Here is a 72,089-nt window from a genome sequence, read left to right as displayed (position 1 = left end):
AAGAACCTTAGTAACTTGACTCTCAACCCCAGTACCAAATTCCCTTTCCTTCTCCCAGAATGTTCACCCCAACAGCAGAATAGAGAAAAGGACTTACAGGGGCTAGGGCTGGGTCTGGGTCAAGGCATACTCTACAGGAGGAGACGTGGAGTAAGGACACTGGCAACTGCTCGGAAAGAAAGGATGCAAAGGATGCTGCAAATTATTAGGTACCGCACGCAGTCTCTGGTGAGTTTGTGATCTGGGCCGACAGCAGGGCTCACCTGGGGGAGGGAAGGAGGGAGTGCTCATAAATTAATATGTAAATAGTGATGAGCATCAGTCATTCATCAACTACACTGATGAATGCGGGATGTAAATAACACATTTTTTAAGATTCTCCAATATCTCTCATGGCAGATGTATAATAGTAATCCAACTTTTTCTTAGTAGTTTTTAATAAAAGTATTTTTTTCTTATGAAGCTTCGAAAAGACCCGCAGGAGAGGAAAATTGAGGTAAATAGAATTTTCTTACTATACATGTGGATGGGTAGCTAGCTGGTTTGTTTCCTTGTTTTGTTTTTTCGAGGGGGGAGGGGAATTGGCTTGGACTTTCTGAATCTCCAGGAACTATGAAGAAATCAGTTCATGTTTGTACTGTTAGAAAATTTTTTAAGAGCAGTTTTAGGTTCGCAGCAAAATTAAGCAGAAAAGAGCTCCCATAGACCTTACCCCTTGACTCCACACGCTCACAGCTTCCTCCACTATCATCGCATACCAGAGTGACACGTTGTATCATTATCACCTGAAGTCTGTAAAGTTTACTCAGTGTTATGTTTGTACTTTTTACATGCTGTGACAAACATGCTCGTGACAAACTGTAGTGTTAGACAAACACCTGAACACAATGTCCAGCAGCAGAATGAGTTACATCTAAGGCATTGAGAAAACTGACACTAGAATATATTATTATTGATTGACCATCAGCAGCTGTTGTTAGCATTACAAAATGACTCACATTCTGGCATTCTTTGGTACCCATACATTTCAACCTTGCCTCCTTTTCTCTTTTACCCAAAAGTTTTGTTTTTTGACTTTTTTAGTGCACCATATTCCAAAGGCTACTCTAATAGGTTTGAGGGTTGGTACATCTCTGGGGTGCAAATTAATCACTTAATTTTGTTAACCCAATTTCCATTTCATTATTTTTTAGATTGAATCAAGATTCAGAAGATTTAGGTGCAGCTGTCATTATTGCCTATATCATGGAGATCCTTCTGATAATATCAGCATGGAGAATAATTATGACATGGAATCGATTTAGCCACAAACCTTATTTTTCTGTGTGGTTTTTTGTTTTTGTTTTTCCTTGCTAGTAGTTTTAGGATCATTAGGCAGCAGCTTGGGGAAGCTATTCTATGCTAGGATAGACTGTATCAGAACTTTGATAATCTGATATAGTTCTGTAATTTTTTTCTTGCATCCCTAATCTACCTTGATACCAGTAACTTATAAGGAATCTATGTAATTTGCATTCAAATGACTTCAATGTACTTCAGCTCCACTTTTTTTTTTTGACCCAAAGCAGCACTAACAGTCTTGGGTATTGTATTGTAGATGTGTCTTAGAAGCCTGAAGTCAGTAAGATGAAACCCAACATTAAGAATTAGAAGCAAGTAACTTGTGGAAGGAATGTAAAAAAAGAAAACATTGGGTGGTTTGGCTCGAGCATAGTTAGGGCAGGGTGCTTTAACTAGATTCTCTGGTTTTCAAAAATTTGAATTGTAGCTTTTTTTTTGGTGTGCTATTTCAATTTTTAGTAGCAAATAAATATGTATAGGATCTTATTAAAATTTGAAGCATGTTTGAGTACCTTTTAAAAATTGTTCTTTATTCTTAGTCTTCGTTTTATACTTGCTTTTGCTAGCAATAAACAATTATCTTTATCCTCATCACATTCCTAGGATATAAGTATCTGCAATTCTAATTTTGTGATATTTTCCTATTGGGAAGGAACTTTATGCATTTGGATAAGGTTAGAAAACACAAGCACAGATTGGCACATTCCTGGAAGAAATGTCAAAATGAGGGGAGGTAGGAGGGAAGTAGAGCTTAATAGGAGGTTGGTGATAGGAGGGAATTGAATATGACAGTAGTATATGATATAGGAAGGATGCCATCTAATGGTTCTTTAGGTTATTTTCTTTCATGACCCATCAGCTTCCTGAATTTCTTTGGGATTCAAAAGCTATGAAAAATGTGTCATCTACCTTCCAATTGTCATGTGTTTAAAATGTTCTGTTCACTCAGGTACCCAATTCTTTTTCCCTTAAGGGCAGCTGGAAACCTGGGGTTAAAGAAATAAAAATGCCATCCTGATAATGTAGATAGATAAGGAACAATAACCTGTTGATATTCAGAATGTAGTTGAGACAAGCACAAACCTGGAGGATTGGTTGCAACAGATGGTAAAGAAGTTAACAGTGATGTCATACTGCCACGTTAGGTCTTCAGAGGTTATTTTAAAACTACTGTAACCGTGGCCTACCACCATGGGTAAATGTGGGGTAGGCAGTCATGAGGTTTTGTCAAATTTGCAAGTTCCTAGGAGCACAGCCATCTTGACTATATTCTATATGAATTTGAAAATCACTACTTTTTTAAAAAGCCAACTTATTTTATATTGTGATTATGTTAAATTTATAAAATGAGATTTGATAATCTAAGAATGGGAATGAACCAAATACATTTTACATGGTCCTTTAGTGTCCTTCAGATGTATTTAAATGTTTTCTAAATAGTTTTACATTTTTTATATGCCTTGGCTCAGAAAGCTTGCTACTTCTAGGATCCTCATTTTATAGAAAACTGAAGCAGAAATAACTTGTTCAAGGCTACACAAAAGAGGCAGGTCAGTACTTTAAGCCAATATTCTGTTTTGTACCTCTTATATCTTTAGTTTGAGTTATTTCCATAATTTTGAACTGGTGGCACTATCAGAAAGCTGATTATTTTCCTTTGCCTATAATTTTCAAGATTAGGCCAATGAGCTGTACATACATCACCTAAATACCCCAATTGTTAATATTAGCCACATTTACTTAACACTTTACTGAGAGAGGGCTAAATCTCATAAGCTTTCTTCCCCAAAAAGTTCAGTTTGTATCTTATATTCTCACACAATCAGAGAAGGATCAATTTTAAGAAATTTATAAAAGATTGTATAGCTTGGGCAGATTATATTCAACCTTTCTGAATCACTGCGTGACTTGAACAGCAAAAGTTTGGGTGATTTTTTCCCCCCGCCTCATTTCATCACATGTCAGCCACATTTGTGGAAGCTAGGAAGATCTGCATTTTCTTTCTAGTGGTTACCTTTATAACTTGAAGCTCATAGTGTCTATTTTCCTAATGTGAACATTTTTTTCCCCTCTTCACACTTGTTTCTTCTACCTCTTAGTTAATTGATGGTGTTCAGCTTTGTAGTGTTCAACTGAATTTGAAATAGCTTTTATACCCCAACTATATGTGAAATAATTTGTACATCTCATCTCTTCCATTTTTGTCATCTACATTATTAGATCAATACTACTGTTAGTATGCATGCTTTTTTTTTTTTTTAAATGTCTACAGCACCTTGTCTTCCTAGGTGGTCTCCCATACACGTATTAACCAGGCCTGACCCTGCTTAGCTTCTGAGATCAGGCACTTTTTAGTTTGTTTCTCCAAATAATATTTAATATTCATTGCCACCTCTTTTGCTATAGTTAGTTAATCAACTCCAGTTCTCTGGCTTGTTTTCTAGTGCTTTCTTCAGAAAGGACTCCGTATGCCCTGAGTTCTTTCACGGCCAAAACTTTCTACAAAGCTTGTCTCCTTTTCCTCAAGGATATTGTAAAAACTGTTCTAGTGTTGTAAATGTGGAATGATAACAAAATCTGAGGCAAGCTCGCCTACCTCGCATTGTCTGTTATTTTGCCTGACTGCTCTATAGTCTTTTTCATTGAACATCATTAAGTTTGCAAATAGCCCTTTGTCTTGATCATTGAGTCATTTCCTTTTGGAACATGGACTGTTCCGGTTAAGTTTCTTTTAGTGATTTTTCTTTAACTTCAGGATTGTTCCAGCTTTTGTTTTCTCGGGGGAGTCAAATTATGTGTATTTGGGTGTTTAGCTTATATTTCTTACTCTAATCCTTTTACGATTACTTCACTCCTGTTACTCTGCCTTCTGTCTTCCTTTTACTGAGTTCCATAGTTTCTCTCTTGCGCTTCACATTTTCTCATCTTTGCGGACTATTGGTAGCTCACGTTTCCTTTATTCCTGAGCTCTTGGAATCTCCCCTTGGTTCCCAATATCTTTAGAGTTAGTGGTCCTTTGGGGTTTTGCATAATTTTGACTGACGCCATTTTTGCTTACTATTGTTTACCCTTATTTAAAAATCACATTTGGTATTTATTAGAGGGCAGTATTTGGTAGTGGTTAAAATGCAGACACCTGAGCTTTGCTGCTTACTAGGTGTATGACCTTGGCTAAATCACCTTTGTTATTTTTGTATTCCTATAAATATTTTTGAGCTTAATTCTAGGACACAAATTACTTGGAAACAGTTTGCTCCCATAGGCTTTTTTAGATAGGATCAGAGCAGCTTCTAGTCTAGGGTTAATCCCCACAACTGAGATAAAGCCTTTCTGAGTACCCATGAGTTATATGCTGCTTTTTTTTTGTCATTCTGGCTGGTGAGAACAGGCACTATTTCTGACCTCATGAGCACTGTACTGTTTCCTCTTAATCCCTGGCTAGGGTGGTCCTTTCTCCAGCCCTTGGTAGCTTCCTCACACACATGAACTGACCACATAGCTTAAGGCTCAAGGGCTGCGACAACATGGATGGGACTAGCACAGACTCATGGACATGGGCAATAGGTTAATGGTCACAAGGGGAAGTGGGGAGAAGGTGGGGTAAAAGGGATTAAATACATGGTGACAAATCTAACTGGGCAGTGAACACAATGCAATATATATGCCTTACTGAAACTTACTGGATTTCATTAACCAACATCAGCATAATAAAGACTCTGGCAGAACTAGACCCTCTGCAGATTTCCAGAGCCTTTCCCCCTGCATTCTGCCCATCTTGGCCTCCCTGGACTCCCAGCAGCATTTCCCACCTCAGACAACTGGGTTCATTTGGAAACTTTAGGCCACAGGCTGGGACAATTCTAGGGTTTGCCCCCTGTCAGGGATCAATGTCCTTCATTGCCTGATATCCATAGTGGTGAAACGGTGAAACCTGTTATTCCATATATTTTTTACTGTTTTTTCATTGTTTCAGGTTGGATAAGTTTGGTCCCAGTTATTCCAGCTTGGCCGGAAAGTCCTTATCAGCATATCTTAATTTGGACAAGCCACATTTCAAGCTCGGCCATTTGTGGCTTGTGGCTCTCAGACAGTGTCGGACTAGACAGACTGGGACTCTAGATGAAGTTGAAAGCCATGAACTGAGTAATTCCTCAGTGTGACATGGTTTTCTCAGCTCTGAACAAGTAGTAGTAGAGACTAGCATTCATTTGTCTGGGGTGTAAGATTTGCTAGGCAGGTGGGCTGGAAAGACCGATGCAAAATAAGTAATGCTACTGGTGAAAGGTTCTGATGGTCAACTTGGATCCAAACCAGGTAAGGAAATAAGACAAGTCTGGAAGACATGAAGGTGATACAGAACTAAAGAGGACATGAGGTTGACAGGATGACAGAAGGATCCTGCAACATGAATTCGGAGGTGGCTCAAGGGTTCCAATTCCTTAAATATGACATTTCTGTGTTCATCTATGTAAAATACTGAAAGATAACACCCATCCAGAGGTGAAAAAATAGATCTTGTGTTTCTCTGGCTAAAGAGTCTTAGAAGCAATTCTTAAAATTGGTGAATAATTCAAAGGAGAAGTGTCTCTGACATTTAATATCAAAGGGAAATCTTGCAAAAATGCTAATACCTAATTTTCTGAATTTCCTCAAACTTGTTTAGATACCTGACTGCTCGATACCAACCCAGTAAGTGTTAGGTTAGGGGATATGTTTGAGTATGTTTTCCTTCCCTTAGAAAAGAGTATAATATCTGAATAGGCCTAATAACATGACCTGCAGTAGGTAATACATGTGCTTTTCAAGCCTGTTTCTCCATATTACATGCCCAATAGAAGTTATATGAGATTTCTTTTTTAACAGTTTTTTTTTTTTTTTTTTACTTGCATGGATCCAAGAATTTCACCTCTAGTGAAATACAAATGTCTTCATTGTATTTCTCTTAATTACTAACTGCAGTCCTATTATTCCTAGCTGTGATATTCAGGAGGCTCCGGTCTGTTCTGAACACTTTCAAAGTAAATGCTTTGGGCCCTGGGAACACTTAGGCCCATCAGAGGAGGCGCCCAGTGGCCAGTGGTGGGGATGAGTGGTGGCTCCTCTCTGTCTCGTTGCCCATCTGCTCCCAAGGTCCAACTAAGAGCTTTTTAATTGCAGCAACTTTAATATTCACAATTGGAGCTGGAATTACCAAGGCTGCTGACACCAGACTTGCCTGCCAATAGAGACTTTTTGAAGGATTTAAAGAAGACCCATTCTAATTACATGGCCTCAGAATCCTGTATTGTCATTTTTCGTAACTATGTCCCTCCCTCTCCCCTCCCACTACCTCCCTGCTTGGGAGCGAGTGGTTTGCCCCTTCCTTGCTCCAGCGTGGTAGCCATTTCTCAGGCCCCCTTTCCTCAGCTGAACAGATTCCCCATCACCCATGGTCACCACAGCAGGAGAAAAAATTCCAAAAGGCCTGAGGGGAAAAAAACATTCTCAGTAACTCATTTAATGTGGTAGAATTTTTATTTTATTTTTATATTCAAATTTTCTACAATGAAATGAAATAAAGAGGAATGCAAACTTTACATTAAAGGCATTTGATAACGTTGGTAGATTTAAATCCTACCACTCCTAGGAAATCCTGAGCCTAAGGGAGGACAAGTTTTTTTTGTTGTTGTCGTTCCCCAGTGACTATATTTTAAAACAATGGAGTTTTTATTGTGGTAAAAACAATGGAAACAAACAGCACATTCCCTGTGGTTGGGACAGGAGGAGTGTAACAGTCATGGAAATGTGACTCGCTGATTCACATAATTGCTCATTCCTATGAATAATGAACTTATACTTTTGAATTAACTCTGATGACTTACTTAGTGAGGACAACTGCAAAGATTGCATTGAGCCAAAAAGAATATGCCCAAGTTGCCTACTTTGACTTAGTGTTTAAAAATAGGTTGAAGTCACAACAATGAATATACTTAACACTACTGAACTGAATACTAAAAATTAACATAGTACATTTTATGTGTTTTTTAGCACAAAATATTTTTTATTTTAGAAAGGAAATGAGATGACAACACTATAAAGAAAACCAGAGTCAAAATTTAGTTCTTTAAAATGACTAATAAAATTCCAGAATGACTTAATTATATGTATGTAAGGCACAAATTATGATTTTAGGAATGGAAACATATATAACATTTCTATTCATTTTACAAGCTTAAAAAATATAAGAGCTGTCACAGTTGATGGGTAGTAACTTAATCAAGATGGCTGCGGAGTCTGCTGGACCATAAGTACTGCTTCACGCAGGCAGTTTAAAAATAAAGTTCCAGAGAAACAAAAGCTATTTCAGGAGGATAATAGAATTCCAGTGCATCTAAAGGGTGGGGCAGCTGACGCCCTCCTGTATTGAGCTACCATGATTCTTACAGTTGGTGGAATACCATATGCCGTATATCAACTGTCTCCAGCCTCACTTCCCAAGAAGCAGAATTGACTTTAGTTTATCCTCCCAGCAATCAATCATTTGGTTCAATTTAATTCAGCTCTCTATGGACCAGTAAGCTGATAAATATAACTGAATTCTTCTTGGGGGAATGATATTTATTGAATTGTACTAACTCAATAAAGCAGCCTTCACCATAAAAAAAATATACAAGAGAAACTCACGCCTGTGAGAATGACTTACGAAAAAGACGAGAGGCAAATTCTGGTGAGGATGTGGAGAAAAGGGAATCCTCATTCACTGTTGGCGAGAATGTAAATTGGTGCAGCCACTATGTAAAAATAGAACTACCATGTGATCCAGAAAGGGAATAAACTCACTACCTCCAAAAGGCATCTGCACTCCCATGTTCATTGCAGCATGGTTTGCAATAGGCAAGATATGAAACAACCTGAGTCAATTGACAGATGAATAGATAAAGAAAATGTGAGACAAACATGTAGTTGTACACGTGAAAATTATTCAGTTATTAAAAAGAAAATCCTTCCATTTGCAACAAAATGGATCAACCTTGAGAGCATTATGCTAAGTGAAATAAATCAGAGAAAGACAAATGTATAATCTCACTTATGTATGGATGTGGACTCTAACAATGAATATCTCAGAAACAGTAGAATTACGGTTGCCAGGAACTGGGGGTGAGAGAAATGGGGAGTTGTTGGTCGAACAGTACAAACTTTCACTTTTAAGATGAGTAAGTTCTGGGGATCTAATGTACAGCATGGTTACTATAGTTAACAATACCCTATTGTATACTAAAAGTTACTAAGAGAGTAGAACTTTAATGTTCTCATCATAACAAAATGATAATTATGTGAGGTGAAGGATGTAACTGACCTTACTGTGGTAAACATTTTGCAATATCTACATGTATCAAGTCATCACATTGTACACCTTAAACATACAGATGTTATATGTCAATTTTATCTCAGTAAAGTTGAAAAATAAGAGAATATTGTGTAAATCCTTACCCTGATAACTTTGAAAACAAAAACGAAAAAATTTCTAGGAAATCACAGAATACCAATAATGCCTGATGATGGAAAAAATCTTTAGAGTTATATAATATTTTTTATTGACTCTGAGTAAAACCGTGTCACAAAGGAAAACAATAAGTTGGAGTATTATTAATATAACAGCAGCTGCGGACTTAAAATTCGAACAAACACTGAGCCACAAATGCTACTCACTCAGTCCTCAAACCGAGAAGATTCTGATGAAACAGCAGCAGCAGGAAGCACGTGGTTACCGTTAACTGCTGTGTACGACTAAAATGTGAAGGATGAAGTGCCGTTCCTCTTCCTGGCAGCAGATGGAGCCTTTGGAACACGTACGACTTGCTAGAGAAAAAAAAAAAAAAAGGTAAATGCATCTTAAGAGATTCTTCTATGATGGACTTAAAAGACTCATGCTAGGGGGCCTTCGTGATTGAAATTGACAAAGTTCCTGACTCTAATGCGTCTAACCTGGTAAAAATTTTAAGTTCTTGTAGGTGGAGCTCCCAGGCACGCGAAAACTAGAGTAAGTTGTACGTACTGCGAAGAAGCAGGAATTCTTAGGTTTCAGGATCTACATCCTGGAGTTGACAGAGAGGCTTAAATGGCCAAATGAAAATGCAATTTTTAATTAAAGAGAAATCCTCCCACACCACCTCCACCAGTGCTGCAAATTATCCATGAGATGAGGACTAAATTGTGCAGAAGAGAATGAAAATATCTGCTTTAAGGGAAGGATAATCATCTGATCAAGATCTGCATTTGAGTTGTGTAAAATTTCAAATATGTGTATCTAACAGAGACATTTGGGTTTTGTTTTGTTATTTTTCCTTTATATGAACCATTTTGTCACATCATTCATTATTAACAGAATAGTGGCATGTGATCTAATTATAAAAACACCCTCATCCAACACACACATGCACACGCACGCACACACACATCGATTACAGTTAAGCACAAAGTGATGGACATGCATGTAGTCACAGCTCTCTGGTAGTGACTGTCTGGAAACAATATCAATAGTTTTTTGTTTTGTTTTGTTTTGTTTTAAGTAGGAGAGTCATTTGATATTGAACACTTTCTAGTGGTGGTTCCAGGAAAGTTTTTTTAAAACTTAGATGACCTTTTCATGTGTTACTTTTTGTACATTAAATATTATCATGCCCATTATACAGATGTCAAAATCGGGAATTAGAAAAATTAAATGTTTGAGTTAAGTCACATAGCTAGGAATTGGAGAAACTAAAACTAGATCTGTTAAAAATTATGCTAGACAGACTTACTCTTTGGGCCAACCTCTAAAATGTGTGTTTGAAAGTCAGATTGTGGAGTGTGTGGACCCTATTTTTTCTAGGTGAGGAATGTGCTGATACCACAAGATCTTATCGCATCCTGTGTAGATTAAGCTCTGCCAAGAATCCTCCTCAGAACTTAGAAGGGTGTTTCTTTTCTTCAGTTGCCACCTTCCACCACCTGAAAAATGTCTCCACCTTTTCTAATTGTGGAACCAAATAGAAAAGCCATTTTTAAGTGTTAAAAACCTAGCTGATCTGGATGAAAGGGAGTAGAGGGGACAGTTGAGGGAATCAGAATTCTAGGCAGAGACTTGGGTGCAGCATGAGCCAGGAAAGTAATATTTAATACCATTAGAGCACTGGTTCTCAGCTAGGAACAGCTCTTCCCCAGGGGACATCTGGCAATATCTGAAAAGATTCTGGGTAATTTTTTTTGGCAGGGGGGTGGATGTTACTGGCGTACAGTGGGTAGGAGAAGGACAGGGACTAGGATGGGGCAAGGAAAGCAAGGGTAAATGGAAGGAGCTCTTAAAAACCTCAGTATTCAAGATAACTGTTTTAAAGTGTTATTTTTAAAAATCAAAATTAATGCAAAAAAATCCATGATGGTTTGAAGAAGATGCGGAGAAAAAGGAACCCTCATACACTGCTGGTGGGACTGCAAATTGGTACAGCCACTATGGAAAACAGTATGGAGGTGCCTCAAAAAACTCAGAATTGATCTACCATATGATCCAGCAATCCCTCTACTGGCTATTTACCCCAAAGACTTGAAAACCCATATCCAAAAAGATATTTGCACACTGATGTGCATAGCAGCATTATTCACGGTGGCCAGGACACGGAAGCAACCGAAGTGTCCTACGATACATGATAAGCCATAAGAAGAGATGAAATACTGCCATTTGCAACAACATGGATGGACCTCGAGATAATCATGCTAAGCAAAATAAGCCGGACAGAATAGGTTGAAATGAAATCACATGATTTCATTTATATGTGAGATATAAACCTAAAAGCAACAAATGAACAGGACAAACAGAGACTCATGGACATAGACAATGGACTAGTGGTTACCAGGGGGGAGGGGAGGGGAGAAGGGGAAAATTGTAGAAAAATAAAATATTTTAAAAAATCCATGATGGACAAAATATCAAAATTTTAAATAAAACCAGGATCAGTAACAATGCTGAGCAGAGGCATAGTGGAGCCTGAGGCAGAAGGAAAAACCAGAAATACCGATTCTGTCTTTAATGAATTTTAGTTCATTAAGCTTGTAAATGATATAAAATGTTGAGGGAGTCAAAAGAATGTCCTTCTATTGGAATTTGTTCGATGTTTTTCTCATGGTAAATTTGATTGTAGGTTTTGGGGAAGAAAACCAGAGATAAAGTGCCATTTTTGTCACATTATACCTAGGGCACATATTATTAACGTGTTCATTGCTGTTAATATTGATCTTGATCACCTGGCTGAGGTAGTGTTTGTCAGGTTTCTCCACTGTAAAGTTACTCTTTTTTCCTCCTTTGTACTGTTCTTTTTGAAAGAAAGTCACTACACAGCCCACATTTAAGGAGTTGGCAGTTATGCTCCACCTTAAGTTTTTATACATACTATCTGGTATTCAATTGAAAACAATTAAACATAGAAAAAGACAAGAATTGAACTAAAACAAATAAAATCCAAGTCCAGAGGTTAGCATTATTATAAGCAGACTTAAAATACCTATGATTAATTATTTAAATATCAGATGAAAAAGTGCAGCAGAAGACTAGAAACTACAAAAAATTAATTTAGAATTGAAAAATAAGAAGTCAGTAGATGAGTTTCACAGTAGATTAAATATCTGAATAAGAATTAGTTAACTGAAAGATGGATGAGAAAAAAAATATCTATACTGAAGAACTCAGAGACAAAAAGGTAGGAAATGCAGAAAAGGGCATAAGCAGCATATATGGGTCACTGTAAAAAGGTCTAACGGATGTAATTGAGTCCCAGAAAGAGAACTGAAAGAAAATAAAACAACAGTAATTTTTGAAAATGGCTAAGAATTTTCCAAAACTGAAGAATGACATCAAAACACTGAGTCAAGATGTTTCACAAACCGTTGGGATTATAAAACAAAACCAAAACAGAAAAACAACCAAAAACCCCAGAAACTATCTTGAATCAAGCAGAGCACATCAAAAAATGAGAAGCAAATTACAGAAGACTATGAAAGGTAAAGATGATCTGAAGGACGTTGACTTTTAATTATTTGATATAGCAGTTTGGGAGATGATAGATTAGATATATATAAATGGATAGATAGATGGATGGATGGATACATAGATAAACATAAAGATAGATATGTGGATATTTTATGATTTTTTATTGAATATTGTTTTTCAATGAATAGCAGTGAAAGAAAACTCTCATATGCTGCTTTAATTATCAGTACCAATTAAGTGTGTATAAATTAAACATCAGATATATTTAATTTTTGTCTTTGTTTAAAAGACTCATGTCTTGGCCAATATAGGTTCCACAAGGAACAATTTGAATGCCACAGCAATTTTTGCTTATCACATTCTGAAGCTATAAGATTTGGAGCTTCCTTGATAATGAGTCCATAACTCTTATAGAGGCTTGAGCTGAAAGCTTTATTGGTGGTATTTAGGACTGAAACAAAGGAAGAAACCTTCTAGGATAGTAATGGAAAAGCACTTGGATGTCTAATGCAAACAGAAATATCAAAGGATAAAAATAGAGACATCAGAAAGGAACTCAGAAGCAACTACACTCCAAGCCTTAACAGGAGAATTATCCTGATCCACTCATGTTCAACACCCACCAATAACCCTAAACTAATTTTTTAATCATATTTACTTTAGGGTCAACCTTAATACCTACCTTAATATTTCCCCAACCCAACCCCATCAAAACCTGCACCTTAGCCAGTGGCCATCCACCCAGTGAGTGTTACTTGATAAACAAAATTATTTTGGAGGACAACTGTACCTATCAAAATGTAAAACATGCGTGCTATTTGAAGAAACAATGTTACTTTCCGAAAATTGTCTTAAACACATGCAAAAGGATTTGTCTTTCAAGTATTTTCTTTTCAGCATAGTTTGTAATAGGAATATTTTAACAACAAAATCTTTTTAGATTATGGAATTATCTTCTGACCTTATAGAAATTAGACTTCAGAATTCACTAGAAAGGTATATACACATTTGTATTTCTTTATTCTTTTTTTTTTTTTCAGTTATGTATAAATGCTTTCAAGAAATAAAGCTAATTGGCATTAAAAATTTCCCTCTAACTTACCATCACTTGCACTCACATACTCCACCTTTCATCCTACTACAACGGTCCTAACTATTGGGGAACAGCGTTTGTGCACGAGATCCCGTCCCCTCTTGCTCGGTCAAGTGTGTTCCTCCAGCAATTCCCCTTTGCTCCTTCATTCGATTTTTTTCCTTTCTGTGTTTCATATCCAGGAGCATCAACATTGCTCCCATTTTCCCAATTCTAAATAAACCTCTCCATACTATTTTCGCCATCAGCAATTTCTCTGTCTTTGCTCTTCTTTGTAGCAGATTCCTCAGAAAAGTACAGTATTTCTTGCTCACAGTATAGAACATTCTAGGTTAGGTGGCTTTCCACATGACAAAGAACTAGGCTTCTTCTATCATGTATACAACTTCCATTCTCTAGGTCTTGAGTCTTCTCCGTTCAATAATAGATAAACCTGATAAAGAGAGAAAGGGTTGTGCATGGGATAGTTTTTAGAGCCAGAATTGGAAGTGGAGCCAGTCATTTCCACTCACATTTTATTGGCCAGAATTCAATCACATGATCATCCTTTACTGCAAGGAAAGCTGGGAAATGTAGTGTAGCTGTGTGCCTCCAAAGAAGAAGAAAACACACATACTGGTGAATATTAGCAACAGGTCTTTTATCTCTATCATCCAGGCTACTTTTAAAAGGGCAAGACCCTTTTGTTAGCAACAATTTTGCATACTTTTTCACAATCTCTAATCTTCTGACCCCTCAACTTTTTTTCTACCCTTTAGTACCCTCTTGTAGTGCTTCCTTCCTTAATCCTGGTCCAAAATTACAATCAGTCTTGCAAACACTTAAATATCCTGGCCTTCCTCTTTCAGGCATTTCTGCTATATAAGAATCCATCCATGGGACTCAATTATGTTTTTTTATTTCAGTCACTTCTAATAAATAATAAATTCGAAGAAATAAAAAGTATCCAAGATACCAAAAGAAAAAAATTCATCCACCCAGATCAGGCTGTAATCCCATCAATTCAGTGGTCAGTCTTGACTATTATTTATTGTGAGACCACCAGAAATTACATTTGTCCTGATGCTATATAAAATAGACATCAATCGTTGCCAATAATACTACTTTATATTATTACCAAGACTATTTAAGTTCCAGTTTACAGAAAATATAGGGAAAATATAAGAAACAAGTTACATGACATCAAGAAGAAGTAATCAGAAAAATCCGAGAGAGGTATTCTAATGGATCCAATCTCTTTAGCATATAATGTCATGACAAGAAGACTATTCTAGGTTAAAAGAGACTTAAGGGATGTTATAAAGAAATGTAATTCATGGTTTTGGATTAGATACTAGATTGGGTGTTGGAGCTGCTGGACCAGGGGTTTTAAGCAAGACCAAGCTCTAGTCAGAAGGTAAGAACCTTCTTCAAGACTGAGGAGGAGTCTGATTTCTCATTTTTTCCTAACTTGCTAAAACAGAGTATTTCAGATGAGTTTGGAGAAGAAACTAGAATGGTTGTTGAAGAACCATTAGATTCCTGCAGCTTCCGTGAAGAACTCCATTCCTCGGTCGACTGAAGCAGACATAGGCAGAATAGTCATCTATTAAATTAACCCTCACAAACTACCCTGCGAAATGGGAACTCACTCCCCTCTGCCATCCCACTAGCCACCATCTAACCCGAGGTCTTTTTTTTTCTTATCTGGTCATCTCTATCCCTGAATATATCTTCTTTATTGTTGTATATTTAGGTTTTATGACAGTATATACCCATTAGTTTTGTTTGGTTCTTCAGCTTCTCATTCTTGAGATTGAGTCATAGTCACATTGGCTTTCCTCTGACCCAGTCTTAAGAAATATGACTTCGGAAGTCAGGACAAGATCTTGTCTAGCCAATGCTGATGCCATGTAAGATTTTGGCAAAGTTCTCAGTCTTTTTCTGGCATTATCATGACTTCGATTCTCTCTTTCTCTAAAGAGATGGCACCAAGAGTCAGCCATAGGAAAAGAAAAGGTCTGCCTATTCCAGTGGTTCTCAAATTTCGATACATGTTGGTGTTACTGGAAGGAGCTTTAAAAAGTACTGAGCCCTGGGCTCCACCCCCAGAGAGTCTGATTTAATCGATCTGGGGTGTGTTTTGGACATCAGGATTTTTTTAAAGCTCCTCAAGTGAATCCAGTTGTTGAGAGCCAGTGGTTTTCAAGCTTTTAAGAAGCACCTAGAGATCTTGTTAAAATGCAAATATTTCTTCAGTAGGTGTTGGGTAGGACCCGATTTTGAGATTTAGTCTCATTAGGAATACAATTACATCACTTTCTAGAACCAACTGGGAAAAAAATTTTAAATAAATTAGAGTTTTAATGGCCTACTATCAGATATGCTCAGATGGCTCTAGAATCCTGCAGTAATAGCATGTTTGTGTGCTAATGGGGAAGATCTGGGACTGAGAGGAAAATTGATGATGCAATAGAGAGCAGTGAGAATTCCCAGAGTAATGTCCTTGAGCAGTTAGAGAGGGTAAGATCAAATACAAAACAGGAAGCATTAGCCTCAGAAAGGAGACTGGACATTTCATGCAGGAACAGTTTTACGATGCAGAACTGTATCTGCCAGCTTTTTTGTAGTTTCAGGAGAGGAAGAATATCTATATTCCCAAGATTCTCTCTACTAAGAGCTTATGTTAGGAAGGTCTGCCTTCTTAAAGCTGAACACAGGAAAGGAAGCAGTTCTGAGCTCAAAACTAGCAATATGATACAATTAAAATCAAGGAGCGTTTTTTTAAAAATTGGAGTTGAGAAAGAAAATTTTAGTCTTCTAGCTGAGAAATGAGCAAGTAATGATTCTTCGCTTTGTACTGAATGCTGAGGATATTTATAGATAATTGCTTGGGGGAAAAAAAAGATCCTGTGAACAAAACTCTCCTTGACACAGTTGGTGCCTCTTTGCTACAACAGGCACTTAACTGGAGATCAAACCCTGCTTCTTGGAAGTGATACGTACCCACAGATCAATTTGCTTACAGTTTGCTTCTCGGATACATTACTTATTATTTTTGTTAATAGTACTTCTGGAAAGACAGCTCCAAATTGTCATGCCCTAAATTCAATTCATGTCAGTTAATAAAAACATGACATTTTTATGACTATAAAAAAATAAAACAGTAGCAATCAATAATAATTTGTACTTTGTGGAGAAGCTGTTTATATTAACTCCTTACTTAAAGTATGTAAACCTTTTCATTTCCCAAGTCACTGTGAATGGCCACCTTCCATTATCTCCTTGCTAGTTTCCTCACAAGAAGTAAATAAACTTTGACAGGTGCTCAAGGGCAATATGTTTGAGAAATTTTGCATTTAAAAGAATATGAGGGGAAAAAAAGAATAGGAGGGGAAAAAAGAATATGAGGAATGAAATAGTCTGCTCTTACATGCTTTACCTTTTCAGATAAAATAAACAAAACCAGATATTTTTGTGTATAGATAAAATATATACACAATTTTTTGATCAAGTCTGTTTCTGTGTATGTATATGAGGAGTCATAGCTATAAGTTGTAATATTTTTACACTAAATAAAAACATATTCTAAATAATAAACATATCTAAGGTAATAAATAAAAATGACATTGAAATAATACAACTAATGTGTTTAGTAAGTAGCTGTTTTACATTAGACACAATAGTGTTTAAGTGAGATTGGGCTCCATAGATTGCAACATGGCCTTAATGTTTAGATTGTGACAAGATTTCAAAACATGGTGGAAGGAGGGGAATTGGGGGATGAGGATTAGGGGGATTAGGTCAGTTTGGGATTGGGCTGTGACCATGTTTTCTGTGACTTCCAAGAGGGAAAGACAGCGGGGAGAGCTCAGCCCCTTTGTTTAGTAAAATGTAAAGGGAGAATCTGCTGTCAAAACCAACTAGGCATCAGGGGCTCAGTCATCGGGGAGGAGCAGGTGGTAATATCAGCTCTGCTTGGGAGCTGGCAAAGTCAGGTGCCCAAGCCCAGTTAAACTGCAAGTGTCCTTATCCCTGTGCACAGCTCAGAACCAGTCACATCTGAAAGGACCGCTAGAGAGATGGGGAGAAAGGCAGAGCCATCTGTGAAACAAGCTGTGCCCTGGAACGGGAGATTGTGTAAGCACAGAAAAGGAGCCCCACAGGGGCCCGGCTAAACTCTGTCCCTAGACCCACTGAGAGCAAGGCCAAAGTGTCCTGGTATCCTGGCCTCCTGACCTCAGGAGGTCGGCCCTTCCCAAATGTGACAGTCAAAAAATCTAAGGGTACATCTGCACAACATCCTCAGGTAGCAGTGGTTTTTTTTTCTAAGAAAGAGATTGAGAGAGAGAGAGAGAGAGAGACAGAAAGTGAATTAGACATATTAAATGAGAACATCTAGTGTTACCAGCTTCTAACAAATTAATATGCATCAATTAAATTTCTGAGAATCACATTAGGTTCCTTCTGTACTGACAAACTTCAGGCATAGAAAAGATAAATACTGATCTTATCAGAGCCAAACAGGAAACTGAATGTTTAGATGGACTGATTTTGACAGAAGCATATCTTAAACTTCCACTCATAACACTCTCTCCAGATAACTCCAAAAAAAATGGACTTTGTGTTGATAGAGCAGATATCAGAGAATACAATTTAGAAGACTGAAGTCTTTTATATCTATAACTTAATAGATCTTCACCTAATTATGTGTGAAGTAAAACCTCTGGGAATGGGCCAGAAATATCTGAAGGTTAGTTTTAAAGGTGTTGGGTGATAACAAAATATGATGGAAATACATAAGACAAATGAAATGTGCTAACTTCTTTTGTGAATTGGTTCTCAAGACCCCTATTATGAAATCTGGACCTACAAAATTTGTTCCATTTAAAATCTGGTACAAAGTTTAAAAGTATTTGATGACTATTTGATAATTAATTTGGTTGCAGTTTTCGATGTCCTTAATTGGCTTTTTTAAAGTAGTGATAATTCTCTATTTAAATAATAATTAAAGGCACAGTTGAAGAGTAAACCTGCGCTACTAAGCGACTTACAGGAAGGAAGCATACACAGTGTGGATGTGCTGAACAAAAGGACTATTTGGGTCCAGGACAGGATGGCGTGGGGCAGCCAGGGATTCCATCATGCTACTCAGAACGGTACACAATTTAAAACTTATGAATTGTTTATTTCTGAAACTTCCATTTAATATTTTCAGACCACGGTGGACCTTAGGCAACTGAAACCACAGGAAGGAAAACCGAGGGTAAAGGGGAAGTACTGTAGTTAAACAGAAACAGCTTAATTTCTCACTAGAAACTCTTTTTTTCATACCTAGGGTAGAAGAAAATGTCTCAGATTAACACAGCTCAGGAAATTTTGCTGTATGATAATTTTTACACTATTGTTTTTATACTTGATGTGCAGACATTTGAGAAGAGCAAAAGGACTTTAAAGAGTAAAGTAGTAGCTCAGATACGTAATAATGCAAATGTAAACCAGCTCTTTCGGGAAAGGGGAAAACTCCTGCTTCTTTCGTTCTTACAGCTGGACTAATAATAAAATAATAAAACTGACACAAGACCAGATTAACAGGAGCAAAACCAATTTAATATGTGTGCACAGGAGAACCACAATATGATACTCAGACCACAAAATGAGGCTCAGAGAAATATTGAACCAGGCATCTTTTTATACTCTTAAGACACACACACAAAATACATTTTTGAGAAACTGACAGAACAACAAAAGTTAACGTTCATTAGAAAGGAATCTAAGCAAAGTTCTGGTATTCATTAGTGAGGAATCCAAACAAAGTTTAGACTTGGGTAGTAAATCAGTAAAGTCTCCAAGGCTTGTTCATACAAGTTTTTGACCCTGGATTCTTTTAACCCTTGAAGTAAGGTTGTCTCTCAGCCCTTAGGTGCAGGGAGGGGACCTACCATGAAGATTTATCTCCTGCTTTCAGGAGGGACAGAGAGGTCAGCATTTTCTTCTTGCATGAGTAGTTTCTTGATTTACTTTAATTCAAAATAATCAATATGCCATTGTGAGTTATCTTGGGATGGCCTGCCTTGGGTCTCCACAGCCCCAAGCCTTAACTTTTGCACTAATAATTTTGAGAGCAACACCAAATATGAAAACTGAATTAAGATTCATTACATAATTATAGTCAGGCTCAAGAAACTTTTGTTCCTGCCCCATGACCTTCATCGAATTACCACCGTTCAGGGAGCCAGTGAGAACATCACCTTGTACTGCCAGGCTTTTACATGTTGTTTTTACTTTTTTGCAAGACAAATCCTCCTTTTCCTGTGGAGTCCCATACAATTGTGTCCCTATGTCTAACCTATCAGGGCTGGTCAAGGCCTTTCTATAAATGAACTGCAGAATCCTCACTCCTTGGGCAAGTGTTCATTTCAACTCACCTTATCCAAACTCCCAGGAATGACAATCCAGACCACACAAACACTGCAGGAAAGTTGTAGTGCTGGGATAACCCAGCGGACTGCACCTTCTTGAAGCACGTGGTCATACTCCTGCAGCCAACACAGAGAACACACACAAAAGGCCTGTGCACACTGACACCCCAGGTGACATGCAATTTCCTGGTATTTGCTTTATTCCTGGCTTTTCTAGTGTTTCAATTTACAGTCCAAGAGACAGTACGCAATGACGTGAGCTGTGTGCAGTGTTCCTGCTTGCTCTCCAAGCTGGTGCCACGAGCAACTGTGCCAATTTGGACCACTTCTAAGAGAATGTGATGGTTAAGCTCAGGAATACTGTTTAAACCGTAAGGCAGCAGCACCCTTCATTTAAATTATAAATTGATATAATATAGACAATAATGTATGTGATAGGTAATGATGTTATATAGGAAAACAAAAACATTGTAAAAAACGCAAATGTCTTATCACGAGAAACCGATGGATAACGCTCGAGATTCACAGAACAGATTAATATGTACACGTTAAAACTCATATATTTTGAAGTGTTTAGTAACAGGAAATATTCTTGATGTAATATGTGAAAAAGGTCAGAGAAAGTTGTTAGAAGGTTTAAGAAAGTAAAGAAATAAAGACTCATTAGTGTTTCTAAAACACAAATTTAAAAATTTCCCAAAAAGCAATCTATAAATCAGCATACATGTACTTTTCACAATCTTGTGTATATTGTACATATAAACAAGTGTATACATAATGAAAAGAAAAAACTTCCAAAGTAATACTTTTGTATCTGACTGGTGGGGCAAAGATAATTAAAATTTGCTTTTCTCTATATTCTCCCTATTTCCAAACCTCATTTTCTTCCATACCCATTTTTTTAAATTATAGTCAGAAATATGTTTGGTGTCTGAATAAACAGCTTTGGGATCACATGGGAGCTTGTCAGACATGTAGATTTTTGAGCCTCACCTCAGAAATACTGACTCAGAAACTCCGAGGGTGGGACCCAGTAACCTTGATTCTAACAAGGCCTCCGGGGGATTATTATGCGTGTTAAAGTTTAAAAACCACTGGCCAGGTGGAGGGTGGGGGACCAGGGGCTGGGAGTGGAGGGTGGGAGAGGATGTTGTCAGAAGAGTTTTGCTGATCCCATTTCAGTAATTCCATATCTTATCATTCTGCAATGACCCTTTCAAGCCCCCAAGGCATTTTATTTCATTTCTAGCTCAGAATGTCTCATATACCCGTGTTCCCTTTCTGTTTCTGAACCCCTCGAGCCTGTGGGGTCTCTGAGTCTCTCATGTATGAAGGGCTCCCACATATATGTATGTATTAGATTTGGTTATTTTCTCTTGCTAAAAAATAGAATAATTATAATTATAATAATTACATGTCTGTTCTTCAATAGAATAGCTGAAGGAGCATTTGGAGGAAAGAAAATGTACTAGCAAACCTCTGCACAAAACCTCTGTACCTCTGTTGTCTTGTGCCCACCCCCTTAATCAGATTGTTGTGCAGATTTGTCCTTCGAATAAATGTGCCCCACAGAGATTTCAGGTTTGTTAATCTGCATTTTGGCAGCATTTTCTTACTGGCCGAAAGGTTCAGACACACCTTTTTATCGTGTACCTGGACTGTTCCTTTTCATTCTGGCCGTGCAAACCTTCTGTTGGTATATTAGGTAAAGAAGGTTATTACTCTCAAACAGCTAAGTAGATCAGAACAGAAATACCACACATTACGCTTCTCAGTTCCCCCCTCCCCCACATCCTTTTAGTTTTCTTGGATGACTTCCTGCTTACTTTTGGGATTTGGAGTCGGATAGCCTTTCTTCTTGTCCTGGCTTTGTCACTTAGCTAAACTGTGACCTAAGACAAATTACTGACCAGCTGTAAACTGCAGCTTCCTCATTCATAAAATGAACAGTTATAATAGTTTCTATCTCATGGGGTTGTTTTAAGCATTAAATAAAAATTTTAATATCTTTATCTTAATAACATATTATTAAATAATAAACGTTGAATAAACAGTTAATATTATTGTTCTTATTCATTAATTTTCATAGCACCCATGGAACCCTGGCCCCCTTTCTATAAACAGATAGCCTCTTTCCTAACTCATTGTGAAAAATCAAAGCCATTATGTGTGATTTTCCTCCATCCCTTCCTCCTCTCATAAAACTTGCTTGTCCACTTTCATTCCTACCAGCTGGGATCTAATAGAAAGGCTGTTCCTCTGTTCAAGGCCAACCATTCACCTGAGCATGACCTCTTTCACTTCTTCCCTGTTCAGGAACTTTTTCTCATCCCCCGCTCCTTTCTCTTTTCTTCCTTTCTTTTAAACTTGCTCAAGACTATACTAATGAAAGCTTTACCCATCCTCTCCTCCTCTTTACATTCAAACTTCCAAACGGGTTAGCAATATTTTTTGTTCATTTCCCCTAATGCCACAGAAAATGTTTACATTAAAATTACCATTGATTATCTTCACACAGACAGATTGATTTTTTTTCCCCTTAAACATTGCAGCTTCCAAAAGATGCATCTTCTTTCTGATCACTGGTCTTGTCATTTTAAGTGGTCTCATTGGATGTTTCTCATCCAAACTAATCAGTTCAGTACCGTATTGATGAGTTCTGAGTTCCAAGTTCTTTGTCTAGCTCCAGCCTTTCCTAGGGTCTTTAAACTCATCTCCAAATGCCAGTAATATGTCTTCATTCGTATCCTCAAACTCGTAATGTCTGAAACTAATTCACACACCCACTTGTTTCTCCTCAAAATTTTTCAGTTTCCATTGGTGACACCACCAGGCATCAAGCTAAAAGGAAAGAATTCCATCATTAGTCACACCGAGGGAGGACGATATACAAAGAATTAAGAGATGTGTCTCCTCCCCTGTGTAACCCTTCAGCACCAATTCATTTACTTGTAGAGGGCCTTTCTCCTAGCTCAGGCATAGCAAACACAAAGAACAAAACTGTCCAAATTCTTGGATTCTAGGTCCATAATGTGCAGTCTGGTTTAAGATACAAAAGGTCTGCAGCGAGGTACAATTAAGCAGAGCTAGCTTTTCCCACTCTTCTTCTCCACTGCGTATAGATCAAAGCCCCTCTGGCAGATGGAGAAGATTGGAGTCTAAGTAATTGAGTGTAGGAAAGGAAAAAATTTTCATCGGCTTTCTTAGTCTCCCTGGATGGCTCTGAAAATTAAACTGACAAAGACAGATTAACAAGAGTGAAGCATATACATTTATTTGATAAATTTAATGTGACACTGGAGCCTTCATAAAGAAATGAAGACCTAAAGAAACAGATCAAGGTATTTTTATGCTGGGTTTGATGAAAAGTTGACAGTTGTGGAGGAATGCCATGGGTTAAGGAGTGTGAGGTAATGGTAGTAAACCTGGGGAAACTGAGTGGGTTCTTCTCAGCATCCTTTTGTCTTCAGAGATAACCATGTTCCTTTCCTCCAGATATAAGGAGGGCACCTCTTGCATTAGGGTTTATGACCTGTTTCAGAGAAGAAAGGTGAGGGTGGGGGCAGATTAGAATGACTTTCCTGTTTCTATTGTTTTCTCAAACTCCTTCAGTTTAAAATATTTACAATGCCAAGGTGCAACATTTGGGGGTAGCATGTCCTGACTCCACTAAGAGTGTAATATGAGTGAAGGGAACTTTGCATCTTGATTCTGCCTCAGGTGAAGTCTAAGGTGTGGAAACATGAGAGAAATGCCCTCTTATAGAGACAACCCCATGCCACCCTTTCTAAGTTCTGAGATTGGCAAACCATTAAGCAGAATTTGGTCTATTTAATGTCTGTACCTGAGAGAACCAAGATGGTCTCTGGAAGATTGCAATTGATATTTCAAATTAAATGCATAAAAGAGAACTCTCATGATACTGCTCCAGACTGCCTGATGCTCTCCCTCAACACAAGGTCAGGAGAAAAAGAAACATTATTTTGTTGGAAACCTCACTTCTGTGATTTAACTATGCTCCTAGGATGTCTAGGAGTTCCAAGGGTCTCTGACCGACTTTCATACTTCAATCACACAGTTCAGTTTTTATCAGGTTTTCATGGGGAAGGGGTTGCTGGGACAATTTTTTGGCCCAAAAATATAATTCGATGAAAATTACTGCTTTGGTGGGGGAAGAAAAGGAAAACATTGGCCACAGGTCAAGGTGGAAATGGTGATGATTCATAAATTTTTCCACCCTGAAGTTACCCCTAAAATTCCAGAATTTCTGTTGGCTTTTACGGGTTTGTCAAAAGAAAAATCTCAGCTTAATTAACAAAGGGTAAAATATATAAGATATGTAAAGTTATTTAATTCCTTAATCTTACTACGCAGCAGATGTGGCTGACAGTGCAAGATTGAAGGATATGGGCAGACCTGGAGAAGGGAATGTGCCTGAATATGTGGTCTACTTGTGTTCCCAAGAATATCGGACCTCAGAGTTTGGACTTTTAAGGCATGTGCCGTTTAAATTAGTGACTTCTTAAGATTTTCAAAAGATTTCTTTGTCTAAGGTTTCACGTGTTCTTCAAATAATCGACTGGTCATCCATGGGGAGAAACTCCTATAATTAAAAGCAATTTCAAAAATATCACTAGGAGTGCATTAAAAAATTATGAGAGCACTTGTGCCTTCCCATCCTGACAGAGTCTGACTCAGGGAGATGGTAGACGGATTAGAGAAAAAGGTCAAAGTCATACATTACTGGTATGATTGTAAGTCTGCCAAGTGCGCCTTTCAGGCATGGCAGAGACCATGGTTCTGGATTGTTTTCCCACAACATTTTTTGTTGGTTGTTAAAATATCTCCCCATCGCTGCCTTTTCCATGAATTTTCCTTATAACATCTATATCTCTTACACTTGTCCTGTGGACTTACACCTCTACAACACTAATCTTCTGGTAGTCAGTGTCCCTTTCAAGAAAAGCTGCTAGGTTAGATAACCTAGGAAGTCATAGGTAGTAGCCCTGTCATGACAGACCAAATCCAGCCACTGTCAAATGGTTATAATCTGGTTTACCAACCCTAGATCAGCTTACTAGTGAAGCCACTACCAGTAAGACCTTCCTCCACAATTAACTACCATGGACAGCTCCCAACTGTCTCCCGGGTTTCGACATTGTTAAATTTAAGTCAGGTGCCAGTCCCTGTGTATTCCTAAACACGAAAGTCAAGCTCTATGAGTGATTCTGAGCAATTCTCTGCACTTGGCTGAGATTTACAAAGTGGCAATCCTTTCTTCCATCAGAGTGTGAGGCGGGTGTGTGCGACAGGGAAAGAAAGCACAGCTTATCATCAACCTCTCTTTAAAGAAATTCTATTACCTTTTCTAATCACTCTTCTTGTCACTTATAGACACTTCAGGTGGGTGGTAAGCTAATAATAGCAAAACCTGTTTCATAATCTCTTACAAAGAGGACCTATCTCCTCTTGTTCAGAGTATTGGGGATGTCTGATAAAACTCCAAAACAAATATAAAAGTCAGAATTGCATTTGATTACAGTGTATTTAGGACTATACCTTTAAGCTTGCCACCTGAAAATGTTCTCACAAAATCTGCCCCACACTCTGAATTCCCTCTAATTTCATGTGTGCAAATGAGTAGATAGAATTAACATTAAACGCTAAAAATGCATACATACTACAATTCTGACACCAGTTCCAATGTGTGGGGTTTTTTTTCCCCCACACCAAGCAATTTTCTGACATCAGCTAGGTGTCCTACAATTCAACTCAATTCTGACACTATCTACCGAGAAACAGCATCAGATTCCACAAATTAAAGGACTCAGTCCCACAAGACTTCTCCTACTTCAGAGGCCAATCACAAGTCACCTGTGCTTCTGACAGGCCAGCTACAAATCAGAGGTTCCCACAACTCCTCATTGAGTTCAATTAATTTGCTGGAGTGGTTCACGAAACTCAGGAAACCGGTTTACTTACTAGATTACTAGTTTACTACAAAAGATGGTAAATGACGTGAGTCACCGGTCAGATAAAGAGATACACAGGGCAAGGTCCAGAACAAAGGAGCTTCTGTCCCTGTGGAGTTTATGGCCCTGCATGGCAGCACAGGCATCCATTCTGGTTCCCTAACCTGAAAGCTCTTTGAATGTCATCCTTTTAGGTTTTTATGGAGTATTCATCACATAGGCACAATTAATTAAATCATTGGCAATTGGTGGTTGAACTCAATCTGCAGCCCCTTTCCCCTCCCCAAAGGTCAGTCAGGGGTGAGACTGAAAGTTCCAACCCTCTAATCACTTGGTTGGTTCCCCTAGCAACCAGCCCACCTTCAGATTAACTAGAGACAATCTCAGGGCCTCATTAACATAAGAAAAGGTGCCTTTGCTGCTCTCATCATTTAGGAAATTCCTAGGGTTTTAGGAGCTCTGGGGCAGGAGGAGGATGAAGACCAAATATATATTTATTATAAATCACAATCTCACACATAGTTTTCTATGAGACCAGAGCATCAGGTAGCAAAAGCGTCTGGCTTTTTTCAGCAGAAGCAAGCGAAAGCCCACATTTACCACGTGATCCTAGAGTAGGAGGCAGAGTTGTGCCAGAAGGGCCCTCTTGGAAGATTGCCTCCTAACATAGTTTTCTTTGGCTCATAGTCTCTCTTCAATACCTATAGGAGTGATATAAAGAAATACATTTCAGAAATCTAATGGGCTTTTCTACCAGTCTGCTCTTTCAGCAATTTTGCCATCTACGTAGTAAGCCATCGATACTTTTTGAATTAACATGAGATATATTTTTACAAAAATTGCATCATATTGTAAATAATATTTTTCCTATCAGGACACATACATTCATTTAAGATTTAGTTTCTTTGCATCTTGATTAAATTGAACATTTTTCATGTGCCTAATGAGAAAATATGTTTTCTTCTTGCACTTGTTGTGTATATTCTTTGCCCACTCCACCACCGGGTGCTCATTTTTGTGGCTCACTAACATCCAGGATATGGATGACATCTACTTTAGTTCTGGTCACCATCATCTCTGTAACCTCCACTACCAGGAAAAAATTGGTCCGTCTCTCAATTTCTTTAATGCAATCTATTCTCCACCCTACAGTTTATCTTATCACTTATACCCTGGGGTCTAAGAGTCTTAAATATTTAGTACAAAATCCTTAGCCTGAGTTGGAAAAGACTTCAGCCTCTTGACTAGTCTCCAGATTAGAAAAACTCTAATCAATTTTCCAATTTAAATCTATCTGATCACAACCCAGATTAAAACTCCCTAGTAGTTTACATTTGCCTTCAGACTCTAATTCAAAAATATTGTGTCCTAGAAAACTGACTCAGGCCTCATCTGGTCACTGCCTCACCAATAAATATATTTGGAGAGTAACCTGAGGTACGAGAATGTTGTGCTTTTATCTAGAGAAATAACTTCCCAGGCAGAGCAAATAGCAAGTGCAAGGGCCTAACCTGGGACCATGCTTGGCTTATTTACTAAAAAGCATGGTGACCAGAGGATATGGAGCAAAGTGAGTGACGTGTTAGTAGGAATCAGAAAGGTACTAATGACCCAGCCCTACGGGATTTTGTAAGCCATTGTAAAGTCTTCGGCTTTTACTCTGAAAGTAATGGAAAGCCACTGGCAAGTTTTTGAGCCGTGGAATGATATTATCTAAAATACATTTTAAAAAGACTACTCTGTCTGCTATGTTGAAAATAGACTATTGGGTAGAAAGAACAAAAGGCAAAAGCAGAGAGAGTTATGACATATATCTAGTTTAGAGAAGATGGTGTAAAAAGTGGTAGTATTCCAGGTACATTTTGAAGAAAGGAAAGCAAGGCTTCTGACAAATTGAGTGCGGGCTATGAGAAAAGGAGAGGAGTCAAAGATGCTGCCAAAGTTTTTGACTTGATGAACTGGACTAATGGAGTTGGCATTACCAAAATAAAGAGAACTTTGAGTGGATCAGGGTTCAGTGAAGTTCGGATCGTGATCGAGTTTGGGAATTTTAAGTTTGACTTAAATTACCTATTAGACATTCAAGCAGAGATATTGAATTGGGAGTTGGATATACACACCTGGAGATAAAATTCTAAAAGTAATCACCATTTGAGTGGTATTAGAAACCTTGAGATTGGATTAGTGAGGCTAGGGCTGTATATATACAGGAGATAAGAGATCTAGGGATTTAGTCTTGAGTGACTCAGTAGGAAAGGGGATGGAGAGAGGTAGGGAGAAAGAAAAAACAAAAAAAAAGGAAACTTTGTAAAACCGGCCATTGATATAGATGGAAACTCAGAAAGTATGGTGTCCTGGAAGCCATGAGAAAGAAATTTTCAAGATGGAGAGAGGCCCCGATACTTCAGAAGTTCCTGATACAGGTATTGGGAATTGATCATTAGATTTTTGCAGTGTTAAGTTCATTAATTTGTGACTTTGACAAGAGGAGCATCCATAGAGGTTGGATTAAAGGCTGGACTGAAGTAAATTTGAGAGAGAATGAGAAGGAAAAAGTTATCGACATGTAAATAGCAAATATGGAGAACTCTTAAAAAGTTTTGTTGTAAAAGAAAATGAAGAAATGGGGTGGTAACAATAGAGGGATGTAGAATTCAAGAGTTTTTTCCCCCTAAATTGATAACTACAGTATGTTTATATTATAGATGGAAATGATACAAGGAGAAATGATGTAAATAATCATTTGAACCACACGAATTTGAAAGCTGCAAATTTTAAAATAGAATTAGTAAACTTAAATTTAAATAATTTTTTAATATGACTAAGCAATTTAACTGTAGTATGGTCTATAGTTAAAGTCTATGGCCATGCCACCCTGAACGTGCCCAATCTCGTCTGATCTTGGAAGCTAAGCAGGGTCAAGCCTGGTTAGTACTAGGACAGGAGACCACGTAGGATACCAGGTACTGCAGCTGTTAAAAAAATTAAAAAATAATAGATAAATAAAATAACTTTAGTATGGTCTATAATCCAGGGCTCTGCAAGCATTTCTTTTAATTGAGAGAAAATGTAGAAACCATAACATTTTCTGTTAAGTGTAAAATTCAATGTTTTTTCTTTAGCGAATTCACAAAACAGTACGATCATCACCATTTAATTCCAGAACATTTTTTTTTCTCACCCTAAAAAGAAAGCTATTAGCAGACACTCTCCGTTTTGTCCTACCCCAGTCCCTAACAATCGCTAACCTATTTTCTGTCTCTACAGAGTTGCCTAGACTGGACATTTCATAAACAGAATCACACAGTATATAACCTTTTGTGTCTGACTTCTTTCACGTGCCATGTTTTTAAGATTTATCCATGTTGAACATGAATTAGGATTTTATTCCCTTTTTGTGGTTAGATAATATCTCATTGCATGGATATACCATACTTTGTTTATCCATTCATCAGTTCGTGGACATTGGGGTTGTTTTCACTTTTTGGCAATTAAGAGTAATGTTGCTATGAACATTTACATAATAAGGTTTTGTGTGCACATATGTTTTCATTTCTCTTGCATGTAGTAGCTAAGAAAGAAATTACTAGGTCATATGGTAACTCTATGTTTAACTTTTAAAGAAACAATATTTTCTGCCTCTATTGAGATGATCATATGGTTTTTGTCCTTTATCTTATTGATATATTACATTGATTGATTTTCATATATCAAACTAACCTCACATTTCTGGGATAAATCTCACTTGGCCGTGGTGTATAATCCTTTCTATATGTTGCTGTATTTGGATTGCTAGTACTTTGTTGAAGATTTTTGCCTCTATATTCATAAAAAATATTAATCAAGTTTTCTTGGAATATCTCTAGTTTGGGCATCAGAGTGTGATGGTCAGTTTTATGTGCAATTTGGCTAAGCTACAGACCCCGGTTATTCAAACACTAATGTAGGTGTTGCTGGTATTAAGGTATTTTTCAGAGGTGATTAAAATCTATATCAGTTGACTAAAGAGAGATTATCCTAGATAACCTGAATAAACCTGATCCAATAAGTTAAGGCCTTAAAAGGTGAGTTGAGACTTTCCTGAAGAGAACAAATTCCACCTGTGGAAAAGTGCCAGCTTTCCTTTTCTGAAGTCTGCCTTGAGGATTTCCAACTTGCCCAGAGAATTCCCACAATCGTGTAAGCCAATTTCTTGCAATAAGTCTCTTAGATATATCTCCTACTGGTTCTGGTTCTATAGCTTAACCCAGACAGATAACAGGATAATTAACACTGGCCTCATAGAATGAATTGGGAAGTATTCTTTTCTATTCTATTTTTTGGAACACTTTGTGAAGGGTTAAATTATTTAAACATTAGTAGAATTCCCCAGAAAAATATCTAATTATGTGAGCATTTATAAAATTTATTTTTTAATCTCAGAAATTTATTCTATTATACGTATTAATCTGAAGTTCTTTTATCTCAAATGTACCCTTCTGTGTTAGTATTTATTGACCTACTTTATACTTTTTTTTTTTTTTGCTGCGTTATATTCCATAGTATAAAATATGAGCTTTTCTTTCAGCTTAGCAGGGCCAACCTTAAATCCTAACTACAAATCTTAGTAGCAGTGAAAGTTTGGGAGTTTGGACTTATTTATTTATCTATCTATCTACCTATCTATCTATCTATTTATTTATTTATATTTGAAGGATTTGGATAGAACTATGGATTAAATTGAGATTTCTAGGTTTATGTTCTTTCTGTGATGCTCCTTGTTCTCCAACATCTAATCTGTATCCCCTTGCAGGTTCTCAAGTTTTCTATTTTTGATTCATTTTCTTTGCTCTGTTTCCTTTTGATAAACCTTGATCTTTGACATTTTGTTAAGAAAAAGTAAACAAAAATACAACAAAACACAAATTTCCATGATTTTAGTAGCCATAGTATGCCTTATTGCAGTCGTTTGTAGTCAAAGATGCTCAGTGAAAATTAGATTTTTTTCAGTGATAACAGAGTGTAGGTTTAACCACAGCAGATTTGAACATTTAGATGAGAAGAGAGGTTTTATTATACAAAGAAAATGTAATCTTCTGAGGCAGAAATGAATGAACATGTGTGCGTGTGTGTGTGTTTTATATTTTTCTGCCTGCCAATGCTTGGCAATTGCAATTAAGCAGGCTGTGTGCACTGCAGCTAATTAGAGAAAGCAGGTTCCATCTAAAGAGGACAGAGGACAAGAGCCAGCCAATTGTTGATTACATGGGAATTTAGGCCCACCAATTTCAGATTTTTTTAATATGGAAATTTGAATTTTGATGTTGAATCTTTTTATTTTTATTCATTCACTTATTTATTTATCTATCTATCTATCTATTTATTTATTTATTTATTACGCCTACAGCACCTTGTCTTCCTAGGTGGTCTCCCATCCAAGTACTAACCAGGCCCGACCCTGCTTAGCTTCTGAAATCAGACGAGATCGGGCACATTCAGAAATCTTTTGATTTTTAAATGTTAGCCATACATTCAAAATTTTGCTTAAAAAAATTTCACAATATAAAGAAAACATATCTGCTGAATTCTGCCCACAGCTGCCATTTTGTAAACTCTCACTTAGTGATCTCATTCATTTCATGGCTTCAGTGATCTTCAAAGGTAAAGTAAATTCATTTTATCCACAATCAGACTCAATAAGTCTCTAGTGTTCACTCGCTTCATGAGAACTACTGTTTATTTCCATGGAGAAAAACCTAGAAAACTAGTAGTCATCACACTTTCCTCTTCCTCACAACTCTCCCCCAGTTTTCAGGTGTAACCTCAATATCTCTTGGTGCCATTTACTTCTCCATTTTTTCTTCCACCCTCCTATTCTCTAAAGCCTAAATCCATTACCATCCTAATAGCTATCTAGCTAATGGCCCCCTTGTCCACCATTGCTCCCTTCTCAGCTATTCTGTCTAGGCAGTCAGAAGCTTTTTTTTTTTTAATTTTTTTTCAGAAGCTCTTTAAAATACAAATTTATTTATATTAGTTTCTCTGTTTAAAACTTCACAAAGACTTACTATTGTCCTTAGCTAGAAGACCAAATTCTTTAGCTTTATAGAGGATTGCCTGGTATATGTATAATTGTTCAAATTATAATTAAATAAATGAATATATAATATAATTTTTTAAATTATGAAATCAAGAAAAGAAAAATTCCAAAGTGAATAAATTAAATAACGAAGAGGAACAGTGTATAAAAATGCAACTTAATTGATCTTAGCTACGAATTTTGAGTTAAAATTTGATTCAGGATTATTGATTTGGGTCTCTTGACTGCGAAAGGTAAAAGAGACACACGATAGTACATTGAAAAAATATATTAGTTTTCTAAGTAAAGGTTTTCCATGACTCTTAAAAATAATAATATACATATTTTAAATCTGAGCAAAAAATAAATAAATAAGTGAAATCTGAGTATAAATTTAACTTATGATTGTTGCAAAAAAGCACCTCAATTACAAAAAAAAATCACCTCTGGAATGTAAGTCTGAAATTACATCAATTATATAAAGAAGAAACTTGTCTTCCTATTAACTGTACAAGGAAAATGTGTATATATATCAAGAAACATCAGTTTTAAGTCCTAACAACTTGAAAAGAAGGGGGAATAGAACCAGAGTGCTTTAGAGTAAAAGGTGATAGTATTGGAATTAATAATTATGCTAGGACATGAGCATATGTCAGGACGATCCTGGGAAAATTGAAACGTATGGACAAATTTCTAAAAACTATATATCTTACTAAAATTCTCTCAAGACAAAACAGGAAACCTGAATAGTCCTTTAAGTAAGGTCGCTCGTAACTTGTTTATTTCAAAGTAACTTATTTTTGATGAATTCACATTACAAGGAGATGTATTAACTTAATATGTAGCCCTTTTCCTTAGTATGTGTTTAAATCTATAAGGAAATTATTTTCAAATTGTTGTTTTCATGAAAATCTTCACTGATAGGCGGTGAACACACAATGCTATATGTATATGCCTTACTGTTGAATAGTACACCTGAAATTTACTGGATTTCTTTAACCAATGTCACCAAAATAAAAATAAATTTTAAAAAAATCTTCATTGATTTTTATTAACTTTTTCTTTCCTCTCTGCTTTCCATCAATGTACAACATTGCTATTTTATGAGAATTAAGTATATTCTCACACTGAAGAATGTTGACTATGATCTGAAAGCCAAACTTAGCTGTAGTTTGATTTCATTCTACAGCTCTTGCTCTACAGAAACAACCATTTGTGCCTCGTGATCAAAATCCAGAGCAATCAAATAGGAATCATATTAAAGATGAAAGACAGGAAAAGAAAAAAGAGAGAAAAGGAGGAGGAGGAAAAGAAGAAAATGAAAAGGAAGTAGAAGAGAAACTGGAAGAGGAACAAGAGACAGAAGAGGAAAAGGAATTAAAAATGGAAAATGATGAAGAATATCCAGAGAAAAGATTAGTCAGTAAACCTCTCCTGGACACTCTGTGGGCAATGTTTAAGTTAAACAAATGTCCCACAATAGGAGATAGTCTATCACTTGCATTTACATTTAACATGACAGAAAAGCAGGTATGACAACATATTTCTTTACTGATGGAATCACTTGTATAGCACTATTACTCATATAAACCAATATCCCTATTCTTGGATTAATCACCTCCCCCACCTCATTTTTTTGCAGATAAATCAATGGTTTTTTAAAAAGAGGAAGAAATTCAATAAAGAAATGTATAAGCAGAAATATAAGAAAAAGCGTAAGAGGTAAGAATATTTTATATATAGAACATTAAGTAGAAAGGAAATAAAAAAGGAATATATTGACTTTTGGAGACAGTTTGTATTCACATAGTTACTGGATATCGCATAAACTTTTTCATGTTTCTAGCCTGTGAAAAAGAAAGTTTTCACTCTGCTCAACATACAAAAACACATATGCATACATAGACATGCCACTATTTACCATGTAGTCATATTACTAAATATACAACCACAGCCACTCGATTTTTATTAATCGTAGTATAGAATTGCTAATATTGTCTTTTTTATTCCTTAGGTACTAAATATATTTGATGCTTGTCTTTTTTTTCTATTGGCAGAACCTCATATATTTCAAAAGAATTAAGAAAAGATCGTCAATATTTTTAATACTGTATATAGAATGTTCATAAATTATTTACATACATTTACATACAAATAGTTATGTATTACCTCACTTGATCATCACTCTAAACCATAAATAAGTAAACTAAACTGCTGGGAAATAATGTGATTTCATCAGCAAGTACCAGTTCCTAAATATGTACTTTCATCTTTCAGCTATAAATGCTATGTGCTTTCAGTTATAATCTGGGAAATATTCTAGCTATATCGGTTTGTGTATCATATGTAATGCTTTATACACCCAATTTTCTCTATTAAAATTTCTATTGAAAATATTTAAAATTTCTTGTACCTTCACCTTCATAATTTCTTTACCTCTTTGAAATTTTTAGGATGATCACTTTGTTCTTCAGTGAAAATTTTTTTCAAATTGCCATATTTTGATATATGTTAAATATATGACTGTGTTATGAAATATTTTATATAACACCATTCTCATGTGTAAATGGAGTTCTGGGAGGATAAACAAGAAAATATTAACAATTGTTAATTCTACAGAGAACTAGATGAAGGGAATGCAAAGGAATTTCTAAATATTCTTTTTACACTACCATGGATTTGAAGTTTTTATAATGTAAGCTCATTGATTTTGTTTAAGAAAAAAAAATAATGAAGAAATTACTAACTTCTGTGGATATGTTCAGAGAATAAAAAGGAAAGCCACTGTAGAATCTAATGGATTTAGCGCATTTTGCAATCTGTCACTAGATCTCTAACAGGCCCCTTCTGACTTTTGTCTACAAACGTAACTACTTCTAGAAGGGTAATTTTCGTCTGTGAATGTGAAGAAATGAGAGGAGTAGAGTTATTTATATTTTGCAAGAGGAATTTTATGGATGGGCCATGGATAAGGAGAGAAGGAAAGATGACACCAATGGACATGAGAACAAGAGAATAAGTTGGAGGTTAAATGAGAGTATGAAAAATGATTGATAAAGAAACTTCAGATTATTATATACCACTACTCTTGTCACTCCCCAGAGTTAGTTCATCAAAGATTTTGACATTGATGTGGTTTTTACAATTCATGTGGATGTTCCATCTAACACCTAAGCCTTATAGTTTAATTTTCTAAAACTCGCTGACCTTCACCCACTTATGACCAAGATCTAGACCTTGTTGTCTAGTTTATTTCATGCCAGAAATCTCTAAAGTCCAAATCCTTTTCCCTACTTTTTTCCTGTTCTTCCAATTGCTTTCTATTGCCTTCCCAAAGCTTCAGTGCAAACTTGTGACGAATTCATGATTTGACGCCTCAATTTTCTCCTGATCTAGTAGCATCCTTCTGGTCTCATTCTGTTCTTTAAAGTCTGGATTATGTAGTTAGTAACCTGAATTACCATCTTACCTCAGTTGTCTTGCCCTTTTGTTTTTCCGCACACCTGGTGAAAACTTAGCCTTTTTTGAGCCTCAAAATACCCCTATACCAGATACTGATGGTAAAAATCAGTTTTTTTAAAAAATCACAGAAAAGAAAGACTATGTAGGTCTTTCTGGTTATCTATATTGATGCCACCAGGGTAGAATAGAGTCATAGATGAGGTCAGAGTTTATTATGCACAAATTATTTGGTAATTCAGAGTAGTAGTTTTGTAGTTCACATTAAAGGCTATATCAAAGTTATGAATTTATTATTATTCCATCCTTTTTTTAAAAAAAATCTCATTTTATATCCTTTTATTATCTTACCCTTCTTCAACTCAGACTTCATCACAATCCACCAAAACCTTTCTACTCATACCTTTTTCTCTGCCTACCAACATGTTCAAGTACCTCTGATTCTAAAAATAAAAACCCAGCCTTGCTCTACTATCCTGTTGGTTTGTAATCTTGAGATGTCAACCTTTCCTGGGTGAAATCTGAAACCGGCCCCATTCAGGGAGAGCAAGGAGAGACTGAAGAAAGGCAGACCACTCCAGATTGGTGGGTGGCAGGTTTAAGAAGTGAGGGAACGTACTCATACGCCTTCTCTTCAGTGGCCTCAAGACAAGTTGATCTCTGCATCCATCCACCAGAATCTTAAATCTATATAAAACCCTTAACTGTTCAGTCACATATACTGTTCAGATGGTCTCAAGGACACATATCTCTCAAGACCGTATCCTTGAAAATGACTCCTACTGTGTTAACAGTAGGCAGAATGTAAATCCCAAGGGGAGGGGAGGGGAGGGAGTGAAGAGCCTCTGATTTCCAGGTCTAGCTCAAGGGTCAACCAGAAGTCACATCCTGGAACACTACCCCTTGTGACTGACTCTTATAATCTTATATGTCTCCTCTTCCAAAATGCCTTGAGCAGTCAACAAGGGATTTCAGTAGCATGGAGGTGGTTCGTTGGTGGCTATGTGGCTGCACTGGAGACAGATGCCACAGCAACAATATAGGTACATGCAAGAAAAAGACCAGATTAAGATAACAATTCCCAAACTAAGTAACAGTTTTTTCCACCAAGAGCCCCATAATCCAAAACACTGATTTATTAAGTCCCCTAGGCTAGAGGATGGATCACTCAGGTTATTTACTTGGGTCCCCATGTGATTTAATAAAGAGGATACTTTAGTAGACTCATCAGGTATGAACACATAGCATCCTGTTTTGGTAATAGCACAAGTTCCTCCTAGGGAGGACAGCTTTTAATGATGTCCAAGTCTATCCTATTTTGGAGGATAGTTTTTCTCATTAGAGACATTTCAGTGTTCAGTAAAGACAGGTTTTATACTATCATTTAAGTCTTGTTTAGTGAGTTTAGTAAGGGCCTCTAGGTGTGCTCAAATGTTCTCCAGGCAAATGGGACAAAGACAGCAGCCAAATGGTCACACCAGTGGGACACAGAATGTTCCCACTTGGCCTTGAGGAGAGGAGGTCGGCACTTCAGGAACTCATTCTAGTTGTGCATACTAGACACGTTGGCTGGGGGAGGCAGCGTTGTCGGGGGTGAGGAGATGGACTCGGGGAGGGATATGCCAGATCCCCACCTTCTCTCTTTCAATGGTGCATGTTCCTTCCTAGGTATAGCATGTTTCAACAGCTCCATCTCACAACAGGACAACAAGATCCCAGCGGAGACTAAGTAGTTCCCCCTCACCCAGGAGTACAAAGTAATCCAAGCATTTCAGTGGGATGTCCCACTGCAAACTCCAGTAGACATCGTTTTCCCCAGGCCTGATGGGGCTCGGTGTTCTCAGATCCATGGTAGGACTCAGGGCAACGGCTGCTTCCCTCGACTTTCATTCCTTCATGGAAGGTGCCATGGCAGCTGTCCCCAGGCTGCATGTGGGGCAACAGGCCCTCCTGGTTGATCATTCAAATGCATTAAGGTCTGAGACAGTACTTTAGTCCACCCAACCAAGGTGGTTTCACCTGTTAATGATTTGATCTGATCTGCTGCATTTTTCTTTCCCATTAACCCTGCTGTTTGTGGGTTATAGGGGAAATAGAACCTTTAGTGTCATTCTTTTGCTCAGTCTTGCATATCATAACCTTTGAAATGTGACCTCCAATCCCTGTCTATTTGATGAGGGTATCTGTACATGATACTCAGCTTCTCTAAACCCCTAATGGTGGCAGCCTGGTTTGTACCATGACAGGAAAGCTTGGCTTAGGCCAGATGCAGTGTCCACACAAACTAAGGCATATTTAGAACCCTCCAATTTTCTCTTGTAGGTAGGGGGCCAATATCAACTTTGCCAATCCTTCACCAGTTGGAACAAAGGTGGATGGCCCCAAACTCCATTGGCAGTTGCCTTGTGCATTGTTTAGAAAACACAGGACATGCTTTTATTGAATTAACCAAGTCACTATATTTCAAGGGCAATTTAGCATCCTTAGCAATATGCCATCCCACCTGGGCCCTACAGCAGCTGCTCTTTCTATGCACCCAATCTGCTGTATCCACTAGAGGGTCATTTGCTAGGGCTCCTACTCAGGCTAAGGCATCAGCTTCCTGATTTGCAGGGAGTGTCAGTGCATTATGAGCCGGAGTGTGGAAAACAGTGAGGACCTCCTCAGGCCCTTGCAGGCGAACGCAATGTCCCTCCACACATCCTGACGCCACAATGGCTTACTCATGATCATTCACCCATAGGCTTCCCACTGTCTAATTGATAGGCTTAATCCCTTTAGAACAGCCCAGTTGTCAGTGCAAAAGGTTAACATCCAGGGCTCATGAGTGTTCACCAGCCAAAACCACTCTTGAGTTCAGCACGCTAGCTGCTGTGTTTCATTCCTGTTTCCATCCACATGATGTCAGTGTTGGGCTGAATAGTGACTACAGTCCTTGTGGCTAGATTGCCCCAACTAGTCCCATCTGTGTATACCAGGCATCAGTGGGAATTTTCCCCGCACCCTCTCTACAGGCTGCAGCAGCTGCTACAGGAATAGGGGCAAGGGCATCTGGAGGGTCTACATACTCTACAGGGCCTAGTAGCATCCACATTTCTAGCAACAGTGGGCTGGAGCACAGGGTGCTCCTCTGCTGCAAACAGACATGCCATTTAGTCAAAGTAGGACTTTGAGCCATGGCGGAGATGTATCTAATGGAACATATTCTCAACCTACCCTCTGAAAGGAAGGGACGTTCTTAAGAGGGTATGCTGTTCCTTTATGAGAGGCTCTATACTGCCAGGAGCTGTGGCTCTATGGGGGCATATTGGGTTTCCGTCCCCTTACGTAGCTAGGACTAAAATCCTAGGGGCACTCTCCCTCTCTGTTGTCTCTGCCACAGTGCCCAACCCATACCATCCGAAGTCACAGACACAGCTAATTCAAATGGTAGCCCTGTTTGGGAGATGCCCAGAGCTTTAATCTGCTTCGCTAGTATTTTTGTCTTCTCAAAGCTGGCTTGCTGCTCTGATTCCCAAGTCCCACATGTGCTCTTTCTTTACCAGGTGGCATAAAGGACAGAGGCACTGTGCCAGGTGGGGGATAAAACTCTTCCAAAATCTCTTCTACATTCTTTGAAGTTGAATAAGCTTGCAGTTTATCAATTATAGCTTCTGGGACAACGCGCATCTTACCCAACCAAACAACTCCCCAAAACTTTAGGGCAGTGCCTGGGCCTTGAATTTTCTGTGAGTTCAGCTCCCATTTCCTCCCTTGTAGTTGTTTCAGCAAAGTCTGTTGAGTGTCCTCAGCAGAGGTAAGTCTTCACGAGTTAACAGTTACCCCCAATGCAATGCGCTCATTTTACTGACATGGGAAAGGAGAACAGGGGCAGGTCTCTACCATTTCACGACATATTGTGGAGCTGTGCAGGGGGCCTTGGGGAAGCGCTTGAAAAGTCCACTATTGCCTATGCTTCTCCCACATGAAGGTAAAATGATCTTGTGACTCAGTGGCCAGGAGTATACTGACAAAAGCATTTGCTAAGTCCAGTACAGCAAGGTACACTCCTAGGACCATGGCCAAGGTATCTAAAATGGTGGGGGCCTCTTATGGATGGGGGTATCTTATGGATGGGGGCACGACCTTGTTCAATTCTCGATAGTCCCTGGTCATCCACCATAAGCCATTTGGCTTTTTCACTCTTTTCAATCTGCTATTTCATTCCCAGTAAAAAGTAAATGCTTTTTTCCCATTGGTTTTCATGTTGCAATTACTGTTACAACTCTCTTCAGTTGACTTTAAAACACTTTTCTCCAGAGTCAGCAAACTTTGTCTGCAAAGGGCCAAGTAGTAAATATTTTAGATTTGCAGACTATATGGTCTCTGTGATGACTATTAAACTCTGCTCCTGTAGCATGAAAGCAGCCATAGACAAAACATAAACAAATGAGTGTGGCTGTATCCCAATAAAACTTTATTTAAGGACACTGAAATTTGAATTTTGTATACTTTTCACCAGTCAGAAAATGTTAATCTTTTGATGTTTTTCCCTTAATCATTTAAAAATGTAAAAATCATTCTTATTTCATGGACCACACAGAACAGTAGCCAACCAGTTTGCCCATCCCTGGTCTAGTATATTGCTTTAGTCTCTTAATGGATCCTGCTCCATCCTCTTCCTTAGTTCCTCTTTAGCTGTTCTTATAAGACTAATTATATCATTCCCCACTTAAAAACCCTTCGGTGGTTCCACTGCCTTTAGTGTAAAATCCAAACGCTTTAGCATAAAATAGATCTGTATAATCCAGTTCCCAACTACTAGTTTTAGCATCATCTCTACCCATATCTATACCGAATGAACCATGCATAGTCCCCAGTAGGTGACAGGCTTCCTCATGCTTGCTGCTTTTTTCCTACTGCCTGCTCATCTTTACAGACAGAATTCAAATACCATCTTTTTATGATGATGTTCCTAACTCATTTCCGTCCACAATAGAAGTCTCTCCTTTGTACCCCTGCTGTTATCTCACATATATTTATACCACGGCGCCAGTAACATTTTCATGCACTCATTTGTTTGCATGGCTTCTTCTCCATACTATACTGTCAAATACTTTGGTATATGAAACATGCATAATTCATTTCTTTCTCCTAACACCTGACACTTCAGAGATGCTTAATAGTTGTTGAGTGAAAGAATGAATGGATTCCCCAAAATATAGAACACATAGAGAAGATAATAATAGCTAACATGTATTGGGCACTGAAAAAATGCCACGTACCTTTCTGATCAGTTTGTATGTATTACCTTACTTACTTGTTCCTTACATAAAGGAAACTGAGGCATAGAAATGGGAAAGTACTTGTCACATAACTAGCAGATGGAAGGGGGATTCAAATTCAGGCTGTCTGACTTCATGTCTGAACCACAAAGAATTTGACAAAGGTCTAAGAAACTTGGATTTCAAGATTCCTGTCTTTAACCCATTTACATTTGTCCTGAGAATACTCACTGTGTTTATCCCAAGATAATTCACGGATTACAGTCCTAACCTTATCCCCAAATTTTCCCACAAAATGTCTCGCTTTTATTATTATTTTTGCATCGCTCTAGTATATCGATAGTCTTGGGAAGCAAATGACATTATTCTACTTATAGCATTCTGTTTTTAATAGTGGTATTTCCATTTACAAAATATAGTAATTCTCAATTGCTGAAAATGTCAAATCCTAGAAAACATACAGTTGTTAGCCAAAGATTCATTTGATGAATCCAATTTATGTATACATTTCTGTTACATTAGGATTAGAGACAACTTTTGTTTAGAAATAACTCCAAGAACAGTTTTTATATTTTATTTTCACATTGAAAACTAGTCAGATTTGTTTCAGACTCAAAGAGTGTGTTTATGTAAAGTTAAATTAATACTGGCAGCGAGCTGCACTTTTTTTTTTTTCTAAATGTGAAATGGATTAATAAAAATGCAAGCTGGAAATGCCTTCCATCTTGGTCTGGATGGTTGTTACTTGAGTTGTATACATAAATAAAAATTCATTAAGCTGTATAACTTGACATTTGTTCCCTTCACTGAATGTACGTTATTTCTCAATTTTATTTAAAAAAAAAAAAAGCTATACCATATTTTCTCATTTTCTTGCCCTGACCCTTTCTAGTACCTTTTTTAAATTTGAATTCCTCAGAGAACTTTTTTTTTTTTTAATTGGGACAGAACATACCCTTAATCCCATGGGAAAAGGTCGTTGGAACTAATGGCAGAGGTGGGGTGCGGGTTGGGTGGAGAAGTTTCCTGGGTAGAAACACCTTAAATAAGATTACCTGCTTTGGAAGTTCCACTCCACCATCCAAGGGCACTTTTTTTTTTTGACTCTCTGAAGTAATATAGTGCAAGTGCATATGCACATGCTTTTGCACAGCAGCATTTCACCTATTTTGAAATGTAATTATTGTATTGGCTAATGTGTCCCCTGGTATTTCTTAGATGTAAACCATTAATAACATGATCTTTTCTAACAGTTTTTTGAGGGATGCTTCTTGATTAAGTGGGTAATTTTAAACACCTCGTTAAATACAGCTAGAAAATAAAACCAGTTTGTAAAGCCACATTTGCACATGATGCCAGCCTCACACATTTGTGTATCCCCAGAAACCCAGGTATGCCTCACCATTTTGACCATCTTTAATAAAATTATGTGTTAAATTTGAAAAAAAATTATTTTGAATTCCTTTTTCAACATCATGCTATTTGCCTTAGCTTTGAACTTTTCTTTTACATGATTAAACTTATTCCTGGGTAACAGGAACCTCTTGCTCCCCTTCCTCTAATCCCTTTATAATATTAGAATACTCTAGCATGCTGAAATATTTTAAGTATAATATTTAGATGCCTTATTATGAGGATTAACAGCTTTATTTCATCTCACTATCAGCAAGTTAGAGCAACTAAGGTGCAAGATTTTCCCCTTTATTCTCCCCACCACCACCCTCACCTCACCTTACTCCACTCCCACAATAACCTACTTTCCTAAATTCTTCTTCCTCATTCTCTAACACCTACTGAGAAATTGAGAAGCCTATTCTTTTCTGGGCCATAACAACACCTTGTTCCAGAGCAATCTTAAATGCGTGCTCAGCTTTGGTAGGCTTTCCCAGATGTTCTTCCTCTCCCCTGGGGACTAGACTGAACAGGGGGCAGAGAATCCCTTTTTACATCAGGTCAAAGATGCCTTGAGGGTAGGGCGGAAAAGAGGGAGTGATGCCCTGATATCAGTAGCTCAGGGTCAAGACTCTGACGATTCAGTCTGATGGTTTACCCTTTAGAACTCTCCACTAGAAGAACTTAGAATTTGGTACACGTAATAATTTAGGCCTTAAATATAAAAAACCTTTTAGTAAGATCTGACAAATCTAAAACTGAACCACAAGGAAGAAATTTGTTTTTTGTTTGTTTGCTTTTGAGAGTTCTTGTAATTCTCCAATATTTTGAATATCAGTGTTTTTGCCACTAGACCTGATGGATTGATTTATTTAATAAATATGTATTGAGCATTTTCCCTACTGCCTACCACTGTATTCCAGAGCAGCACTTCTCAAAAGTTAGGGCACATAAGAATTAGAGATTCTTAAAAGACAGATTCCTGTGCCCCGCTCCCGGAGATTCTGATTCAATAGTTCTGGGGTAACACCCAGCCCAAGAATTTGCATTTCAAACAAGTTCCCAGGTGATGCTGATATAGCCAGAAAAGAGACTATGCAATGCTAGCACTAGGTTATAGCGACAAGCCAGGCCTTTGAGAAGTTTTTGTTCCAGCCAGGTCCAAATGCACCCAAAAAACTATGACTAAAATGCAATGACAACTGCTGTGGAAGGAGCTGGGCACAGAAGAGGGGCACCTAATTCATTGGGAGGAGAGGGACTATAGACGATGACACCTGATCTGTGTCTTGAAAGATAACTAAAATGAGCCAAGCAAAGAAAAAGGAGAAAAGCAATCAAGAGAGGAGATTGGTTGAATAGAATTTGCCAAATCTTGAAATTGGCTCGAAAGGCAGGCAGAGAGCAGACTGTGAGTTTACGTAGAGAAGACTTAAGCAGAGGGAAAATATGGCTGAATTTGAAATAAATTACTCCAGTGCACAGTTTAAATGGTAGAAAAAATGTCAATGATGTCTAATGTATTTTCCCATTAGGTGAATCTTTCATTGTACTTCAAAACTTATGTTCATGATAAGGTTATTGATGAAACAAGATCAATCACAAGTAAATTAGTAAAACTGGATGATAAATACAAATATGTTATGAGGGTTTATCAGGTTGTCACTATGTAAGTTTGGAGTTTTTCATAATGAAGAGTTTCTTTTCGAGGGGAAAAAAGTATGTGCTCTTACAGCTATAAAAGGTAAAATAAGTGAAGAATATACTATGTAATTCTATTTGTAATCTCTTTACCAGCAGTTTTGTTGGTTGAGTGGTCAGTCTTTACAATACAAGTAATTCGAGAGCAATCTAACTCCCAGAAAAGCCAGAAGGAGTATTTGTTGCAAATTAAAGTTGACCCTTTTAAAAGCACTCCACATTCATTGAATTCAGTTTAGGGGACCTGAGGCAAGGAACATTGTTGTTTTCTAAGAGTGTAAACCCAACCTAGAGAGCCGTTAGAAACTGGTTATTCACATAAATAGTTTGCAAACCAGGGAGACTTCTGGGGGAAACAAAGTATGCTCCCCTAGACAAGAGAAAAGTCATCTTTTATAGAGAATTTTCCCAACCACTGTTCCCGTTTTGGTCCATTTTATGTAAATGAGGTTTCTGAATTGTACGGGGTTTTTTTGGTATACAATTTGTATAGTGTTGATAGCACAGGGCAGGTCTCAGTCAACTAGTCAAAAGATGAAACCAGGGCTTCTCTTCAGTGGTTGACTGAGACATCATAAAAAAGCAGGGCACAATGTGGGAAGCCAAGAGTTCAGTCTGAGGTTCCTCCTGGCACACAGAGTACATGCGAAGCCCCTGCCCGCAAATGACTGCTAGACTCTCATCATTTGTAAGTTTGGGCCCTCGGTTAACCATGGAAAGTCCGTCTCAGCAGATAAATTCCTTTTCAGGGTTCACGTCAAATGAATTTTTCTTCTCTGGGTCCAAAAGTGTTATTTTATATATCACACTGAAGTAAAATTTAATATTTAGATGGCTCCTACCCTCTATTTGCTTCCAGATCCTTAGATGTCATTTAAACCCATTTCTTCATTAACGAATAACATAGAACATCTACTATTTGCTTGGTACTGTTCTAGAACAGTAGTTCTCAAACAGTAGCATGTGAAAAAAATCAACTGGAGAACTCTTTAAACACAGATTCCTAGTGACCCCCACCAGAGATTCCTATTCAGTAATTCTGTGGTAAAGCCCATCCACTTGTGTCCCTAACAGGCTCCCAGGTGATGCTGATGGTGCTGGCCTATGGATCACACTCTTCTAGGGCTGGGGATACTACACTAAACAAAACAGACAAAAATTAAAATAATTGCCCTCATAGAACTTATATTTTAGTAATAGTGGGGAGATTGAAGATGATGATAGGTGATAGATGATATAGATGATAGATAGATAGATAGATAGATAGATAGATAGATAGATAGATGATAGAATATTATGCAAGATGATGATAAATGCTATGAAGAAAAAACAAGTAGAGAAGTAAAGGCTGTGGGAGACATTATTGAGAAGGCGATATTATAGATTTAAAAGAAGGGAGAAATCAAGCTGGTTAGATTTGTAATGGGGAGGAATAGATCTGAGAGAGATAAAAGGGCCAAAGCACTGATTCTGGAGTTTCCTGGCTTGTTCTAGTATCAGCATTGAGGCCAGCTCATGGGGTGGAGGAGAGAGAGCACAAGGAGAAGAGACAGAGGTACACTACAAGGCTAGAGGAGGGCTTGTGTAATGCAGTAGTTTGATTTGTTACTCTGAATGTGAGAAAGCCAAAGGAGGATTTTGAGCAAAAGAATAGTTTGATGGGACATGCCTTAAAAAATTTTTTTTTATTCTGGTCAAAAGGCTGAGACTAGATAATAGGCTAGGTTGCAAATAGGAAAATCACTAAGGAGGCTATTGTAATAATGTAAGCAATAGATGGTAGTTTGAATAGGTCGGTAGCCTTGTGGACACCTGGCAAAGGTCAAGTGACGCCAGTGTTGGCATACTTGCCAATGTGAGCTTACTTTTTTGCCAGGGTATGCAGATAATTTCAAGCTCAAAAACAAAATAAATACATGTTCTTTAAAAAAAAAAAAAAAAAAAGACCATTTCTTGCTACTCTGCTGGTTTGCTGGTTGTACAAGATTTAGTCCATGTGATGATCAAAAACTCAAATAGTGGAAAAAGGAAACATGGGGAAAGATTAAAAGAAAGAAGCAATTGGATTCTAGATATGTTTTGATGGCATAGTCAACAAAGATGGCTTTATAACTTTGGCCTGAACAACTAGACAGACCGATGGAGTTGTCATAGATTGATAGAGAAGACCATAAGAGGAGACTGTGTAAGGAGGAACATTGGGAGTTTGGTTTTGGAAATATTCATTTTGTGCTGCCTATTAGAAATCCAAGTGGAGATGTTAAGTTGGGTGTTGGATATATGAGACTTGAGATTGGGGAATAGGTCTGGGATAAAGATATACATTTGAAAGTCAAAAGCTTATAGATGGTATTTAAAGTCATAAGAAAAGGCATGATGAGATCACCAAGGTAGTGAGAACTAAGCTTTGGTACACTTTAACTTTTAGATAGATACACAGAAGATAAGGAAGAACTAGAAAGGAGACAGAGAGAACCAATCAGGAGATTTAATTCAAAACTTACATTTAGTCATTGTTTTTTGTTTGTTTGTTTGTTTGTTTATTACCCATGGTCACTTCTTCACCTATCAGGTCTCTCAACTAATTCCAATAATAAACGAATGAATAAACAAATATTTCCTGGACAATAAATGTTTGTTAAATTACCAAATATACATACTTATATGTATGTACATGTATTGATAAGAAATAGTTACCTATAGAATGAGTTTATTAGGTAGAGTGAAACAATGTAAAGAAAAGAGAAATAAGATAAAGAGGCTCAAATATATGGTGATGATTGAACTAGACTATTGGTGATGAGCATGATGTAGTACATACAGATGTTGAATTATAATGTTGCACAGCCAAAACTTATATAATGTTATAAATCAATGCTACCTCAATAAAAAATAAATTTTGAAAGAAAAAAAAACAAAAAAATTTATGACTCGCTGAAGACTCAGATGATAGTTAACATTTTTAGCAATAAAGTATGTTTAATTAATGTATGTACATTGTCTTTCAGATACAGTGCTATTACATACTTAATAGACTACAGTGGAGTATTGGAGAAAGTTTCCAATTAGCAATAATCGAACCTCGGATAAACCTCATGTGTCTACGCAAAGCTACAGTGGTGTAAACATAACATTTATATGCCCTGGAAAACCAAAATATTTGTGTGACTCATGTTATCACGGTATGTGCTTTATTGTGATAGTCTGGAACAGAACATGCAATATCTCGGAGGTATGCCCATAAAATCTAAAATAAGGGTTTCACCGAATCACTTCCATTTGTGGCTCTGGACTCCAGCACATTATAACACACCCCTCCTCCAACCAGACAGCCTACCCAAACAAACCCAAGGTCTCCGACAGCTTCTGAAGCATTCTCAATCTTATTCAAATTGCTTTCCTGGGCAAAGAATGTAGTAAGTCTGCCTCTAGCTACCAGCCCCACTTCCCTTTGGTCTTTCACTCCGGAGGCTCTTACACTAGATACAATGGAACACGAGTTGGGGGGATGGGGTGAATTTGTCCCGGGCTTTCCTGCAAAGACCCCCATCAGCAAAGAATGAAGATTCTGGTACCTGCAGTTTAGAGAGCTGCAGGAAAACTAAGCATGGTGGCCTTGACTGCGTTCGTCTACAAACTGCTGATTGAGGGCCGGGAAGTCACATTTTCCCCTTTATAAATTTTCCCCCCATTTTTATTAAGATGTAAATTGACATATAATTCTGTATTAGTTTAAAGTTCACAACATAATAATTTATGTATATGTTGCAAAATGATTACCGTAGTAAGTTCATCCACTACCTCACATTCCCTTTTTTAAAGAAATTGTATTCTAGTTCTAATGAAACAGAGACCATTTGCCTGAAGCACAATGTATTTCCACCCACCTTCTCCTTGACTCCCCTATTCAAATCCTTTCCCTCCAGAAGGATGGTCTGTGAAAACAAAGAAAAGGTTATATAGAAGTTCATCCCCTCATTGGGACCCTGCAGTATTTTAATGCTCACAAAGTTGGCATCTTTGCATTGTGAATAAAAATCAGCTGGCATGGGTGCAAAGCCAGCAGCTCTAGGTGGAGACCTAAGTAGCAGAGTGCATAGGGGGATTAGTCAAGAGCTGTAACTTAGAAAAATATATAATTGGTATTTGCTAAGGGTTCTTTTAGGGGTGGGAGACTGAAAAAGAGGAAGAAATCTTGTTTCTTGAGTGTTGAATTTGGGAATGGGGAGGAAAATTGAAAGCCATAATCTGTTATCTTTGTCATAAATAGGTTAGTGCTGGAACCCAACTCCAAAAACTGTTCTTTTAGAAGACATACCAAAAAAAAAAAAAAGGGGGATGGAGGGGAGTTGAAGGATTTGACTGAATTACCTGACCAGAGAAGGAAAAGCTGATTAAAGAAAGAGCCAGAGGGGGAAAAACCAGAAAAAGATGACTGCTTGGGAAGGAGGGATAGACAAGGAGGGCAAACATTGACTCTAAAAGGAACCTATCACAAACACTTGCTTTGGCAAGTCCAGTATAAAAATTACATTTGCCTAGAGAATGTTCTTCTTTGCCTCCTTCCTTTAATTGGATTGGCCAATAAATTTCATTATTTTACATCTAGTAATGTCTCAGGTAAAATTAAAAGGTAGTGCTTTCATTCTATCCTGTTGTTCACTGGATTAAAATAAAAATCACGACAAAAGGTGATTTCAAACTTGGAAGGCATGGGCATAGGATCCTGATAGAACTCCTATTTAACAGCGCTGTTTGTAGGTCGCTGATGTATCAAATACTGCATTTAGAATTTAGTATTTTATTTCTTTTAATTCTTACAACAACACAAAATTTTTTTGTCCCTATTTACAGATGAGGAAGCTGAGACTTCTTAAAGTGGGTGAACCAAGATTCCAGTAATGAGTGTAAAGAAACTAAAACTCTTCAATGGTAATGGTTTATGCATAATTACTAACAGGACACCAAAGTGTCTTAGGTTAGCAGATCCCAGCTCCTTTCCTCTGGCTTTTATTGAAAACAGGACATGTACAGTCCCAGTAGAAAGACTATCCTCTTTCTGAAAGCTAAAAAACAAGAAGGAACTCCAGTGGAAGTTGAACACAAGTACGATTTTTAACATCAATTGATGCCTTAGCCACGCACAATATGTGTTTTACTGTGACTTCAGGGTGAATCAAAGAGGAAAATGGAGTAAGTTGGAGTATCTGCATAACTAGCCCTATTTCGAGACCTTAAGAGGGTCTCAAAACCAAGAAATTGATTATCCTAGTGGGAGTTTCTATCACCTGAGGTAGCGTCAGGAATTAGAGGTGCATGTTTGATTTTAAAATGGTGGAAACACGCTGAATCCAGAAATATTTCATTGCTGGGTTTATTTCGTCTCCAGGTTCGGTGGCCCCAGTTTTCTCCTTCTCCACCCAGTCTGGGCTATTCCGCAGCTACCTTTTGCATCACAATGGCCTTGGTGAGACTGGCAGACAGGATTAACAGAATTCGCAAGGGTGTGTGTGGGTGTGGGGCTGCCAGGAGGGGCGGGTCTAAATTTGGTTGAGCCTTACTTATAAATCTAGAGCCTCCAAATTTTTCACCTTTTGCTAGATAGGGCTGGTTTGCGCTTGTTCCTGTAAAAGTGACTCACTTCATTCTGTCTTTTTGATTCTTTTACATCTGGAGATCTTTGCATTTCTCTAAATTCTTTTACTGAGATACTTAAGCCTGGGCCTTTCTTACAATCTAGCTCTTTGGTTTTTTTTCCTCTCTGCTTCAACTCGGCAACATGAGTGTGGATCCAGCTTGTTCCCAGAGCTCACCTTGCCCTGAAGCATCCAGTTCTAGGGAACCTTCGCCAGTGCCTGATATTTATGGGCCGGAAGGAAATTATGCATCCTTGCAAATGTCATCTGCTGAGACACTCAACACGGAGACTGGTAAGAAAAAATTAAATCCTTGAAAGCCTGAGTTCCTTAAGGGAGAGAGAAAGAAGGAAAGGGGGAGTAAGGGTCATCTTTTTTCCCCTCTTGAGCAATTATAGCCCATTAGTAGAAGCAGGTGTCATTATCTATTTATCCTGTGACACCTCCTTCAATCGTAATTTAGTGGCGCGTGTCCTTTCACCTATGTCCCAGGTGTCAGGAGTTGTGAACAGAGGCTAGGGACATGGGACTCAGCAGTTAAACTGCATACCGTATATTTGAGACTTAATGAATAGGCACCGTGGAAACACAAATGTGTTGTGATAGTAAGCTGATGTATAAATCTTAACATCGAGCCTGGCACAAAATAACAGTAAATATTGCTAAACCAAAAGTCATAACATCACAGCTTGGGGTGGGGGGCCGGTTGTGAGCATCACCTTTCTGGTTCATCTCTTCCAGGAATGCTTTTTATGGCTAATTATATGAATCTTAACCTTATTGAGATGTTTTATCTTCTACAACAGTAGCAATTGGCTTTTCTCCCACCCTTTGGATGTGTGGGTGTTATTGGGCAGCTCTGTTTGTGAGCACATGCTATGCTCAAATCTCCTAAATAGCAAGGAAGTGTTCATCCCATTTAATGGTAGATGATTCCAAAACGTTTAACCTGCTGACAGTCGATGTGGCTAGAGCTTGGATTTGAGACCCAGTCTGGCTTCGAAATAATAACTAGCAGTGTGGGGAGGATGCTCGGGATACTGTAAAGCCGGTATCGCTTTTTTGGAAATCGTTTTGGAAGAAGTTAAAAATAAAAAGGTAAACCAACTTTTTTACCCAAGAATGCCATTTTTAGTATAGTATAAAATAATAGCTTAAATAGCTATTTACATTATTATTACACTGTAAAACTGGTTATGGAGAAGGAATGAGTAAACAAAATAAATGCTACATTTGAGTGTTAGATTTTAATGTTACCTGTTTTCCTACACTTTATGTTAATATCCTTCGATAATTTCAAACATTGTAAATAAAGCACTGGAATTTGAGAAACAGCTTTTATTTTTTATTTTTCTATATAATATGATTTTAATTTTATAAAAAAATGTGCATATCTTTCCAGAAGACTACAAGGATATACAGAATTTTTTTTTTTTTTTTTTGCCTTTTAAAGCCTGCATTTCTACCGTGACTAGGCTAGAATTGGAGTTAAACACTGGGAATTCCTCAATGTAAATAAGAATGGAAGTGCCTCCCAAATCTAGTTAATAAGGAAAATTAATTTTCAGTTACAAAGTCAGTATACGCCAGCGCTAGACAATTTTTATCTGTTACCTCATTTTAATCAATGAAGAAACTCAGTGAGGGAAGGATAATTTTGGAGACAGGTTACAGAGCTAAGAAAAGCAAAGCCTGGCTTGAAAGAAGCTTATCAAAACTCACATGACCTGTTCTGATATTTGGAACTGGGCAGTAAACTGTTGATTTTATAGGATTTTCAGAAACTGATCATCAGTTTATAAAAATTATGTAGGTAATAATTAAGATTACAAAAGGAAGTTACAGAGAGAATACAGTAGGTTGGAGTCGGGTAATCAATCCATTTGACCTTTATGAACAGCAGGGTGTTGTCAAAGAGATTTGAGTCCCACTATGTTCCCCAGCAGTTTTAGCCATAAAATGGTGACACTGGTACACTTGACTAGGCAGAGTATTCTGAGTTGCTTAAGAATTGTCACTACCTAGCTCTGTGGTTGTGAGGACTTCAAAAATGCTTTGAAAACAGTACATTTGCAAACTTAATATTTGAAAAGTATCATTTTATTCCCAACAGTTTCTCCTCTTCCTTCCAACATGGATCTGCTTATTCAGAACAGCCCTGATTCTTCCACCAGTCCCAACATTATCCTACCCACTTTCGTAGAGAACAGCACAGTGAAGAAGGAAGAGAAGGTCCAGATCAAGAAGCAGAAGATCAGAACTGTCTTCTCACAGACCCAGCTCTGTGTGCTCAACGAGAGATTTCAGAGACAGAAATATCTCAGCCTCCAGCAGATGCAGGAACTTTCCAACATCCTGAACCTTAGCTACAAACAGGTAGGGTTGTTTTGTTGTTTCTTTTGTAGTAAAAAGTGAAAATAAAAGCTAATTTGCAGATGAGGATTGCTAACCTCTTTCTCTGCACTGTGTTATGCACCCCTCCACACAAATAATTTAATTTTAATATGAAAACAATGTTTTTCTAACGTGTTTCACGACCATCTTGCATAAAGTAGTCTATGGTGTGAATGTGTCATAATTTATTGAACGTTTTCTTCTGTTGCACAAACCAAAATTGTGGACGTTTCCAATTTTGCCTTAATCAAGGGAGGTGTGTATACTGCTCCAGATTAGGAGGGAGCCTAACCAACACTGAGTCTCATTAAAATAAAAACTGCATCTTTTGTTTTTATCTGCATTCAATTGCTAATGAGGTTACTATCATTTTTCATAACATTTATTGACATTTTATTCAGTATGATATTTTATGGTTTCCTATCACTGGTGCCATAATTAGAAAGTTCTCTATTCCATGATCTTATGATATATTTGTGTATATAGATAGATAGATATTCTTCTGATCTTCCTGTGATCCGATTTTCTAACTTAAGTTTATAAACTATGAGGAAATTTTAGTTTATTGGGTGCTACGCTATAACTTGATATTTTCTAAATAGTTGTCATAGTGGTATATTTCATAATTCCTAAATTAAAATACTACCGTTATCATAAAATATGTAATGTTCTTTACAGGGAAAGGGCTTTTTTGTCAAACAGATTGCCTTTAACTGACTAATGTCATGGGTAAACCAAAGGGAGATGAGTAGACATTTAAATGTGTACTTCTGATTACTGGATTTATAATGTGTTGTCTTTAACTGGTTAGGTTTGTTAAACAGAAAGCAGACAACTGACTTTTGAAGGGCTTGAAAATTCATTCATTGAATATTGGTTCTAGATTTAAAAAGACTCTACAAATTCAAATTTATTCCTGAGCTTAAGACAGTTGTAACTGTCAGGGGGAAAAAAATGTTAACAACATTCTTCGATCCCTAGCACGTTTGTAATACTAGCATTTCATGTTTTCCTGTCACTTTTTTCCTGCAGATTAAAACCTGGTTCCAGAACCAGAGAATGAAATGTAAGAGATGGCAGAAGTACAACTGGCCAAAGAATAGCAACTGCGCAATGCGGGTAACAGGACACTTACTTTTCTACTCTTTCCTTTCAATGACTTTCTAGTTTCGTCCATTGCCGAAGCATACTTCCCAGCCACAGACAGTTATGATTTCCTTTTACTCTTTCAGTTAACCCACCCTTCTCTTTCAGAAGGGCTCAGCAACAACAGAGTACCCGGGGCTCTCTTCCTGTCACCAGGGATGTCTGGTGAATGCTTCTGGTAACCTTTCCATGTGGAGCAACCAGACCTGCAGTAACCCAACTTGGAGCTACCACTCCTGGAACAGTCAGACCTGGTGCCCCCAAGCCTGGAACAACCAGGCCTGGAACAACCAGCTCTACAGCTGTGGAGAGGAAGCCCTGCAGCCCCAGATCCAGTTCCAGCAAAACCGTCCTGTAAGTGATTTGGAGGCCACCTTGGAAATGGCTGGGGAAAGCTATGATGTAATACAACAAATCCCCAAGTATTGTAGTGTCCAGCAAACCATGGATTTATTCCCAAATTACTTTATGAACGTACAGCCTGAAGATGTGTGATAATGGCTACACTGTTCAGTCAATTTGGGCAGTGGCTGTATCACTTCTAGAATTTTTCTATGGGTCCCTGCCTTGATATGTGCCAATTTGGAGGGGTGGGGGTGGGGCGTGACTGGAATCTAATCAAAGAGGTTTCTTTAGCCTTGCTGCTATAGACAAAATGATAAAAGATGTCTCTGGCTATATATAACTAGCTGTTATACTATTTTGGGTATTGTCTTCAAAGTCTAGAATCCTAACCTCAAGAAGAGAAAGTAAAAGTACAAAGATGTGTGATGAAGGATGATACATATTTTCTGGGCTTGAGAAGCTTGTTGAAAACATCTGTAAAAACATCTGCTCAGGTGAAGGGTTAAGCTATAATGTGCTTCATTGATTTCCTCTGCCCCTTTTGCTGTTTTACTACAACTCCCAATTTGTAAGAGATGTTTTGTATTTTGTGTATCATGATAATAGTACCAGTTGACTAATTGGTTTATAAGTTCAAGTACAAATAAAACATGTATTTTACCTTTAGCTGCCTCCACTCTTGATTTCACCCAGTGATCCAATGAGTAAAAATTTGCATGGGTTTTTATTGTATATTTGATGTGGGGGGTAGATTAACAAATCTCTAGCCGTTGGGGAGACTGCTATCTAAGAAATGAGTAAAGGAAAAGTAAGCTAGGATACAATGCTAGCAGGTGACTGATTAATTAAACCTGAATAAACTTATTTCCTCCTTGTGTATGTAATGTTAAAACAAAATTTGTAGTTATTTTGCACTTAAAGAAGAGTGCCACATCTGGAAGACGTGGTTAAGCAGAGCTCTTAGTTTTATAAAGAAGCTAAATGAAGAGCAGCCAGGGGAGAGACCAATAATGGAATCTTGCCCTATAAACTCATATGGTAGGTTCTGTGATTGCACTTCAGTATAATTATACTCTGCCACAACTATTTGATATAAGCTTATTTTTAAACATTTAAAAACTAAAATTCCAACTTTTATTTTTTAGACAACCACAAGGTACAATTTAATGTGTCATTTTACCATGAATCTACAAATGTATTAATGTTGTTAACATTTTTAAAAATTGGGTCAGACCCCATGTGTGTGTAAATTCTAGGGCTGGTTTGACATGTTTTTTGTTTTTCGTTTTTTCAGGTAAACTATGTTCTCACTTTAGAAGGAGCTAAGCAGCCCTCTATAAACTGCTAACCCTTTATTCCTGTCCTTTCTCCGTCTGGCTTGCCCCAAACTGATCTGATTGGCAGCACTTTTTATTCACTGCTCTGCCTTCTTGCTTCATGGAAACTCCAAGCTTTCTGAAACAATAGAGATGCAGAGAATAACCAGAGCAGTCTTATTATTGGTCATTTTCCTCGTGGTTCCCCCAACTTTCCAATGTTGCTTTATAACCTTATCCAATCCAATTATCTAGACATGTGACAAAAGGGGAAGTCAGAAATAATTTTTCCCAAGACCTACAGACATTTCTTTCAATTGTCAGATAGTTTGAGTTTCGTGCCAAGCACATGGACCAAGTAGATAATGGAAACATAAAGCGTTCACTGAACAATCAAAATAATACATGAAATACCATTTGCCAAGTCACCACTCTTTACTCTGAAAATTCATGCAGAATTGAGTGTAATTTTAAAAACTCATCTCAGTGTTGCTGCCACCTGCCTTTTTCACCTCAATGTATGAGTGAAAGAAAATATCTTAGATTAAATTAGAGCTTTTTTAAGATGTCACATTTCTATAAAATTCTTGGCTCTAACTAACTGCACATAATAGACAACAAATTGGAAGAAATAATAAATGGTGAATGAGAGCCTAGAAACAGGAAAATAGCTATTACAAAATGAGAGCCCAGGAAACTTCAAGTTTAGCTCTCCAGAGCTAAACCATGCCATGAAACAATTCTTTACACCCCTTATTGCTGTTTGTCTTTGGATTAAGATTGGTTTATAAGACATTGAATAGGCAAAGAAAGAATGGCTAAGAATTAAGGAAGATTAAGAGTGGCATAAAGAATAGTAGCACCTATTAACTTTGAAGCATCGTGCTAGATCCTAGAAGGCAGAAAAAGATGGAAAAAAGGTTAATTTCTAATAATTGCTTAATTTTGGAAATGAGCCATTTATGGAAATGTCATTTATTGTTTCTTATACCCAACAAGTGGACATTAGAATAAAAGTGAAAAACCTAAGGCAGAGGATAATAAAATCCACAATCAAGGTATCTAAGAATATCTCGATTTATCTTTTTAAAAGATTGGACATTTTATAAAACTAAAAAGAAATTTACTATTGAAAATAAATTTAAGTACTAGAGAAATACATAATGAAGTTAATCCAGGAATCCCATCTATTCAGTAATTAACACTTCCTACAGATATTTTAGTATGTATAATGTGGGTGGATTTATATGAATTTTAATGGTATATAATAGGATTATACCATACATTGTCTTTCAAAATCCATTTGTTTTTCACATAGCATTAATATCTTAAACCTCTGCAGGTCAGAATTTAGATATATGTATTTGGAAGAATCCAAAAAATTGATAACTACATTCAAAAACAAGATTCCCTTTTTCCCTTAAATATATTTGCCAAAGTTGAAATGGTTTCTTAATATTCTCTACCAAAGCATTTCTGATATAAACAAAAGAGTAAAATTCAGGTAGTTGAAAAAGAAAAAGATTAAGTTTTTTGGTTCTTCGTAACGTCTCAGTGTGACTTTGTCATTCTCTTAAAAAAAACTATTCATAAAATATTAAAGCGATCATTACATACAGTTAACTCTTAACATCTCTTAACTTTGATGTCTTTCCATGCATACACATGACACATAGTTATAACATTTCTCCCTATCCAAATATGGGATTATGTTATGCATTTTGTTCTGCAGCCTGCTTTTTCTACTTAATAATATATCATAGATTTCTTCCCACATCAGTATATTTTGATCAGCTCATTTTAATTGCTGTATAATGTTACATATTACAGATGTAACTTAAGTTGTTTCTGTTTTGGTTATTTGCCCACAAATTATGTTGCTATTAACCTTGTCATTTAATTTAAACATGTTAAGACATGTTTTAAAATATCAAAAAATGTTTTCATAAACAATAGAAATTAAAACTCATACTTGAAATTGCAACTATTTTTTGGATTGGCCATTTTCTTGCTGATTTCATTGTTAAATAAGAACTCGTTAATTGGCTCACTTATTATAGTGATCTAAAAAACACGAGCTATAATTCATGTGTTCTTAAAAACTAAAAAATGTATAGTTAATATCTGATAAGGTAAAAGATTGCTTTTTGAAAACTAAGCTAATAAATATTAGAGCCAAATTCACTCCCTGTGCAAGCCAGCCACCATAAAAGCTGAAAGAGGCTGCCAAAAAATAATTAGGAGGGGTACAAACCCAATTTAGAGCTTTTCAGCTTATCCATTTTGGTCACAGGATCACCAAAAATATAGACTGGTATAATAGGATACAATGTAAAAATGAAATAATAAATTCACCCACCAGCCTCTCCACATTTTCATAGCCCTTCAAAATCTTGCTCTCTCCATTCTCCCAAAAGGAGGTGGTTGTCACTTCCAATGTAATATTTTAGTCTCTTTATTATATTTTAGCTTTAAAAAAAAATTACTTTGTCTTTATTTTCAGCTTGCATTTTCATTTCAGTTTGTACCTGAAGGAAAGAAGCAAACTGGAAAGAATTGGTCTTCTGAATTTCATAGTCTGGATTCGAAGTTCAGAAGTAGAAGTGTATACTTTGCTTAGTGAATTTCGAGCATCCCATTTTGGTGGTAAAGGACAAGAATAATTGTGTTTTGAATTATCGTACTATTCGGAAAACTTGGTATCTCCAGGGAAAAAACAGGCCATGACTGCAAACCCAAGGTAAAGGCAGACAACTGACAGACAGCGGCAGGAAAGTGGGGGAGGGCCTTTAGTAAATATTGTTCCCAGGGCCAAGTGAGCTTTGCCTCAAGCGGTAGATAAAGCGGATTTGTTAAATAAAGAAGCCGGTTGGGGCAGACAAAAGCTTCTGGCACAGGAAGTTGGTTGACTAAGGATACCGAAATGTAGGCATTTGAATAGCTTCCTTGGTGTGAGGTTGAAGTGTAACCTATTTGAAAAGAAGAAGCAGCTGGTGGCCAGTCTCCTTAAGCGATTTCTGGTTCTGGGTGGTTGATGTAAACTCTGGTCCTAGAAGAAAGTGTCCTTGAGAATTTTAGAAGGTTAAGTGCCTGGGAAATGCCTTTAATGCAAAGGTAGCACTACTTCCATGTACACTAACAAACCTATCGAACAGAAAAACTCATGGATTAAATTAAGATGCTAGAATCAAATTAATTAAACACATGGCATGAAGCATGGGGAATGAGAAGGGTCACAGTAATGCATTTAGGATCCAAATAGAGAAGAAAGGGCCGTAATGTTCATATGACCCATCTCTCTGACACATGATGTGGTGATAAGAACTAAGGACAGGATTGAAGATAAGAATTTATGGTTGAATTAGGGCCAGGGTTCTGCAGAGGAAAGGTACCTGGACACAGTCACACAGGCTTGCTCTGTCAGAGACACCGACAGCAAGGGCCACAAAGGTAGCCCTCCTTAGCCTGATGAGCAGCTATAGAATTTATTTTCACTAGTTGGTCAGAATGCATGTGGAGCTGGAATGGGTGTCACCAATGGATGGCCAATTTAAGAGGTACAGATTTTGAGTGCCTCTGGTGTATAAGGACATTTAGTGTGAGACCAGGTAAGAGCATTAGGTTCCTCTTGCTCCTTCTACCCCTTTCTGTGTTGTGTGCACATGTGTCTGTTTATCTGAATCTAACATGTCTTACTGGTTACTAACTTATCTATAGTTAATGTGCCTTGTATGTTACATAAATTTCATTTGTTTTCCACAGTGAAAGTAAATATTCTCAGACAATACAGTAAGTACACACTACACCAGATTAGCCACATAGATCTGTTCTTTCTGCAAGTCTAAATCTTCCTTAATTCTTAGCTTCTTCTAGATCCTGTATCTCACTTCTTAAGTCTCTCACCCTTCATCAGCCACTGAATCCTACCTACAGTTATACTCAGTATTCTCAAAACTTTGGAAAGTTTTGGAAAGTTTTGGAAAGCTTTGCAGTTTCCTTTAGTGCTGTTCAGTGAATCATCGAACACAAGTGTGTTCATTCCCACTGGTTCCCTGATCAATTCCTGTCTATTAGGTCGATAAAAATAATTCCTATTATCTAGTGAGACTTTACCGTCTATGGAGAAAAAGGCCTTGTTTAAAATTCTGCTACATCAGTCATCTGGATTAAAGAAAGATGAATTACTTTTAACTCTGTTGATGGCTCTTTCCTGTGTTTTTCCTTATGCCATTTGCATTTGTCAAAGGAATAGTAAAAAATAAAGCGAGTTTCACCTTGGAAAAAAATACTTATAAGAATATTTTACATTTATACAGCACTCTCACATTGGGAAAATATAAATTTTATTTCTCATGATCTTTAAGCTACACTCTGAGATTAACTATCATTTATATGTAAAGAAATTGAAGTTCAGCAAGTTGGTTTTTTTTTTTAGCCCATTTCTCCCTCGGGAAGTTTAGATAACACATCCAATGTTGTTACGATGCCTTCCTTTCACAGTGTGAGTTAACTATAACCCCTGTCTCCATTGAGAAACTGTTCCATCCCTCTTCAAACCACTGTAATCCATTTCCTGTCTTTAACAAGCCATGGTAATCAAGCTAAAATTTAAAAATTACCTCAAAATTCATCCGTCATTAATTCATTTAACAAATACTTGTTTGTCTAGGTGTTGAGGTGAGTAAAATACATATGGTGCCTGTCTTCTTGGAGATAACATAAACGGTTAAATCCTTTGACCTGACATATTCTCTTACTTGACTCTAAACTAACATGTATAGCAATGATGTAACCATACTGTGATAACTACTTTAAATATATTCTCATTTAATCTTCATAAAACAAGATGAGGCACCATTATCCTGTTTTAGATGTTGAGGGTTAGAGCGTGACTTCCCAATGGACACACATCTAAGAAGAGCTGACTTCAGAAGTCATAATCTTAGCTGTACTTTTATATGAATTCCTCTCCATTTCAGAAAGTTGGACACACTTCCATTTTAGAATATATTTATATCACACTACACCCTTTTAAAAAACAATCGTCTGTTCCCTAGGCATGTGGATGCCTCTCCCATCTTTACCTTGCAGACTTTTTATGGGCTTCTCTTCCTCTGCTAACTAAACAGTGGCATTCCCCAGGCTTCTGTCATCAGACGTGTCCTGTTGTTAGTCTTCTTGCTTCGCCCTTGTTTTCTACTAGCACCTCCATACCTCAAGGCTGATTGTTCCCAAATCCATATCTGCAGTTTAAGAGTGTGCGGTGCCCAGACTCCAGACATAGCTGCCTAATTGGTATTTGTATTCACACTAATCTGATTCTGAGACTTGGTTTCCTCATCTGTAAAATAAATATGAGTAATAATTTTCTTACTCTGTTGTGTTGAGGATTGGAGTTAATGTATGTAAAACACCTTCCAGATAGGCAGTCAGTAAATGGTAACCACAAAACTCAGGGAAATTTCAGTGATATCTCAAACCTAACATGTCCAAAATCAAACCCATTATCCTCCCCCTACTCTTCTTACAGCATTTTCTGTTCTGGTTTATGATACTATAATCTTCTATCATCATAGCCAGAAGCCTGGCACTTATTTATCTGAGGATATTTTCTTTCCTTCACCAACCATATCCAAATAGTTACTTGTCTTGTCCGCCTCTTAAATATGTTCCAAACCAATTAACAGGTTTCCATATAGGCTACTAATATTGAGCAACTAATGTGTAATAAGTTTTTTTCATACTCCCCTGAATATTCATATGAAGGAGATAGTATTACTATAGCCATTTTTATATAATGAAAAAGAAGCCAATAGCTTCAGTGACCTGTCAAAGGTGACGCTGGTTGTATGCGTTAAAGTCTAGATTCGAACCCTTAATCGCCTGACTCCCAAAGCCCCAGATGTTCCTCTGCTACGTTGTTTTCTGCTTTTACACTAGTTTGGCCAATCTGTCATCCTTTTTTTCAGTGCTAAAGTTGCACCATCTTAGGACAATGGAAGTTCCTTCAAGTTAATGCTTATGTACTTTGGTTGACAGAACATTTTAGTCATAGAGTTTATCTTTGAAGTACAGCTGGCTGTTCTGACCCATTTTACACATCTCTTGGAACTGGCCATTTCTCCAAAAAGCCTTGGTTACTTTAAGTAAGCTCTGATCACTGGTGTTGCGTATAGTTATTCTGGGTCCCAAGAGGGCTGCTGAAGCTATTTACATGCAGACAATTAAAAAGCAAGAAAAATCTCAGAAGCATTTTACACAGAATTTCCTTCACATACTATCCAGACAGTTTGCTTTGGGCAAAGGCACAGACGCCAGCATGAAGCTCACTTGGTGATGCCTCCCTTCAGTGGCCCACTGATGCTCTGGGCTCGCCAATTTCCTGTTTTAGAACATTTGAAATGTTTCCTACTCCTCACCATAGATTCTAGGACAAGGAAATGAATGCCTAGACATATTCCTCAGTTGCATGTGGTTCAAGATGAAAATCAGCATACAATGGTAATTAGATATACACAGATACGTTTGATGAATGGGGGTCTCTAGCTGGAGATCCTGAGGAAAAAAAAATCTGATGAAAAAACTTAGCAAAGTAAATGACATTTGTTTTTACAAGTGAATTGTAGTGATGCTAAACCAGATAATGAAGCAAACATGCAAAAGTTCTTGGCGGAATGTGATTAGGTACTATAATGGAGGTAAAAATTGCTGAGAACAAGCATATAAGACACCTGTTACTATGGGGTTAACTAAAAGGATATCATATCGATCACATTCATTTTGTTTCAGTATATCAACAGGAAGATTAAAAACACAAACCAAAATGATCTGTTCCAAAATGTACAGGGAGACTATGACCAAACCCACACAATAATTAATGCCATAAATGCACTCATTTGTTTAACAAATATCGATCAAACATTGCTATTTGCTATAGACCCTGTTCTTTTTAAAATTTCTTTTTTTACTGAGATATCATTGACACATTATGCAAATTTCAGATGTACAACATAATGAGTAGATATTTGTATATACTGTGAAATGATCACCACGATCAGTCTGGTTAACACGCCTCATCATATGAAGTTACGCAATTTTGTGTGTATGATGAGAACTTCTAAGATCTATTCTCTTAAATCATGTTCAAAGCACTGGAGATACAGCAGTTAAAAAAGAAAAACAACAAAAAACAGAAAAAAGGTAGAAAAATATTAGAATGTGGAAATTGTTGCAATTCTAAACATTCACTATGTTTTTATGACTATATTTTATAACATATTCAAGAAAATTACAAATTAAAATTTTTACTAATTTTTATTCAATATCATACATTATATCCTGGATGTTTTTGAGTGAGAAGTTAATTGTCGGTTTTCATATCAATCCTATGGGTAAGGCTTTTTTAGATGAAAGAAAGTTATAACATATATAAAGCAGTTATGGATTATAGCATCCATTCCAAGAAGGTCTAACCAAGTTGGTACGAGGTAATAACCATATTTCATAAAAGGAAACTGCCCATGTGCAAAAAACATGAAAATATTTGTCTAGAATAAAGGTTGTACCCATTTTTTTTTTTTAGCAGTGTTTCAGGGACTAACTGGTAGGTGGACAGTTCTAAGTTCCTAGTCAATTAAGTGATTCTCTAATCAACAAACAGGGTGGTCAGATGTCAACTAATTAACTTTTTCTATTTTCTTTGAGCTTAATTTGCTGTTCTTTTTCTAACTTCTTGAGATCATTGATTCTCAACCTTGTATCTTTTCTGATCTCTACATTCAATGCTATAAATTCTCTTAAAGCACAGTTTTAGCTGTATCACACACGTTTTGATATATTTTCATAATCATTATGTTCAAAATATTATCTATTGTGAATTCTCTGACCCATTTTTAAAAATTAATTTTCATTTCTCCTATTTTCTATTTAAATTTTTAAAAATTTAAGTCTGAGAGCTCTTTATATTCCTTAGATACAAGTTCTTTGTCAGATATGAGATTTGTAAATATTTTCTCCCAGTCTATAATTTGTCTTTTCAACCTTTTAATAGAATCTTTCACAGAGCAAGTTTTTAACTCTGATGAAATCTAATTGATCACATTAGTATGGTACAATTATTACAATTAATGAATGAATATTTTTACATTATTATTAACTGAAGTCTACAGTTTATTCAGATTTCCTTTGTTTTCACCTAATCTCTTTATTCTGTTCCATCCAGGATTCTACATTACATTTAGTTGCCATAATGTCTCCTTAAGTTTCTTTCTCTTGGCTGTGACAATTTCTCAGATTTAATTTTTTATGACCTTGATAGATTTGAAGATATATACAGAATATATAACCAGAATATATACTGGTTATATATTCTGTAGGATGCCTCTCTACTGAAATTTCTCTAATGCTTTTCTCACGATTAGACTAAGATTATGAGTTTGGGGGAGGAAGATCACAGAGATAAAATGCCCTTTTCATCACATTACACCAAGGGTACATACTATCAACATACTTATCTTGTTGATGTCGACTTTTATCACCTGGCTAAGGTAGGGCTTGTCAGTTTTCTCCACTTTAACCATATTCTCCTTTCCCCCTTTTCCATATTGTACTTTTGGGAGGGAAATCACTGTGCATAGCCTTCACTTAAGAAATGGAGAGTTATAATCTCCCTTTGTACAGGGTTTAATATTGTCCCCCCAAAACTTCATGTCCACCTGGAATCTCTGATTGTGATCCTTTTTGGAAACAGATCATTTGAAGATACAATTAATTAAGATGAGGTCATATTGGATTAATGTGGGCCCTAATCCAATGACTAGTGTATTATAAGAAGAAAAGACAGATACATAGAGACACACAGAGAGAAGTCCTTGTGAAGATAGTGGGAGAGATTGGAGTGATGCATCTGCAGGCCAAAGAGTATAAAGGATTTTCAACGACAACCAGAAGCTAAAAAAGGCAAGGAAAGATTCTTTCCTAGAGCCTTTGGAGAGAACATGGCCCTGTAGGTACTTTGAATTCGGACTTCTAGACTCCAAAATTGTGAGAGAATAAATTTCAGTTGTTTTAAGCCATCCAAATTTGTGGCAATTTGTTACAGTAGCCCTGGGAAACTAATACATCCTCCTTTAGAGTAGAGTATTTACATAATTTATCTGGAATAATTCTGCACAGGAGATTTATCTCCTCTATTTATAATTTATTCAACCATTTACTTATATCAGTACGGACTTGACAATAGTAATAAATTTTACATATAGAAACAAATTTGAACTTTTTATATTGAAATAATAGATTAACATGTTTGTGAAGAACTGTACAAGGAATTCCAGTGCAAATTTCCCTCAGCCTCTCCCAATAAAAAAAAACCTTACAGAACTATACTACAATATCAAAACCAGAAATTGACCTTGGTACAATTTATAGAACTTAGATTTCACTAGTTATGCACACACTCATTTGTGTGTGTGTGTTTCGCTCCATGCAATGTCATCATATGTGTAGACCCCTTTATCCAGTAACCCCATGATAGCTCTACCCATTTTCTCCCCCATCCCTATCTCTAAACCCCTGGCAACCACTTATAGGTTCTGCATCTCTAGAATTATGTATTTTACAAATGTTACATAAATGAAATCATGCAACATGTATGCTTTTGAGACTGCTTTTTCATTCAGCATAATTTCTTCCAGGTTCATCCACGTTGTTGCATGTATCAATAGTTCATTGTTTTGTATTGTTGTCGCATTCCATAGTGTGGCTGTATCACAGTTTAACCATTCACCCACTGAAGACATTTGAGTAGTTTCCAGGTTTTGATTATTACAGATTTTAATCATTATAAGTTTTGGTTAGTTGACATGAACATTCTTGTACAGCATTTCTCTGAGATAAATGCTCAAGGATACTAACACTGGGTCATATGGTAAATTCATTTTTAGTTTTGAAATAAACTGCCAAGCTATTTTCCAGAGTAACAGTACTATTTTATATTCTTACCAGTGATGTTTATATTCACCATTATGAAGAAAAATGAACATTGGCCTCTACCTCACACTATGCAGAAAAATTCATTTGAGATGGATTACAGACCTGAACTTGAAAGCTTAAATCAGAAAACTTTTAGAGGAGAATGTTTTTGTGATTTAAGGGTAGGCAAAGTTTTCTTAGGTCATAAAAAACGATCACATAAAAATATAATACATTAGATGTTATATATTTGGTAATCTTTTGTTAAGGATTTTTACACCTATGGACTCTAGTTGAAATTTTCTTTCTGGTAATCACTGTCAAGTTTTGTTATCAGAGTTATGCTGGTATCATAAAATGAATTGGGGAGTGATTTTTCTTCTACTTCCTGAAAGAACTTGTGTGAGATTGGTATTATTTCTATAAATATTTGATAGAATTCACTATTGAAATCATCTGGAACTGGTGATTTTTGTGGAGCAATTTTTTTTATAACAAATTCGATTTATTCAATAGATAAAAATGTCATTTTTTTTTGTCATCTCATGTCCATTTTGGTAATTTGTACCTTTTATGGAATTTTTTTATTTCATCAAACTTGGATTTTGGTTTAAAGTTATTCATACTAACTCTATGTTATTGTTTTGATGTCTGTACAATATCCTATTGTTAAAATTTCTGATATTGGTAAACTGCATTTCCTTCCTTTGTTTCTTGGTCAGTCTTGTTACTGATTTATCAATTTTATTAATCTTCAAGTAACTAATTTTTTACTTTAATTATTTTCTCTAGTCTGCTTTCTATTTCATTGATTTCTGCTGTTTTTATTATTATTATTATTTTCTTTCTTCTACTAACTTTGGGTTTAATTTGCTTGTCTCTTTTTTAGCTTCATAAGGAGAAAGTGAATATAATTGATTTAAAATCTTTTTTTTCTTTGAATTGGAATCTTTTTTTTTAATTAATTAATTTCTTAAATTATGGCAACGTTGGTTAACAAGATCCACTAAGTTTCAGGTGTACAATTCAACAGTTATGCATATATATATTGCACTGAGTGTTCACCGCCCACAGTTAGATTTATTTCTGTCACCACATATTAAAATATAATTATTTATGGCTATAAATTTCTCTCAAAACACTGATTTAACTGCATCTTACAAATTTTGCTATGTTGTATTTTAAAATCATTTATTTAGAAATACTTCCCAATTTTCCTTGTGATTTATTTTTTGACTCAGATTACTTACTTACAAGTCTATTTTTAATTTCCAAGTATTTTGAGGTTTTCCAGTCATAATGTTATTATTGATTTTTAATTCAATTCTGTTGTGGCCAGAGAACATATTCTGCACGATCTCAGTGTTTTGAAATTTATCAAGACTTGTTTTATGGCCCAGCATATTGTTTGTCTTGGTGAATGTTCCACGTGCACTAGAAAATAATATGTATTCTTCAGTCATTGGGTGTAATGTTCTATAAATGCCGCTTAGATAAAGGTGGTTGGTAATGTTGTTCACATCTACATATTGGACGATTTTTAAGTATTTGCTCTATTCGTTACTGAGAGGTGGTATTAAACTCCACAAATTTTATTTATTTATCTATCTATCTATCTATCTATCTATCTATTTATTTATTTATGTATTTATTTATGTATGTATGTATGTATGTATGTATGTATGTATTTATTTATTTTTCTTTTTAGTTCTGCTCACTTTTACTTCATGTATTCTTAAATAGTTTTTTATCCAAGCACATTCAATCCAAGACCAACGCATTAGGTCTTCCTAATGTATTGATTCATTTAGTCATTTCTTAAAAATCATTTTATCATCCTATTCTCTTTTTTTCTGTTTCTATTATTCTCTTTTAATATTAATTTTCTTGAAGTATATATTACCTGATAGCTTTCCATTTTATTTTGAACTCAGGACAATCAAATTTTCAACATCACTCTACCAAAACTGTTCTCTCAAGATCACCAAAGATCTCCACATTACTAAATCAATGGCAATTCTCAGTCCTTATCTTACTAGACTATAAAGAAGAAATCAGCCTTTCCATAATATACATAACTCTAAGTCACGTATTAAGATACAAATTCAAATAACAGAAAAGATGGTTAATGTTTAACTGCCTTGGACAAACATCATAATACCTTTAGAGATATTCAATATTATACTCTTTTTTGTTCTTCTAAACAGAGTTATCCTTTCTGTTTTCAAATATATATCTGACTTATTTTCTAATATATGTTATCAGTACCCTTTTCACGAGTATTTTATCAGTATGCCTTTGCAATAACCTTTTTGGAGTTTGCTAATTTATGATAAGATTCACCTTTCCTTACCTGTTAAGCATCAAATGTCTGATTTTTGGTACCAGTGTCATGAAGCCCTCTTTCTTTACTTACCATTAGGCAAATCTTGGGCTGATTTAAAAGCTTGGGGTGCTGGTGCCTAGGTTCTGTCTGAAAAGCATTTTTGTTTACCTACTGTACTGTAGTTCCCATAAATGACAATGTTTTATTTTTCATTTGTTTCTGTGGTCTCTTCCACAGAAATTGACATTTTCTTGAAGGATCTGGAGCAATACAGATTCTGAGACCGGTGGAGGTAGAGTTCTAGGATTTGACCAAATATACATTTGGTAAAACCACTAATGTCTTATTTTCTTCAGGTATCAAGGAAATAAGCTCCATATTTGAACTGTTTTCAGAAAGGTATTGTTGTTTTCAGGTAGGGATCGTAAACTGACCCATTGTGTCTGTTTACCACTCTTTATGTCTAGCTTCTTTGTTACTGCTTCTTATTTGGACCGCAGAAAAATTTGATGTACTTTTTGGATCTATGATAAATTCACTCTGTATTAGCAGTGCTTACTCCAAGGGTCAGGATAAGAGCCTACTCCTACTTAGTTCGTTTTAAACTATTATGTTTTACTTTCTACATAATTTGAAATTCTTCCCCCCTCCCTCTTTAATTCCCCCACCATTTCCACCTCTGACCTATGTTGCCATTTTCCCTTAAGAACTGGATCTCTGAAGGCCAGGCGTACCCTCCCACACACTCGTGGTGTGCACCTGGGGCCTGACCCCCCCGGCGTACTCAGGGGGCCTAGGGCACTCGGGGCCTGGCGCACCCGGGGTATGGTCCATGGCTCCACCTGGGGCGCAAACCCAGGACCTTCTGTGTGTAAAGCAGACGTGCTAACCACTACACTATGGAGCCACCCCATAATTAGGAATTCTTATATTAGAAGGAAAAAAAACCCCAAAAAACACGAATTGGTGTTTTTTTTTTTTAATCTTGGCTTCCACTTTCTCATTTTATGGGGTAAATTTCCCAACATGTATAAAGGTCTAATCAGTTTTCAACCACTTACCTTGTACCACCATCAGAGCTCTGACCAGACAGAATTGGAACTATGGCGCTAATCGAAGATTTACTAATTTGACAACAAAATCTGCTTTAGGAGTCACTAGACCCCTCTAATTATCGTGTGTATGTAAACTGCAGGTTAGTGATTCATGGGGCACGACCCGTAGAAAATCATCATGGAACCCAAGAAGAGTCCAGCAGTTCACCTTTAACATCTAAAATACATATCATAGTCTTATTTTCAATGATTCACTTCTAAATTCCTTTTCAGAATGGGCACAAGCTGCAATAGACTATTTCCTGGTCTGTCCTCTCTAATGGAATATGGCCACAAATAATTGGCAAACTCTTGGAGAGCAAGGTCTTGATACTGTATACCCAGTATCAAGCTCAGTGCTTGACAGAGAAACAAAATATTTGTGGTATGGAATGAAGATAACGAAAATAAACAGAAGTGGAAATAAACAGAAGAAAAGGCAAGATAGCAGCCTAATAAATGGCAGGTGTTCTCAGCAAGAAGGAGCCTCCCAATCAGAAGAGGAAGCACCTTACTTACAGAGATAAGAGGGTAATTGATGGGTCAGGATCTTCCTGGAAGTGCAGGCAAATTTTGGGTATGTACAAGTGTGTTTTTCTCAGTAGAGAGTCCAAAACTTTTATCAGATTCCCCAAAAGTTTCTTTACTGGGACAGAACATAGTAAACTGACCCTTTCATGACTGGTGATGATTTCACGGATGTATACATATGCCCAAAATTATTGAATTGTACACTGTGCAATTTGTTGTATTTGTTGAGATCAGTTAAATTTCAATAAAGCTGATTTTTAAAAACTTGATAATAAGAAAACAAGCCAATTCAAAATGGGCAAAATATTTGAACAGACACTTCACCAAAGAAGACATATAGGAGGCAAATAAGAACATGAAAAGATGATCAGCATCATTGATTATTAACAAACAGTAAATTAAAACTATAATAATATATGCTGAACATCTCAGGGATGTCTTTTGACTAAAATAAAAAAGACTGACCATATCAAATGTTGGCAAGGAGGTGAGATCATTTTATTTGGTTCACACATACTTAGAATTTTTATGTCTTCATGGTGAATTGGATTTTTTTTAATGAAGTGATCTTCCTCTATTCCTCATTATGATTTTGGTCTTAAGATTTATTTTGGATATCAATATAGTTAAAATAACTCTCTTTTAATTAAAGCTTGCCTGACACGTTTTTTTTGATTTTTTTCTTTTGAGTTTCCAGAGTTTCGGATTTTATGTGTATCTCTTGTTAAAAGCACATAGCTGTTTACCACTTCTTTCACTGGTACCAAGCCACTCTTACCTGGATAATTACAATGGGTTCTCTCTGCATTTATTCTTGCCTAAATTCAGTTCAAAATTTCTTTTAGGTATATGGCTAAGGATAGAATTACTGGGACATTAGGTAATTGTATTTTATCAGTTACCTTTTGTTTATAACAGCCCCCAAATTCAATGACTTAAAATAACAATGATTTATTATCACTCACCTATCTGTGAATGGCCTAGGGGTCAGGAGATCCAGGCTGTGCTTGGCTCTGCTTGAAGCTACAGATCTAGCTGAGCTAGGCTTCTCTCTAAGGTTTGGACTAAGGTATCCCCATCTGTTTATTTTGGAGGCCAGGCTAAGGTTGCAGCAGTTACCCCTAGGAAGTTCTTTCCCTGGCAAAGGTAGATCTGCAAGAGGGCAAGTGGTAACAGGCAAGACATCTTAAGACTTAGGCTCAGAACTGACACTGTTAATTCTGTGTTATTCTATTGGCCAAGTCAAGTCACACAGCTGAATCTAAAGTTAAAGGGAAGCTTACTTCTCCCTTTTAGTAGAAGGAACTCGTCTCTGTCCATTAAGCCTGCTATAACAAAAATACCATACTGAGTGGCTTATAACAGAAATTTATTTCACAGTTTTGGAGGCTGCAAATTCTGAGATCAAGTCACTGGCAGGTTTAGTGTCTGGTGAGGACCTGCTTCCTGATTCATCGATTGCAGTCTTTTTGCTGTAATTTCACATGGGGGAAGGGACAAGGAAAGTTTCTTGAAAGGCACTCATCCCATTCATGAGAACTCTACCCTCATGACCTGATCATTCCCAAAGACCCCCACCTTCTAATACCATCACCTTGGGTGTTAAGATTTCAACATATGATTTTTGGGTAGGGAGAAAGCACACAAACATTCAGACCGTAATAGAACTACAAAACCACTTCGCAGAGAACATCGACTTGGGAGTTGGGTGGGAAGGGTAATGAATTGGGGCCATACATGTTCAACTTTCCTAGATAAAGCCAAACTGCTTTCTACAGTGGTGGTACAATTTTATACTCTTACCAGCAGTAAAGAAAGCTCCCATTTTTTCATTCTTGCCTACAGTTGATATATTACAAATATTTAAAGGTTTGTCAAGCTAATAGGCATGAACAATAAAAGAAAAAATAGATGAATTAGACTTAATCAAATTTAAAATCTATCTTAGCTGCTATGGTCTAAATATTTCATTCATATGTTGAAATTCTAATGCCTAATGGGATGCTATTGGTGGGGCCTTTGGGAGATGATAAGATTGTGAGGGCTGAACCTTCATGAATGAGATTAATGCCCTTATAAAGAGGCCTGAGCGCCCTGGCCCCTTCTGCCATGTAAGGATACAACAAGAGGTCTGCAACCCAGACAGTGGCCCTCACCCAACCAACCTGGCATGCTGCTCTTGGACTCCAGCCTCCAAAACAACTGAGAGAAATAAATTTCTGTTGTTTATGAGCTACCCAGTCTGTGGTATTTTGTTACAGAAGCCCAAGTAAACTAAGACGTTAATCATTTTTAAATGTACAGTTAAGTATATTCACATGGTTGTGAAACAGATCCAGAATTTTTCATCTGGCAAATATGAAACTCTGTACACATTAAATAACAACCCCTCTTTTCTCCTTCCTCCAATCCCTAGTAACCAGCATTTCACTTTTTATTTCTATAATTTGGACTACTTTAGATACCTTATATAAGGAGAACATACAGTATTTGTCTTTTTGTGACTGGCTTATTTCACTTAGCATAACAGCCTCAAACTCACCCATGTTGTAAAACATGATAGAATTTCCTTCTCTTAAGGCTGAAGAATATTCCCTTAGATATGTATACTGCATTCTCTTTATTCATCCATTGACGGACATTTGGGTTATTGTGAATAGTGCTGCTATGAACACAGGTATGCAAAAATCTCTTTAAGACCCTACTTTCCATTCTTTTGGATATATATTCATAATTGGGATTGCTAGATCATATAGTGTTCTATTTTTATTTTTTTGAGGAACCTCCATACTATTTTTTACAGTGGTTACACCATTGCACAAGCCCGCCAACAAAGTTTGAAAGCTTGTACTTCAAAGCACACTATCAAGAAAGTGAAAAAACCTACAGAATTGGATGTGCAAATCATATATCTAATGATAGATTCATATCCAGACTAAAACTCTTAAAATGCAATAAAGCAATAAATAAAAAATAAATAAAAACTCTGGTAACCAAAACACAGGCAAGGGACTTGAATAGACATTTCACCAAAGAAGATATACAAATGGCCAATAAGCTCATGAAAAGATGTTTAACATCATTATTATTAAGGAAATGGAAATCAAAACCACATTGAGATACCCATACACACTAGGATGACTACATTCAAAAGTCAGATATTAACAACTGTTGTTAAGGATATGGAGAAATCAGATCCTTCATATATATACAGCATAAAAACATCTACCGATTCAATTATGTTGAATATCTGCATAATATTCCATTACAGGATGTTTCAAAATTATCAGTTTCCTATCAGAACATTTAGGTTTTTATATCACTTAATTTTCTTATTTTGTTCTTGTTTTAATCTTTTTATTAAACAACTTTATTTTTACACAATTTGTACATTATAAAGATCATCTATTTAAAGTATACAGTTCCATGATATTTAGCATTTTTATCATAATCTAATTTTAGAGTATTTCTATCACCCCCAGAAACTCTGTACCTATTATAAGTCATTCCCTATCCCTTTGTGTCCCCATCTCCATTCTATATCCTTCTTTCAGTTTCTAGGCCACCACTAATCTACCTTCTTTCTCTCTACTGAGAAAGTTGTCTATTCTAGAAATTTCACATAAATTGAGTCATGTTATATGTGGTC

At 36.8% G+C, this 72,089-nt stretch overlaps 2 protein-coding genes across 3 annotated transcripts; both read left to right on the top strand.

Moving 5' to 3' along the window:
• Positions 1–28,192: 28,192 nt before the first annotated feature.
• NANOGNB (NANOG neighbor homeobox) lies at positions 28,193–46,752 on the top strand. Its single transcript, XM_015591458.1, has 4 exons — positions 28,193–28,232; positions 33,057–33,397; positions 33,510–33,589; positions 46,692–46,752. Exons 1-4 carry the CDS (start codon positions 28,193–28,195, stop codon positions 46,750–46,752), a joined length of 522 nt encoding a protein of 173 aa, XP_015446944.1.
• Positions 46,753–49,462: 2,710 nt separating this feature from the next.
• On the top strand, positions 49,463–53,354 carry NANOG (Nanog homeobox). Of its 2 annotated transcripts, none has more exons than XM_015591474.1 (4): positions 49,463–49,613; positions 51,433–51,695; positions 52,746–52,832; positions 53,016–53,354. In XM_015591474.1, exons 1-4 carry the CDS (start codon positions 49,463–49,465, stop codon positions 53,352–53,354), a joined length of 840 nt encoding a protein of 279 aa, XP_015446960.1. The 2 variants fall into 2 exon arrangements, with proteins under 2 accessions (XP_015446960.1, XP_006914738.1); XM_006914676.1 differs by having other exon boundaries at positions 52,968–53,354.
• The last annotated feature ends 18,735 nt before the right edge of the window (positions 53,355–72,089 follow it).

This window comes from Pteropus alecto, unplaced genomic scaffold, assembly GCF_000325575.1.
Source record: "Pteropus alecto unplaced genomic scaffold, ASM32557v1 scaffold94, whole genome shotgun sequence".
NCBI classification, from domain to species: domain Eukaryota; kingdom Metazoa; phylum Chordata; class Mammalia; order Chiroptera; family Pteropodidae; genus Pteropus; species Pteropus alecto.
The sequence above is the reverse complement of the archived record's forward strand: the minus strand, read 5'-3'. Positions and strand labels throughout refer to the sequence as shown.

Excerpts from the sequence above, each read along its gene's own strand:
- NANOGNB (XM_015591458.1), top strand. The coding sequence starts at position 28,193 with ATGGAGAGAGGCCCCGATACTTCAGAAGTTCCTGATACAG. Across the intron at positions 33,398-33,509 it reads TTAACATGACAGAAAAGCAG|ATAAATCAATGGTTTTTTAA; the intron begins GTATGACAACAT and ends ATTTTTTTGCAG. Across the intron at positions 33,590-46,691 it reads TATAAGAAAAAGCGTAAGAG|ATACAGTGCTATTACATACT; the intron begins GTAAGAATATTT and ends ATTGTCTTTCAG.
- NANOG (XM_006914676.1), top strand. The coding sequence starts at position 49,463 with ATGAGTGTGGATCCAGCTTGTTCCCAGAGCTCACCTTGCCCTGAAGCA. Across the intron at positions 49,614-51,432 it reads GACACTCAACACGGAGACTG|TTTCTCCTCTTCCTTCCAAC; the intron begins GTAAGAAAAAAT and ends TATTCCCAACAG. Across the intron at positions 51,696-52,745 it reads TGAACCTTAGCTACAAACAG|ATTAAAACCTGGTTCCAGAA; the intron begins GTAGGGTTGTTT and ends TTTTTCCTGCAG.